At 43.2% G+C, this 72,089-nt stretch overlaps 1 protein-coding gene across 5 annotated transcripts; it reads left to right on the top strand.

Annotated features, from left to right (window-relative positions):
- Positions 1-28,402: 28,402 nt before the first annotated feature.
- LOC118382038 (NLR family CARD domain-containing protein 3-like) lies at positions 28,403-69,280 on the top strand. 5 transcript variants are annotated; one of them, XM_052512903.1, is made up of 11 exons: positions 28,403-28,499; positions 33,762-33,860; positions 56,619-56,735; positions 59,254-59,338; positions 59,480-59,708; positions 60,086-61,877; positions 62,161-62,334; positions 64,833-65,006; positions 65,351-65,524; positions 66,863-66,909; positions 67,227-69,280. In XM_052512903.1, the coding sequence occupies exons 2-11, from the start codon at positions 33,778-33,780 to the stop codon at positions 67,757-67,759; spliced, it is 3,408 nt and encodes a 1,135-aa protein (XP_052368863.1). In that variant the 5' UTR covers positions 28,403-28,499; positions 33,762-33,777; the 3' UTR covers positions 67,760-69,280. The 5 variants fall into 5 exon arrangements, with proteins under 5 accessions (XP_052368863.1, XP_052368862.1, XP_052368857.1 ...); XM_052512902.1 differs by lacking the exons at positions 28,403-28,499; positions 64,833-65,006 and having other exon boundaries at positions 33,635-33,860; positions 62,161-62,217; positions 65,408-65,524; XM_052512897.1 differs by lacking the exons at positions 28,403-28,499; positions 64,833-65,006 and having other exon boundaries at positions 33,635-33,860.
- Positions 69,281-72,089: the final 2,809 nt, after the last annotated feature.

Here is a 72,089-nt window from a genome sequence, read left to right as displayed (position 1 = left end):
TACTACCATTCCATCACCATTCCACTACCATTCTGTTCAAAACCTAGCATTCTACTGATTCACTGATGAGGCAGATTATATTATTACCATGTACTACCATTCCAGTCTACCATTCCACTACCATTCCAGATCACCATTCCATTACTGTGTAAAACCATTCAGTACTACCATTCCATCACCATTCCATATATTTGTATCATTCTGGATAAGATTCCACTACCATTCCATAAATATATTATTACTGTTAAAACCATTCCATCACCATTCCACTACCATTCTGTGTAAAACCTACCATTCCACTACCATTCTCTGAGAGTGAGACAGATATATATTATTACTGTATAAAACCATTCCACTACCATTTCCTGAGAGTGAGGCAGATTCCATTACCATTCTGTGTAAAACCTAACAGTACTACTGATTTCACTGAGATTCCATCAGATTCCATACCATTACTGTGTAAAACCTACCATTCCACTACCATTTCACTGAGACTACCATTCCTACTGTGTAAAACCTATCTGACCATGAGAGTGGGGCAGATATATACCATTACTGTCCATAAAATTCCACTACTATTTCCATGAGAATTTACCATTCCTGTATAAAACCTAGCACCATTTCACTAGAATGAGGCAGATATTATTATTCCATCACCTTCAGTACTACTGTTTCACCATTCCATTACCATTCTGTTTAAAACCATTCTATTTCCATTCTGTTTACCATTCCACTAAAACCATTCTGTTTACCATTCCATCATTATTCCACCACCATTCCATCACCATTCCATCACCATTCCATCACCATTCCACTAAAACCATTCCAGTACTACCTTTCAGGCAGATATATATTTGTTACATTTGACTGTGTAAAACCTAGCAGTACTACTGATTTCACTGAGAGTGAGGCAGATATATAGTATTACTGTGTAAAACCTAGCAGTTCTACTGATTTCACTGAGACTGAGGCTGATATATATTATTACTGTGTAAAACTATTACTGTAATTTAATGATGCCAATGTGTTTTCATTAATTGAAAACCCTTCATCTATTTTATGAGAATTTGTAAGATTCTTGTTTACATAAAATAGACGGAGACCAGTCTTTTCAATAATAGGTAACAGAATTTATTCCCGGAGCGCGCTGCCACGTTACCACGAGCAACAGTTTATATACAAAACATGACGTAATTTCATTGTTTTAACAGAATCCCCTCCTCTTGACAGGGACAAAGTGAGGTGAAAAGTTCCTTCTAACTTACTAACACATCCCAGGTAACTTTTGACCCCTCAACATTATCGATCACCACTGAGCTGGCAGTTCTAATTAACAGAAAACCTAGGAATGCACTCACTGTCATATCTAAAAACCCCAGAGATCAGTTCCGTAGGTTCAACCACAGGTTAACTACCTTATGTGTTTACACAGTCCACAACCCATTAGTTTCTTCCTAGTTGGAATGGTGTTCATTAACTTTAATTACTCCTTGTCAGTGTCTCACAATCCCTCCTTATGAACTCATATTGTTAATCAGATATAATAAAACAGAGTATAAGTTTACTTAGTTACAATTCTATTTGAAATGGGGATATTGTTTATTCATTTATTTATAATAATTCTAACAATCCACCCTAAAAATGACAAAACAATTCATACCATCATTAAACACTAAAAGGAAATGTCAATGATATCCTAGGAATAAGACAAACCAATACACGTATGTACACACGATCAACGCACGTGACTGTTTTAACCTACATCAGAATCAGAACACTTCTTATCAGGATTTTCATTACAATCGTCATTTCAAAACAGTCCATACATTGAAATAAATGAACCTAAATCTCAAAACATCAAATATCGTCTCGTCAACATAATTAAAAGATCCGGATTCCTCCACTGGACCTGGGGTCCAGGAATTCATCATTCCACTGGTCAGAGCTTAGATCCATAGGGTCCATACTTCACCATCTGAAGTGTCATTGATTCCTCCACTGGACCTGGGGTCCTGTATTCATCATTCCACTGGTCAGAGCTTAGATCCATAGGGTCCATATTTCACATCTGAAGTGTCATTGATTTCTCCACTGGACCTCCTGTATTCATCATTCCACTGGTCAAGCTTAGATCCATAGGGTCCATACTTCACCATCTGAAGTGTCATTGATTTCTCCACTGGACCTGGGGTCCTGTATTCATCATTCCACTGGTCAGAAGATCCATAGGGTCCATAAACTGAAGTGTCATTGATTTCTCCACTGGACCTGGGGTCCTGTATTCATCATTCCACTTGTCAAGCTTAGATCCATAGGGTCCATAAATCTGAAGTGTCATTGATTCCTCCACTGGACCTGGGGTCCTCATCATTCCACTGGAGAGCTTAGATCCATAGGGTCCATACTTCACCATCTGAAGTGTCATTGATTTCTCCACTGGACCTGGGGTCCTGTATTCATCATTCCACTGGTCAGAGCTTAGATCCATAGGGTCCATATTTCACATCTGAAGTGTCATTGATTTCTCCAGAGTCCTAGAAATGAGAACTTTCCCGCACGGAATCAAAACACATTCGCACAAAACTAACACAGTCACACAGGTGAAGGTAGCCCATAACACAATAATTATAACATTTTTCCATCTTCCAAACACACTGTCAACCCAATTAGTCAGAGAAGTATCGACCCCCTGAGTTCACTGCCAACTCTTGAACTAGGGTGTTTAAACCAACCAAGGCCTTGGTCACCGATCCATCCGGAGCTGTATTATTTGGGATGAATGTACAGCACATCGACCCGAGTAGCACGCAAACCACACCCTTTTCTGCTAATAATACATCTAGCACGATTCTATTCTGCCAAGCCATTAGGCTGGTCGCTTCGATCTGTTCTGCTAATCCTTTTATTGCATCTCTAGTATAATTGATGAAGCGCTGTTGATTATAATAGATATAATTGATCCAATCCACATTCTTATTGAGAGTGGATGTTACGAATCCCTTTTGGCCCGACAGTCTAGGGGGGATGGTAATGAGACCCGTAACATAACTCATGCAAATTATTATTGTGACAAAGTAAAATTGTGCACGAAATAACCACGACAACAGAAATCTACCGTCTTAACTCTAGGTTTATTTATAAACACACGGTAATGGGGGAGCAGGAAAAGGGGCTGAGCTGGACCCAAGAAAAGAAACAATAAATATACAAAAACACACCCCATAGCTAGCCTACTAGACTAGCCTACTTTAACAACAGCTAACTAACTAACCAAAAATACAGTGGGTGGTCTGCCCAGTTCTAACTAGTGTATTTAACAAAGTTCACCTACGGATAGTGTATGCCCATGGGCAACTTGTCTTGGTTTCCCCCTTTTCCCACCAGCAACAAACAAACACCATAACCAAAAACAATACTCACAGGTTAAGAGAGGTTAAGACACAAAGCGAGAGTGAAACACAGAGACCTACAGACATGGCATTTACAGAGAGATTGAGCTAGAGATTGAGCTCTAGAACAAACAAATGATGGGGTTTTTAAACCATGGGGAAGGAACTGTGATAGGATAGGAAGTAGGAGGAGGTGTGTCTTCTGATTGATGATTGATTGTTGACTGATTGGGGAGTGATGGTTTTCACCTGTGAGGGGAGAAGGAGAGAAAAGAAACACACACAGGATACACACACACAGGATAACTGTATCCGTAACAGTGGACCACCAAAAAAATACTTGACTCTAATCCTGCCCAGATCTGATTTCTAGCCTTGAACTCGTCTGGCACCCCTCGTGGAACCCCAATGTTGTCAATATAAATTCTATCATCAAAAGACCCAGACGGAATACTTTGTTTCTCCCGTTTAGCCAACTTCATGTCATGGTGTCGAATGAGTGTGAAAGGTATTCCCAAATGTACCAGTGCACATACCCCTGTCCAATTAGCAGGTAAAATCAGCCATAACGTCATTCCCCCACACAACCACCAGATATCAGCCCTGGGCCTCCTTATCTTACTGAAATCCCCAGAACTCAACCAGTCTGCCAGATTACTCATCACCCCATCAGTAGTAATATTCTCTGTCACATTGCAGGTACTGACTTACCCCACATATTTCCCATAAGCACTATACCGGGCCAGACAGTAATAATCTCCTCTTGCCACTGTGAAAGGAGGAAGCCTAGATTTCAGAGGAACATGTGGATATAAATAGTGTAAATCCATACAACTGTTATTATCTGGCTTTCCTGCTTCCGTGAATAGCTTTACCATACAGGCCATTCCCTTAGGTAACCAGTTTCCCTTTCCTTTACCAGTTATGCATTAGGGGGCGCTATTAACATTTTTGGATGAAAAACGTTCCCGTTTTAAACAAGATATTTTGATGCTTGAATATGCATATCAATTATATGCATAGTCGAGCATCTTGTCGTGACAAAATATCCCGTTTAAAACGAGAACATTTTTTATCCAAAAATGAAAATACTGCCCCCTAGTTACAAAAGGTTAAGATCTTTCATCTGAACTATCCACACCAGCTCTTGGCTCCGGACAACTCCACAGTCAGTATCTGCTTTGTCAGGGAGACTCTGCTTGTATTCTGCTGACTATAGAGCAATCAGCTGCTCTAACTTTTCTACCTGGAATGCACTAGGTTATCAACTGAAACCCTTACTTTCACTACACTCCATCTTCTTCCATGCTGGGTATGTAGAATTATGTAGCCCTCTCACATGATGTGAGCTATAACCTGTTTCCATGAACTACACAGGGACTTGCATAGATGTCTTCCATTATAGCTGCTCTTAGTCCTGAACTGCCAAGGAGTCAGAGGCCCCATTTGGTCTATCTAGAACTCCACTGAGACATCCTTCCCAATCCCACTCTCATTTCCTTACTGTTTTGTTTCAGTGATCTTTTGAGATGCTTTGGTAATGTCAAAGTTCCGTCGTCTAGCACATGAGTCAAGTTACCCCCTTTGGCCTTCTACGGGGGATCATGGTGGATCAGGACTATGGCCCCTACAATTAAACAGCTCAGGACAGTCAGCACTCATGTGAAGCCCCACCCTCTTCCAGAGAACACATCATTAACAAGAGCCAGACACACTTTCACTTTGATGAACAAAAACAGGGATGAAAGGAGATCTTCATTCGAGAGATGGCCCCCGGAATTCTGTTAATTCCAGTTCTCCTCTCGAACACTGTGATTGTTCGACAGTGCCACCATGTCTTACCCTCCCGCCGTGTGACATGAATCCAGGTAGTTCTTTCAGCTAGCTGTCACCAGGAGTCCTTGGTATGGTCCCCCCAACAAGCCTCGGGGACTGGATTGAGTGACTTCACCTGTAGTTCACCTGTAGTGCATAACATCTTGGACATACAGGCTTGGTTAACAAACAGTTTCTCATATGTTTTATCTGATTATATCTCTAACTTCTATGCCTATTTGCTATTTGTTATTTTTATATTCTATTTGTGCATTTTTATGTAGCGCCGACTATGCTAATTATTTTGTTTACGTCCCTCTGCGGGTCTTTTGGGGTGTTACATGCTATCAGATAATAGCTTCTCATGCTTTTATCCTGCCAAAAGTATTTTAAAATCGTGACTTGTTGCCTGGATTCACAACGAGTGTAGCTTTAATTCAGTACCCTGCATGTGTATTTTAATGAACGTTTGAGTTTTAACGAGTGCTATTAGCATTTAGCGTAGCGCATTTGCATTTCCAGATGTCTAGATGGGACGCCTGCGTGTCGGGTAGGAGCAAGAGGGTAAATAAAGTAAGAGGTTAAAAATCAGTCACATCAATAATTGAATATATGTTTCATAGTTTGAGATACCTTATCTACCGTAATTAATCACCCCTAAGAACTGAAATGTATTTTTCTATGTAATTTCCTGCCCTATTGGCTTAATATATATCCTATCCAAACCTCAATGTATCTTATCTCCCCCTATTTATTCTCAATGATAACTATGATTTTTTTTCTGTTGTAATAACAAATCAATAATAGCCAATTCAAAAACTTCACAGCTAATGTTGTAAAATATCCTGAAACACTTTCTCATCTGCAGTTCAAACTAAAATTCTAACCCTAAACTATAACTCCGTTATAATTAATTTACCTTATAACTAGTAACCCAAATGACCACAAATTCATTATACAGATTGCTCTCCCCTGAGGCTGATCAGATCCCAAGAGAGAGCCACGATAAGGTCAAAGGTCACACCACCCCTTTACATTCGTGTTCATCACCATATTAGACATATTAAAGAACCCTTTATCTTTAACCATTTTTATTCACTTGTCTAATTAAATCTCAGAAAATAAAACTCCTAATATTCCATATGTGAGTGTACCCCTTTAAGATATCTTATCTCTGGGAACAGGGAAATCCCCTTAACCCAAACGTTTACTACAACAACAAAACCTAATAATTATGATAATGCCTTCAAACCATTCGTCTTAAATTTCCTCGATGTTTCATGTAACTCATTCAGTCTATCTCCAAATTTTTATACCCAAAATATTTTATACCCTGCCATACACTCAAACCAATGTGATAAACGTGCACTGTCCCTTTAAAATAAGACATTCCTAGCCAGCCATACCTTATTGTAGACATTTCATTGTTCCCCGTAATGAAAACAGATAATGTTTAGAATACTGTCGCGATACGAAAACCTTTTAGCCCCGCCTTGGCCGGCAGCGGGCTGCTAGAGGTGGTTAGCGTCCCGTTCCCTGGATTGGACAGGGCACTATAGATACTTTAGGTTATCTCGGTATAACCAGGACCGCTCGCGTAGCCCTGCCTCTCTTTCTATATCGAAGGGTTGTCCGCGTAGAGAGTTCTTTTGCCTTGTCACTCTCAACGGTCTCTAGCTGGGATGTGTGAACCCCACCTTTATCCTCTAGACTCTTTGTTTCACCACTAATTGATCCCTGAGTTGTTATGAAGCACTAGTCCTACCAGTCTCTATATGATTTCCCTGTGGTTGAGTGTTTCCCCTCTGTGATGTATCTAGTTTAAAGTGTGAAGACATTTAGTCAACTTAGTCTCACTACTCTGCCCGTCGGCTATGTATCGCTTGGAAAATAAAACTTAGATAGATCGATAAGACAATTAAATGAATCACTACTGGACACACCTTCCTCTTTGTCTTTTAACAGTAACTCATTCTGTCATAGAGCATTGATCCCCGTTTCCAGTGTCCCGGTAGCGGGGAGTGTCAGAGTTGTTGAGAGAACCTTTACTCGAGACAAAATAAGACTACCGTTTATTTTTGAAAACACTCTGTTTTTTGTCTTTTACAATCGAACACACTTCAAAATACACAATTGTTACTCGGTCACACACAGCGTTAATCAAAAACATGCAAATGCCTTAATGCTCTATAAAATGCCTGGTACAATGATAACACTTATCTCTAATAAAATATAATACTTCAACTTAATTACCTTTAAAAGATGACAGGGAGATCAGGAGCGGTGTTTCAATCGGTCAGAGTTCTGAGAATTTAGTTTATGTATCGATCTTCTCCTATGAGGAATCGTTGGTTCAACTAAATTTCGAAATTCAAGTTAGACTGGGTTCTCTAACCTGCCCTCGGGTTGGATAGTATTGTCAAATAACCCGCAACCGCGATTCCAGGGCAAGGCACTGTGTTACAACAGTACACGTGTCACTGGGTCAGTCGGAGACAGAGTCGATTCGAACAATTTTCCAACCGTTCTCAGCAGGTGGTAATTCTGCCGTTGATCTACCGCAGTGTCTGGGGCAAGCAACCGGCCGGTGCTACAGTGTTCTCGGTCAATTAAGACTTTGTCACAACGGTACACTCGGTCCAAACGTATGCTGCACACAGGGTCAACTGGTCGATAGGTAAACGGACTCTTACCCTGGTATCCAGCAAGTTAGAATCTTTAAGTAATTTGAGTCGGGTGGCAATTACCCGAAGTCAAATGGTTGTCTAAATGAATTCAGAATTCAAGAAGTCAGCGCCAAAGTAATGGCAAATGTCTCTTTATATACCTTTTGATTCTCTGCACCCGATCTGCTGCTCCTCCCATTCCCTCAGAGCAGAGAGGGTGATGACATATCTTACAACAGGAAATACTTTTCCTACAGTGCATATATGGGCCTCTGTTTGTGACAGAGCCCATTACTCTAGCAACAATGAGGAAACACTTTTCTTACAGTGCATATATGGGCCTCTGGTTGTGACAGAGCCTGTTACTCTAGCAACAATGAGGAAACACTTTTCTTACAGTGCATATATGGGCCTCTGTTTGTGACAGAGCCTATTACTCTAGCAACAATTAGGAAACACTTTTCTTACAGTGCGCATATGGGCCTCTGTTCATGACAGTGCCCTCACTCTATCAGCAATGAGTCTATCAGCTGTTCCCATTCAGAGGTGTCACTTGAGGCAGAGGGTGATTCTTCCTGACACCAGTCAGGTTCAGTAGTTGGTTGGCTTGAGTCGTCTTCTGGTGGCTTTGCCCAATCCGGTATTTCAGTAGGCGAGGTCATCTCTGTCTCTACCCTTGGTTGGTAAGACAGGGAAGAGGACCAGGAGGTAGATCCATTTGGCGTTTTACTACAGTTCCCCTGGCTATTGATGAGAGAACTGTTGTTCTCCTGGCTATTGATGAGAGAACTGTTGTTCTCCTGGCTATTGATGAGAGAACTGTTGTTCTCCTGGCTATTGATGAGAGAACTGTTGTTCTCCTGGCTATTGATGAGAGAACTGTTGTTCTCCTGGCTATTGATGAGAGAACTGTTGTTCTCCTGGCTATTGATGAGAGAACTGTTGTTCTCCTGGCTATTGATGAGAGAACTGTTGTTCTCCTGGCTATTGATGAGAGAACTGTTGTTACATACATTAAAAGAATCCCACGTTACAAACTAAAATGTAGCTGTGATTCCAACGAAAGAACGATGGAGCAACAAGAATGGATTAATCAGAACATTCAGAAAGAATCCCAGCTGAGACACATAGAAATGTAAAGGTCATTTCAGACTAAGCCGACATCTGCAGTGTTTACTGTGAGTCTCCACGAAGGGGGAACATCTCCTTTAAATGTCAACAACTTGTAGGCCTGTCTGCTGTATATTAATATGTGTAGCCTGGCCTATATGATGAGTAACGTTATATTCAACCAGCCCATGTTTACAGTGAGTCTCCATGAAGGGGGAACATCTCCTTTAAATGTCAACAACTTGTAGGCCTGTCTGCTGTATATGAATATGTGTAGCCTGGCCTATATGATGAGTAATGTTATATTCAACCAGCCCATGTAGTGTTTCAGGCGTTCAGACAGTGAAAACTGATGCGTTTTAAGCTCTCACCTAAAGCCTGTTGTCTTGGCATGTGGACATAAACTTTCTGATCAATCAAATATGTTCTTATTCTTCTCATGACAAGTCTCTAGTAGCACAATCAAGTTGTTTCCCCAGTTTACTGAGGAGTATATTCAACCCCAAAAGCCCAGCTAAAAGCCTACAGACTTATTTATTAAATAAAGTCCACCACAGTAAGAGTCCTCAACTGTAGTGAGAACATTGTGTCATATGTTTAATCTATTCCTCAATCAATATCACCATCGTTGTAGTAGTCATCACCCTCAGCCTCATTCATCTATTCCTCCATTAATATCACCATCGTTGTTGTAGTCATCACCCTCAGCCTCATTCATCTATTCCTCCATCATTATGACCATCAATATGTTGTTGTTGTAGTCATCACCCTCAGCCTCATTCATCTATTCCTCCATCATTCATCTATTCCTCCATCAATATGACCATCGTTGTTATAGTAGCCTCATCACCCTCAGCCTCATTCATCTATTCCTCCATTAACATCACCATCGTTTCATCTATTCCTCCATCAATATGTCGTTGTTGTAGTCATCACCCTCAGCCTCATTCATCTATTCCTCCATCATCACCATATTCATCTATTCCTCCACCATCGTTGTTGTAGTCATCACCCTCAGCCTCATTCATCTATTCCTCCATTAACATCACCATCGTTGTTGTAGTCATCACCCTCAGCCTCATTCATCTATTCCTCCATTAACATCACCATCGTTGTTGTAGTCATCACCCTCAGCCTCATTCATCTATTCCTCCATTAACATCACCATCGTTGTTGTAGTCATCACCCTCAGCCTCATTCATCTATTCCTCCATTAACATCACCCCTCATCATTCATCTATTCCTCCATCAATATGACCATCGTTGTTGTAGTCATCACCCTCAGCCTCATTCATCTATTCCTCCATCAATATGACCATCGTTGTTGTAGTCATCACCCTCAGCCTCATTCATCTATTCCTCCATCAATATCACCATCGTTGTTGTAGTCATCACCCTCAGCCTCATTCATCTATTCCTCCATTAACATCACCATCGTTGTTGTAGTCATCACCCTCAGCCTCATCATCTATTCCTCCATCAATTCCTCCACCATCGTTGTTATAGTCATCACCCTCAGCCTCATTCATCTATTCCTCCATTAACCATCATCACCCTCATCATTCATCTATTCCTCCATTAACATCACCATTTGTTGTAGTCATCACCCTCAGCCTCATTCATCTATTCCTCCATCAATATGACCATCGTTGTTGTAGTCATCACCCTCAGCCTCATTCATCTATTCCTCCATCAATATGACCATCGTTGTTGTAGTCATCACCCCTCAGCCTCATCCTATTCCTCCATCAATATGACCATCGTTGTTGTAGTCATCACCAGCCTCATTCATCTATTCCTCCATTCCTCCATCAATATCACAATTTTTTGTATTTTTTAACCTTTATTTAACCAGGCAAGTCAGTAAGAACATATTCTTATTTTCAATGACGGCCTTGTTTGGGTTAACTCGCCTTTCAGGGGCAGGATGACAGATTTGTACCTTGTCAGGTCGGGGTTTTGAACTACCAACCTTCCGGTTACTATTCCTGACCACTAGAAGCTACGCTGCCGCCCCATTGATCAAAACCTTGACCATCTATTGATAACAGATAATCACCCTTGACCATCTATTGATAACAGATTAAACATGTTCAAGGAAATGGCCAAGACCAGAAACATATATGTATTGTTGAATATCCCAAGGACATCGGGGGTAAAACCTTGTAGACCTGCGCAAGGCTGGGATGGGCTACAGGACAATAGGCAAGTAGCTTGGTGAGAAGCCAACAACTGTTGGCACAATTACTTAGAAAATGGAAGAAGTTCAAGATTTTCCTACTTACAAAGATGGAGGTCAATCATAGGTACACTTCAACTGTGAGAGACGGAATCTAAAACAAAAATCCAGAAAATCACATTGTATGGCTTAATTTGCATTTTATTGCATGACAAGATCTCACCTACGTAAGGGCATCAAGAAGCCCTCCTGTTCTCCATCATTACCTGGAAGGTTTGAACTCGTTACCTGTATAAAAGACACCTGTCCACACACTCAATCAAAAGACTCCAACTACCACAATGGCCAAGACCAGAGAGGGTGTAAGTCAAAATGACCTGAAGGCTGGGAGGGCTACAGGACTGGGACCACAGTCTCAAATTAGAAAACCAAGTTCAAGATAAATCACATGCAAGATCTCACCTCGCATCAATGTCATGAGGAAGGTTAAAACTCACGGCAGGACCTGGTCAATGACCCTGGGACCACAGTCTCAAAGAAAACCATTAGTAACCCCTCATGCTCATAACTATCTGGATGGTCCAGAGGAGGAATGGGAGAAGGTCATGTGGTCTGATGAGACAAAAATTTTGCTTTTTGGTCTAAACTTCACTCGCCATGTTTGGAGGAAGAATAAGGGATAAGTACAACCCCAAGAATACCATCCCAACTGTGAAGCATGGAGGTGGAAACATAATTATTTGGGGATGCTTTTCTGCAAAGGGGACAGGACGACTGCACCGTGTTGAGGATAGGATGGATGGGGCCATGTATCGCGAGATCTTGGCCAACAACCTCCTTCCCTCAGTAAGAGCATTGAAGATGGGTCGTGGCTGGGTCTTCCAACATGACAATGACCCCGAAACACACAGCCAGGGCAACTGGCTCCGTAAGAAGCATCTCAAGGTCCTGGAGTGGCCTAGCCAGTCTCCTGACCTGAACCCAATAGAAAATCTTTGGAGGGAGCTGAAAGTCTGTAATGCCCAGCGACAGCCCCGAAACCTGAAGGATCTGTAGAAGGTCTGTATGGAGGAGTGAGTCAAAATCCCTGCTGCAGTGTGTGCAAACCTGGTCAAGAACTACAGGAAACATATGATCTCTGTAATTGCAAACAAAGGTGTCTGTACCAAATATTAAGTTCTGCTTTTCTGATGGATCAAATACTTATGTCATGCAATAAAATGCAATTGAATTACTTAAAAATCATACAATGTGATTTTCTGGATTTTTGTTTTAGATCTCTCACAGTTGAAGTGTACCTATGATAAAAAATTACAGACCTCTTCATGCTTTGTAAGTAGGCAAACTTGCAAAATCGGCAGTGTATCAAATACTTTTTCTCCCCACTGTATATAACCTGCATATTTTGTCATCAGGCCTCAGAGGTTCCTATGGTCTAGCAGCAAGGTTCCCTCCAGATTGGTCCTCAATCTGTTCCTCTGTAGTCTGTGGAGTACAGTCTGGAAGAGACTGCTGGTGGGGGACTATCAATCTGTTACTCTCCAGTCTGTGGAGTACAGTCTGGAAGAGACTGCTGGTGGGGGACTATCTATCTGTTACTCTGCAGTCTGTAGAGTGCAGTCTGGAAGAGACTGCTGGTGGGGGACTATCTATCTGTTACTCTGCAGTCTGTAGAGTGCAGTCTGGAAGAGACTGCTGGTGGGGGACTATCAATCTGTTACTTTGCAGTCTGTGGAGTCCAGTCTGGAAGAGACTGCTGGTGGGGGACCAACAATCTGTTCCACTGCAGTCTGTGGAGTCCAGTCTGGAAGAGACTGCTGGTGGGGGACTATCTATCTGTTCCTCTGCAGTCTGTGGAGTACAGTCTGGAAGAGACTGCTGGTGGGGACCATCAATCTGTTACTCTCCAGTCTGTGGAGTGCAGTCTGGAAGAGACCGCTGGTGGGGGACCATCAATCTGAAAAAACAACAACACTCCTGTCTCCTCCAATTTCCTTGTTTTGGGTTTGGACCTGATGGCGTTGCCTGCTTGAAATCCAGGGCAACCCCCAAAAAAATCACTAACTATCACCCTACAGAACTGTCCGGGTCCCCGTTCGGTGTGGCATCAAGCATATTGTCCGGTTACGCGCAGAGTGGGCTGAGGTGATCTTGGAGAATAACGATGGAGTTCTACGGTGTTGAGACACCGAAGTTTATTGTTCAGACTTTTTTGCTTTATGGTCAGGGACAGTATGATTGTAGCCAGGTCCTTGTTTACGGTCAGGGACAGTATGAGTGTAGCCAGGTCCTTGTTTACGGTCAGGGACAGTATGAGTGTAGCCAGGTCCTTGTTTACGGTCAGGGACAGTATGAGTGTAGCCAGGTCCTTGTTTACGGTCTGGGACAGTATGAGTGTAGCCAGGTCCTTGTTTACGGTCTGGGACAGTATGATTGTAGCCAGGTCCTTTTCTCTCTCTATCCTTGTTTACGGTCAGGGACAGTATGAGTGTAGCCAGGTCCTTTTCTCTCTCTATCCTTGTTTACGGTCTGGGACAGTATGAGTGTAGCCTGGTCCTTGTTTACGGTCTGGGACAGTATGAGTGTAGCCGGGTCCTTTTCTCTCTCTATCCTTGTTTACGGTCTGGGACAGTATGAGTGTAGCCAGGTCCTTGTTGGCACACTCTGCCAACCCTGATGTCCTTTCCGTGTCTGAATCCTGGCTCAGGAAGGCCACCAAAAATTCTGAGATTTCCATACCCAACTATAGCATTTTCCATCAAGATAGAACTGCCAAAGGGGGAGAAGATACTTCCCAGATCTATACCCAAACAGTTCGAACTTCTAATTTTAAAAACAAATCTCTCCAGAAATAAGTCTCTCACTGAAATAAGTCCCCCCCCCCTCTGCTCCCAGCTGTGCCCTGGACACCATTTGTGAATTGATCGCCCTCCATGTATCTTCAGAGTTAGTAATGTTCGGTGACCTAAACTGGGATATGCTTAAAACCCCGGCAGTCCTACAATCTATGCTAGATGCCCTCAATCTCAAACAAATCATCAAGGAGCCCACCAGGTACACCCCTAAACATGGACACCCTCATAGACATTATTCTGACCAACTTGCCCTCCAAATACACCTCTGTTGTTTTCAATCAGGATCTCAGCATTCACTGCCTCATTGCCTGTATCCGCTATGGGTCCGCAGTCAAACGACCACCCCTCATCACTGTCAAGCGGTCCGTAAAACACTTCTGCGAGCAGGCCTTTCTAATCGACCTGGCCTTCCGGGTATCCTGGAAGCATATTGACCTCATCCCGTCAGTCGAGGATGCCTGGTCATTCTTTAAATGTAATTTCCTCACCATCTTAGGTAACTATGACCGCTTCAAAAAGTGTAGAACTAAGAACAGATATAGCCCTTGGTTCACTCCAGACATGACTGCCCTTGACCAGCACAAAAACATCCTGTGGCGGACTGCAATAGCATCGAATAGTCCCCGCGATATGCAACTGTTCAGGGAAGTCAGGAACCAATACACGCAGTCAGTCAGGAAAGCAAAGGCTAGCTTTTTCAAGCAGAAATTTGGATCCTGTAGCTCTAACTCCCAAAATATTTGGGACAATGTAAAGTCCGTGGAGAACAAGAGCACCTCCTCCCAGCTGCCCACTGCACTGAGGCTAGGTAACACGGTCACCACTGATAAATCCATGATCGTCAAATTTCAATAAGCATTTCTCAACGGCTGGCCATGCCTTCCTCCTGGCTGCTCCAATCCTGGCCAACGGTTCTGACTTAGAATATGTGGACACCTATAAGTACCTACATGTCTGGTTAGACTGTAAACTCTCCTTCAAGGCTCACATTAAACATCTCCAATCCAAAATAAAATCTGGAATCGGCTTTCTTTTCCGCAACAAAGCCTCCTTCACTCTTGCCGCCAAACTTACACTAGTAAAACTGACTATCCTACCGATCCTTGACTTCGGCGATGTCATCTACAAAATAGCTTCCAATACTCTACTCAGCAAACTGGATACAGTTTATCACAGTGCCATTTGTTTTGTTACTAAAGCCCCTTATACCACCCACCACTGCGACCTATATGCTCTAGTCGGCTGGCCCTCGCTACATATTCGTCACCAGACCCACTGGCTCCAGGTCATGTATAAGTCTATGCTAGGTAAAGCCACGCCTTATCTTAACTTATAGCAACACCCACCCGTAGCACGCGTTCCAGCAGGTATATCTCACTGATCATCCCCAAAGCCAACACCTCATTTGGCCGCCTTTCCTTCCAGTTCTCTGCTGCTAATGACTGACTGGAACGAATTGCATGAATCGCTGAAGTTTTATTTCCCTCACCAACTTTAAACATCAACTACCTGAGCAGCTAACCGATCACTGCACATAATAGTATGCTCATTCATCACTCGTGTTAATCTGCTAAATTGTAATTATTCGCTCCTATGGCCTATTTATTGCCTACCTCATGCCTTTTGCACACACTGTATATAGACTTTTTTTTTACTGTGTTATTGACTTAGTGTGTTATTGGCTTGTTTATTGTTCACTCCATGTGTAACTCTGTGTTGTTGTCTGTGTCACACTACTATGCTTTATCTTGGCCAGGTCGCAGTTGTAAATGAGAACTTGTTCTGAACTAGCCTACCTGCTTAAATAAAGATGTTCTCAACTAGCCTACCTGGTTAAATAAAGGTGTTCTCAACTAGCCTACCTGGTTAAATAAAGGTGTTCTCAACTAGCCTACCTGGTTAAATAAAGGTGTTCTCAACTAGCCTACCTGGTTAAATAAAGGTGTTCTCAACTAGCCTACCTGGTTAAATAAAGGTGTTCTCAACTAGCCTACCTGGTTAAATAAAGGTGTTCTCAACTAGCCTACCTAAAGGTGTTCTCAAATAGCCTACCTGGTTAAATAAAGGTGAAATAAAAATAAAAAAAAACAATAGGCTACATAAAACAATCCATTAATGTATAATTATTATGCAAATGACATTTACAGGATATCCTGTCTAAAATCATTGCCCCCTAGTGGTCTGAATATTGACTTTGATCTCAGGCCCTGCTGAACAGTTCTCTTTTTAAATGAGTATATTCTTTCTGGTTATTAGTGTACACCCAGTATGTTCCCCCTGTTGACGATGCTTTTTATGCATTGAACCAAGACATTACATTTAACAAAAAAATGAACTTAAATAGGGAACAATTAAATATGTGAAATGTAATTAAACAATAATGTATGTTGATGCTAATATGATATTCAGTTATGTTTCCATATGATAACAATAAACTAATATGTTCAATATGTTATAAACTATTGTTTTGTTAACAGTTTCATTAATTAATTCTAATTAACTTAATCATGATGACCCCTCACTATTGACATTAGTTGCACTAATTGCACTGTTTGTCTACATAACCTGGTTCAAGTATTCATGACATCACCCTGAAGACACAGTGATGCTGAAACGTTGGTAAAAACCCAATAAATTACTGGGAGTTTAAAAACAGATTGTGGGACTCTTTATTGTGATAATTGAGGGTCACAATTTTTTTTAACCTTTATTTAACTAGGCAAGTCAGTTAAGAACAAATTCTTATTTTCAATGACGGCCTAGGAACAATGGGTTAACTGCCAGTTCAGGGGCAGAACGACTAGTCAAACGCTCTAACCACTAGGCTACTCTGCTGCAATAGAGTGTTGTAATGCAGGGTCACCATAGCAACAGAGTGTTGTGAAGATGCCACGGTGGAATCTCTCCAGACCGGAGGACTGTCTTCTAAGAGAGGAACCCTGTGACGACGTCATCATCAGAGAGGACGATTCTAGACACAATCTAGAAAATGTACAGAATTCAATGGATATCAATCATGTAATGGATGTCGCGTCTGGAGATAGAGAGGAGGACCAAGGTGCAGGGTGGTAAGTGTTCATGTTTTTTTAATAAACAAACTGAACACTGGAACAAAACAATAAACGCTGTGAACAAAACGAAACAGTATTGTGTGACCCAAACACTCACACGGAAACAAACACCCACAAGTGAAACCCAGGCTACCTAATTATGATTCTCAATCAGAGGCAACTAACGACACCTGCCTCTGATTGAGAACCATACTATTTTGCCCCCCCAACTCACGCCCAAACAAACAGACTGACCATACGTACTAAATAAAGACAAAACAAACAGACTGCCCACCCCAACTCACGCCCTGACCATACTAAATAAAGACAAAACAAACAGACTGCCCACCCCAACTCACGCCCTGACCATACTAAATAAAGACAAAACAAACAGACTGCCCACAAAGAGGTAAGAATATGTAGGCCCCAACTCACGCCTGACATACTAAATAAAGACAAAACAAACAGACTGCCCACCCCAACTCACGCCCTGAAAGACAAAACAAACAGACTGCCCACCCCATACTAAATAAAGACAAAACAAACAGACTTCAAAGACAAAACAAATGAATAAAGGTCAGAACGTGACAAATCAACAAAGAGGTAAGAATATGTAGGCTACTACTTTATGTAGTCTATTTTATATGTAGTCTACTAGATTATGTAGTCTATTAGAATATGTAGGCTATAAGAATATGTCTACAGGAATATGTAGTCTATAATAATTTAATTTTACCTTTATTTAACTAGGCAAGTCAGTTAATTATGAACAAATTCTTATTTTCAATGACGGCCTAGGAACAGTGGGTTAACTGCCTGTTCAGGGGCAGAACGACAGATTTGTACCTTGTCAGCTGTTTGAACTTGCAACCTTTTGGTTACTAGTTCTAACCACTAGGCTACCCTGCCTATTGGTTAGAGTCTATGATGTTAAAGGGTGCAGATGATACAACACTAGTGTGTATATAGACAAGGAGGCAAACAGAACAATGTCTATTGGTTATAATATCAGGTTATGAATATCCCACAGGGCTTTACATTATGGACTAAGTATGTTTATGTCTATTATGAATATCCCACAGGGCTTTACATTATGGACTAAGTATGTTTATGTCTAGGTTATGATATCCCACAGGGCTTTACATTATGGACTAAGTATGTTTATGTCTATTGGTTATGAATATCCCAACTAAGTATGTTTATGTCTATTGGTTATGAATATCCCACAGGGCTTTACATTATGGACTAAGTATGTTTATGTCTATTGGTTATGAATATCCCACAGGGCTTTACATTATGGACTAAGTATGTTTATGTCTATTGGTTATGAATATCCCACAGGGCTTTACATTATGGACTAAGTATGTTTATGTCTATTGGTTATATCCCACAGGGCTTTACATTATGGACTAAGTATGTTTATGTTTTGGTTATGAAATATCCCACAGGGCTTTACATTATGGACTAAGTATGTTTTATGTCTATTGGTTATGAATATCCCACAGGGCTTTACATTATGGACTAAGTATGTTTGTTTATGTCTATTGGTTATGAATATCCCACAGGGCTTTACATTATGGACTAAGTATGTTTATGTCTATTGGTTATGAATATCCCACAGGGCTTTACATTATGGACTAAGTATGTTTATGTCTATTGGTTATGAATATCCCACAGGGCTTTACATTATGGACTAAGTATGTTTATGTCTATTGGTTATGAATATCCCACAGGGCTTTACATTATGGACTAAGTATGTTTATGTCTATTGGTTATGGAGGGCTTTACATTATGGACTAAGTATGTTTATGTCTATTGGTTATGAATATCCCACAGGGCTTTACATTATGGACTAAGTATGTTTATGTCTATTGGTTATGAATATCCCACAGGGCTTTACATTATGGACTAAGTATGTTTATGTCTATTGGTTATGAATATATCCCACAGGGCTTTACATTATGGACTAAGTATGTTTATGTCTATTGGTTATGAATATCCCAGGGCTTTAGGGTATGTTTATGTCTTTTATGAATATCCCACAGGGCTTTACATTATGGACTAAGTATGTTTATGTCTATTGGTTATGAATATCCCACAGGGCTTTACATTATGGACTAAGTATGTTTATGTCTATTGGTTATGAATATCCCACAGGGCTTTACATTATGGACTAAGTATGTTTATGTCTATTGGTTATGAATATCCCACAGGGCTTTACATTATGGACTAAGTATGTTTATGTCTATTGGTTATGAATATCCCACAGGGCTTTACATTATGGACTAAGTATGTTTATGTCTATTGGTTATGAATATCCCACAGGGCTTTACATTATGGACTAAGTATGTTTATGTCTATTGGTTATGAATATCCCACAGGGCTTTACATTATGGACTAAGTATGTTTATGTCTATTGGTTATGAATATCCCACAGGGCTTTAATATCATTATGGACTAAGTATGTTTATGTCTATTGGTTATGAATATCCCACAGGGCTTTACATTATGGACTAAGTATGTTTATGTCTATTGGTTATGAATATCCCACAGGGCTTTACATTATGGACTAAGTATGTTTATGTCTATTGGTTATGAATATCCCACAGGGCTTTACATTATGGACTAAGTATGTTTATGTCTATTGGTTATGAATATCCCACAGGGCTTTACATTATGGACTAAGTATGTTTATGTCTATTGGTTATGAATATCCCACAGGGCTTTACATTATGGACTAAGTATGTTTATGTCTATTGGTTATGAATATCCCACAGGGCTTTACATTATGGACTAAGTATGTTTATGTCTATTGGTTATGAATATCCCACAGGGCTTTACATTATGGACTAAGTATGTTTATGTCTAATGAATATCCCACAGGGCTTTACATTATGGACTAAGTAGTTTTTTTTTTCATTCACATTCATCACAAAAACCAATGTATGAATTCTGTCCTGAGCACATTTTGTCAGTCATCTGTATAATTACTATTTTTGCGATTCACAGACTCCCTTACACCTCTGATGAATATAAAAGGAAACCTGATCACCATGCACTGCAAAATCATTCTGTCTATGGATATGGAGACATCAACACATTAACATCAACAGGCCAGAGGATATGGAGAACATCAACACATTAACATCAACAGGCCAGAGGATATGGAGACATCAACACATTAACATCAACAGGCCAGAGGATATGGAGACATCAACACATTAACATCAACAGGCCAGAGGATATGGAGAACATCAACACCTTCATGTAGCTCAGTTGGTAGAGCATGGCGCTTGTAACGCCAGGGTAGTGGGTTCGATCCCCAGGGACCACCCATCACGTAGAATGTATGCACACATGACTGTAAGTCGCTTTGGATAAAAGCGTCTGGGCATATATTATTATTATTATATTATAACATCAACAGGCCAGAGGATATGGAGAACATCAACACATTAACATCAACAGGCCAGAGAATATGGAGACATCAACACATTAACATCAACAGGCCAGAGGATATGGAGACATCAACACATTAACATCAACAGGCCAGAGGATATGGAGACATCAACACATTAACATCAACAGGCCAGAGGATATGGAGACATCAACACATTAACATCAACAGGCCAGAGGATATGGAGACATCAACACATTAACATCAACAGGCCAGAGGATATGGAGACATCAACACATTAACATCAACAGGCCAGAGGATATGGAGACATCAACACATTAACATCAACAGGCCAGAGGATATGGAGACATCAACACATTAACATCAACAGGCCAGAGGATATGGAGACATCAACACATTAACATCAACAGGCCAGAGGATCAACAGGCCAGAGGATATGGAGACATCAACACATTAACATCAACAGGCCAGAGGATATGGAGACATCAACACATTAACATCAACAGGCCAGAGGATATGGAGACATCAACACATTAACATCAACAGGCCAGAGGATATGGAGACATCAACACATTAACATCAACAGGCCAGAGGATATGGAGACATCAACATTAACATCAACAGGCCAGAGGATATGGAGACATCAACACATTAACATCAACAGGCCAGAGGATATGGAGACATCAACACATTAACATCAACAGGCCAGAGGATATGGAGACATCAACACATTAACATCAACAGGCCAGAGGATATGGAGACATCAACACATTAACATCAACAGGCCAGAGGATATGGAGACATCAACTCATTAACATCAACAGGCCAGAGGATATGGAGAACATCAACTCATTAACATCAACAGGCCAGAGGATATGGAGACATCAACACATTAACATCAACAGGCCAGAGGATATGGAGAAACATCAACAGGCATTAACATCAACAGGCCAGAGGATATGGAGACATCAACACATTAACATCAACAGGCCAGAGGATATGGAGAACATCAACACATTAACATCAACAGGCCAGAGGATATGGAGACATCAACACATTAACATCAACAGGCCAGAGGATATGGAGACATCAACACATTAACATCAACAGGCCAGAGGACATGGAGACATCAACTCATTAACATCAACACATTAACATCAACAGGCCAGAGGACATGGAGAACATCAACACATTAACATCAACAGGCCAGAGGACATGGAGACATCAACACATTAACATCAACACATTAACATCAACAGGCCAGAGGATATGGAGAACATCAACACATTAACATCAACAGGCCAGAGGATATGGAGACATCAACACATTAACATCAACAGGCCAGAGGATATGGAGACATCAACACATTAACATCAACAGGCCAGAGGATATGGAGACATCAACACATTAACATCAACAGGCCAGAGGATATGGAGAACATCAACACATTAACATCAACAGGCCAGAGGATATGGAGACATCAACACATTAACATCAACAGGCCAGAGGACATGGAGAACATCAACACATTAACATCAACAGGCCAGAGGACATGGAGAACATCAACACATTAACATCAACAGGCCAGAGGATATGGAGAACATCCACACATTAACATCAACAGGCCAGAGGACATGGAGACATCAACACATTAACATCAACAGGCCAGAGGATATGGAGAACATCAACACATTAACATCAACAGGCCAGAGGATATGGAGACATCAACACATTAACATCAACAGGCCAGAGGATATGGAGACATCAACACATTAACATCAACAGGCCAGAGGATATGGAGACATCAACACATTAACATCAACAGGCCAGAGGATATGGAGACATCAACACATTAACATCAACAGGCCAGAGGATATGGAGACATCAACACATTAACATCAACAGGCCAGAGGATATGGAGAACATCAACACATTAACATCAACAGGCCAGAGGATATGGAGACATCAACACATTAACATCAACAGGCCAGAGGATATGGAGACATCAACACATTAACATCAACAGGCCAGAGGATATGGAGAACATCAACACATTAACATCAACAGGCCAGAGGATATGGAGACATCAACACATTAACATCAACAGGCCAGAGGATATGGAGACATCAACACATTAACATCAACAGGCCAGAGGATATGGAGACATCAACACATTAACATCAACAGGCCAGAGGATATGGAGACATCAACACATTATCAACACATCCATTAACATCAACAGGCCAGAGGATATGGAGACATCAACACATTAACATCAACAGGCCAGAGGATATGGAGACATCAACACATTAACATCAACAGGCCAGAGGATATGGAGACATCAACACATTAACATCAACAGGCCAGAGGATATGGAGACATCAACACATTAACATCAACAGGCCAGAGGATATGGAGACATCAACTCATTAACATCAACAGGCCAGAGGACATGGAGAACATCAACACATTAACATCAACAGGCCAGAGGACATGGAGACATCAACACATTAACATCAACAGGCCAGAGGACATGGAGAACATCAACACATTAACATCAACAGGCCAGAGGATATGGAGACATCAACACATTAACATCAACAGGCCAGAGGATATGGAGACATCAACTCATTAACATCAACAGGCCAGAGGATATGGAGACATCAACACATTAACATCAACAGGCCAGAGGATATGGAGACATCAACACATTAACATCAACAGGCCAGAGGATATGGAGACATCAACACATTAACATCAACAGGCCAGAGGATATGGAGACATCAACTCATTAACATCAACAGGCCAGAGGATATGGAGACATCAACACATTAACATCAACAGGCCAGAGGATATGGAGACATCAACACATTAACATCAACAGGCCAGAGGATATGGAGACATCAACACATTAACATCAACAGGCCAGAGGATATGGAGACATCAACACATTAACATCAACAGGCCAGAGGATATGGAGACATCAACTCATTAACATCAACAGGCCAGAGGATATGGAGACATCAACACATTAACATCAACAGGCCAGAGGATATGGAGACATCAACACATTAACATCAACAGGCCAGAGGATATGGAGACATCAACTCATTAACATCAACAGGCCAGAGGATATGGAGACATCAACACATTAACATCAACTCATTAACATTACATTTACATTTAAGTCATTTAGCAGACGCTCTTATCCAGAGCGACTTAAATTGGTGCATTCACCTTATGACATCCAGTGGAACAGTCATTTTACAATAGTGCATCTAAATCTTAAGGGGGGTGAGAGGGATTACTTATCCTATCCTAGGTATTCCTTAAAGAGGTGGGGTTTCAGGTGTCTCCGGAAGGTGGTGATTGACTCCGCTGTCCTGGCGTCGTGAGGGAGTTTGTTCCACCATTGGGGGGCCAGAGCAGCGAACAGTTTTGACTGGGCTGAGCGGGAGCTGTACTTCCTCAGTGGTAGGGAGGCGAGCAGGCCAGAGGTGGATGAACGCAGTGCCCTTGTTTGGGTGTAGGGCCTGATCAGAGCCTGGAGGTACTGAGGTGCCGTTCCCCTCACAGCTCCGTAGGCAAGCACCATGGTCTTGTAGCGGATGCGAGCTTCAACTGGAAGCCAGTGGAGAGAACATCAACAGGACAGAGGATAAACCCATCTGATTTAGGGCTCTGCTGTGAGTTTACCTCATATTAAAATCATAATAAACACTGACAACTAAAATATTGTGCTATTGTTGTTATTGTTATGCATGTTATTAATATTATCATTAATAGAGGGGAGGGTAGTTCAAAAATGTAAGCCAAAAGGTTCTTCAAGAGGTGTTTAGAGGATCATTTTAAAGGTTCTTCAAGAGGTGTTTAGAGGATCATTTTAAAGGTTCTTCAAGAGGTGTTTAGAGGATAATTTTAAAGGTTCTTCAATCGGTGTTTAGAGGATCATTTTAAAGGTTCTTCAATAGGTGTTTAGAGGATCATTTTAAAGGTTCTTCAATAGGTGTTTAGAGGATCATTTTAAAGGGTTCTTTAAAGAACTTATAGGGGTTCCCCCATAGTTTCAATTTGAAGAACCCCTTAAGGATACTCCAGGAACCTTTTCTTTTTATAGTGTAGGACCTGATCCATCGGTCTTTCCTGGACTGGGTCACCTTCAGTGTTCTCCAGACAGTACTAGGTCCTGATCCATCGGTCTTTCCTGGACTGGGTCACCTTCAGTGTTCTCCAGACAGTACTAGGTCCTGATCCATCGGTCTTTCCTGGACTGGGTCACCTTCAGTGTTCTCCAGACAGTACTAGGTCCTGATCCATCGGCCTTTCCTGGACTGGGTCACCTTCAGTGTTCTCCAGACAGGACTAGGTCCTGATCCATCAGTCTCTCCTGGACTGGGTCAGGAACCCAGGACCCCTCCCAGGATGTCCCTCATAGCGCTTCGGAGATGATGAGCTGTTAGAAAGAGGAGAGTCAGGAACCACCACAGGTGCAGGAACCGTTGCTCCCGTCTATCCGGTCTGCAGAGTGAACACAACTCCTCCGTCTTCAGCCTCATGGCGACCAATCACTGTTCCATGGTGAGTGAGAGGTGGGGCTCGGAGTGTCCCTCGGACGACGGAGAGAACTCTGCTGGGTCCATTGTAGCTCAGGTCTACTGTGACAGTAATGTTCCTATGATGACAGAGAGATCTCTGCTGGGTCCATTGTAGCTCAGGTCTACTGTGACAGTAATGTTCCTATGATGACAGAGAGATCTCTGCTGGGTCCATTGTAGCTCAGGTCTACTGTGACAGTAATGCTCCTACGATGACAGAGAGATCTCTGCTGGGTCCATTGTAGCTCAGGTCTACTGTGACAGTAATGCTCCTATGATGACAGAGAGATCTCTGCTGGGTCCATTGTGGCTCAGGTCTACTGTGACAGTAAGGCTCGCACGTACTTGGACCCAGGAGCAGAGAAACACAGCAGGTAGAGGTGAGGGTGAATCCAGAACATTTACTAAAGTCTTCACAGCAAAATAACAAAGCAACAGGGGAACACTAAACAAAACAAGAGACCTGATCAACCGGCCCAGTCTAAAGGGGAACCTAAATAGACCTGATCACCCAGCCCAGTCTAAAGGGGAACCTAAATAGACCTGATCACCCGGCCCAGTCTAAAGGGGAACCTAAATAGACCTGATCACCCGGCCCAGTCTAAAGGGGAACCTAAATAGACCTGATCACCCGGCCCAGTCTAAAGGGGAACCTAAATAGACCTGATCACCCGGCCCAGTCTAAAGGGGAACCTAAATAGACCTGATCACCCGGCCCAGTCTAAAGGGGAACCTAAATAGACCTGATCACCCGGCCCAGTCTAAAGGGGAACCTAAATAGTCCTGATCACCCGGCCCAGTCTAAAGGGGAACCTAAATAGACCTGATCACCCGGCCCAGTCTAAAGGGGAACCTAAATAGACCTGATCACCCGGCCCAGTCTAAAGGGGAACCTAAATAGACCTGATCACCCGGCCCAGTCTAAAGGGGAACCTAAATAGACCTGATCACCCGGCCCAGTCTAAAGGGGAACCTAAATAGACCTGATCACCCGGCCCGGTCTAAAGGGGAACCTAAATAGTCCTGATCACCTGGCCCAGTCTAAAGGGGAACCTAAATAGTCGTACACCAGGTGAACCCAATAAGGCCAATCAGGAAAACTTGGACACTAGAAAACATAAGGGTGCCCTCCAGTGGCACCCTCAGGGAGTACACTCAACCGATGACCTCCACCCTGTGACAGTTTCTAGCCCCATGGAGGGTATTTTATTGCTCCCCACACCACTGATAATCTAACTGTGTTTGAAAATCACTGCTTTAAAAATTATTACACTTTTGATGTCACCGAGTAGAACTTTTTAACTTCATATTTTTCTACAAAACTTAGAAATGCACCATTTACACATTAGATTGTATTTTATTTATATGGCTCAATTGGACATTTAAAGGTAGTTTAAAAAATATTTAACTTGCCTCCACAGCAACATGAACACCTGCATACTTTGACATACAGACCAGAGGAGGCTGTTGGAGGAGCTATAGGAGGATGGGCTCATTGTAAAGACTGGAATGGATTTATGGAACGGTATCAAACACTTCATTTATTCATTCCAATTCAGCCAAAAATATTAACCCGTCTTCCTATAACTCTGCCCACCAGCCTCCTCTGAAATGTCTCTGTTCTGGTAAAACAGAAGTTGAGAATACCACATGTATCGACGTGGATCTACATTAAACCACAGGTTCTGTTATTGAGACTGATGGGAAGAGTGGAGTGTAAAGGCTTTTGCAACACTACTGTAGTTAGCACAACCATGTGACTGAGTTCACTTCCTGTTTTCAATTCTTGTGGGGAAATCACTGTTATCTTTCAGCCTTCCCCCATGTCTCATATTCACTGTTATCTTTCTACCTTCCCAATACCTTCCTCCATGTATCATATTCACTGTTATCTTTCTACCTTCCCAATACCTTCCTCCATGTATCATATTCACTGTTATCTGTCTACCTTCCCAATACCTTCCACCACTTAGAGATGGTTTGATGAGGTGTGTAGCGTAGAGTGCATAGTCCTTTAGTCTCTATGGGCCAGGTGGCCAGTTGGTGAGGGCCACAACATAGTCCTTTAGTCTCTATGGGCCAAGTGGCCAGTTGGTGAGGGCCACAGCATAGTCCTTTAGTCTCTATGGACCAGATGGCCAGTTGGTGAGGGCCACAACATAGTCCTTTAGTCTCTATGGGCCAGATGGCCAGTTGGTGAGGGCCACAGCATAGTCCTTTAGTCTCTATGGACCAGATGGCCAGTTGGTGAGGGCCACAGCATAGTCCTTTAGTCTCTATGGGCCAGATGGCCAGTTGGTGAGGGCCACAGCATAGTCCTTTAGTCTCTATGGACCAGATGGTGAGGATCACAGCATAGTCCTTTAGTCTCTATGGACCAGATGGTGAGGGCCACAGCATAGTCCTTTAGTCTCTATGGACCAGATGGTGAGGATCACAGCATAGTCCTTTAGTCTCTATGGACCAGATGGCCAGTTGGTGAGGGCCACAGCATAGTCCTTTAGTCTCTATGGGCCAGTTGGTGAGGGCCACAGCATAGTCCTTTAGACTATATGGACCAGGTGGCCAGTTGGTGAGGGCCACAGCATAGTCCTTTAGTCTCTATGGGCCAGTTGGTGAGGGCCACAGCATAGTCCTTTAGACTATATGGACCAGGTGGCCAGTTGGTGAGGGCCACAGCATAGTCCTTTAGACTATATGGACCAGGTGGCCAGTTGGTGAGGGCCACAGCATAGTCCTTTAGTCTCTGTGGACCAGATGGCCAGTTGGTGAGGGCCACAGCATAGTCCTTTAGTCTCTATGGACCAGATGGCCAGTTGGTGAGGAACACAGCATAGTCCTTTAGTCTCTGTGGACCAGATGGCCAGTTGGTGAGGGCCACAGCATAGTCCTTTAGTCTCTATGGACCAGATGGCCAGTTGGTGAGGAACACAGCATAGTCATTTAGTCTCTATGGGCCAGATGGCCAGTTGGTGAGGAACACAGCATAGTCATTTAGTCTCTATGGGCCAGATGGCCAGTTGGTGAGGGCAGCATGGGGAAAGAAACTGTTCAGATTGGGGTCTATAACATCACAGAGGTTTACAGCAGCTGATAGTTGCAATTTCATCGCTAATATCTCAAACTGCCTTGGTTTAAATAAAGACAATATCTGTACAGGATCTGAGTTGTATTTTCCATGTGAACCTTCATGGAATGTTAAAACTTGTATTGAGATTAAAATATAAATATGTCATATAAAAAGGGTTTTGAAATTTGTAATCGAGGCTACTTCCTCTGCAAGAGTGTCAGAATAAAACGTGATTTCCTCATAGGAAATTGTGCATGTAGCCCTCGCTGTTACAAGATGACTGTGGAAACATATTTCTCTGTACAATTAGAAGCTAAATGTGTTGATTTGAAGGAAAGACGGGCAGATTCTGGTAAGTCTTGGCTAATTATTATGAAGTTAGGCGTAGTCAGACATTCAATAGAAAGACTTGAGATATGATTCTTTATGTTGCACATTTGGGAACCCTTAACACACAGTGTCAAATACAACAAACAGTTATTAATCATAGTTATTAATGAAACAAAACATGGAGATAAATATCAGTCACAACTACATGTTCATGTGATGCATTAAATCACCTGACTGTTTCTATGTCTGTTAGTAAATGTTTTATTTCTAAGAGATAATGAATAAATGACAACAATTGACATTCAATAATTAGTTGTCACTGTGTTAACCACAACCAACATGCTGGATCTCTGTTTAGTTGTCACTGTGTTAACCACAACCAACATGTTGGATCTCTGTTTAGTTGTCACTGTGTTAACCACAACCAACATGTTGGATCTCTGTTTAGTTGTCACTGTGTTAACCACAACCAACATGTTGGATCTATGTTTAGTTGTTACTGTGTTAATAACCACAACCAACAGGTTGGATCTATGTTTAGTTGTTACTGTGTTAATAACCACAACCAACATGTTGGATCTCTGTTTAGTTGTCACTGTGTTAATAACCACAACCAACAGGTTGGATCTATGTTTAGTTGTTACTGTGTTAATAACCACAACCAACAGGTTGGATCTATGTTTAGTTGTTACTGTGTTAATAACCACAACCAACATGTTGGATCTCTGTTTAGTTGTCACTGTGTTAACCACAACCAACAGGTTGGATCTATGTTTAGTTGTTACTGTGTTAATAACCACAACCAACATGTTGGATCTCTGTTTAGTTGTCACTGTGTTAATAACCACAACCAACATGTTGGATCTCTGTTTAGTTGTCACTGTGTTAACCACAACCAACATGTTGGATCTCTGTTTAGTTGTCACTGTGTTAACCACAACCAACAGGTTGGATCTATGTTTAGTTGTTACTGTGTTAATAACCACAACCAACATGTTGGATCTCTGTTTAGTTGTCACTGTGTTAATAACCACAACCAACAGGTTGGATCTATGTTTAGTTGTCACTGTGTTAACCACAACCAACATGCTGGATCTCTGTTTAGTTGTCACTGTGTTAACCACAACCAACATGTTGGATCTCTGTTTAGTTGTCACTGTGTTAACCACAACCAACATGTTGGATCTATGTTTAGTTGTCACTGTGTTAACCACAACCAACATGTTGTATCTCTGTTTAGTTGTCACTGTGTTAACCACAACCAACATGTTGGATCTCTGTTTAGTTGTCACTGTGTTAACCACAACCAACATGTTGGATCTCTGTTTAGTTGTCACTGTGTTAACCACAACCAACATGTTGGATCTCTGTTTAGTTGTCACTGTGTTAACCACAACCAACATGTTGGATCTCTGTTTAGTTGTCACTGTGTTAACCACAACCAACATGTTGGATCTCTGTTTAGTTGTCACTGTGTTAACCACAACCAACATGTTGGATCTCTGTTTAGTTGTCACTGTGTTAACCACAACCAACAGGTTGGATCTATGTTTAGTTGTCACTGTGTTAACCACAACCAACAGGTTGGATCTATGTTTAGTTGTTACTGTGTTAATAACCACAACCAACAGGTTGGATCTATGTTTAGTTGTTACTGTGTTAATAACCACAACCAACATGTTGGATCTCTGTTTAGTTGTCACTGTGTTAATAACCACAACCAACAGGTTGGATCTATGTTTAGTTGTCACTGTGTTAACCACAACCAACATGCTGGATCTCTGTTTAGTTGTCACTGTGTTAACCACAACCAACATGTTGGATCTCTGTTTAGTTGTCACTGTGTTAACCACAACCAACAGGTTGGATCTATGTTTAGTTGTTACTGTGTTAATAACCACAACCAACATGTTGGATCTCTGTTTAGTTGTCACTGTGTTAATAACCACAACCAACATGTTGGATCTCTGTTTAGTTGTCACTGTGTTAATAACCACAACCAACATGTTGGATCTATGTTTAGTTGTCACTGTGTTAACCACAACCAACATGTTGGATCTATGTTTAGTTGTCACTGTGTTAACTGTGTTAACCACAACCAACATGTTGGATCTCTGTTTAGTTGTCACTGTGTTAACCACAACCAACATGTTGTATCTCTGTTTAGTTGTCACTGTGTTAACCACAACCAACATGTTGGATCTATGTTTAGTTGTCACTGTGTTAACCACAACCAACATGTTGGATCTCTGTTTAGTTGTCACTGTGTTAATAACCACAACCAACATGTTGGATCTCTGTTTAGTTGTCACTGTGTTAACCACAACCAACATGTTGGATCTATGTTTAGTTGTCACTGTGTTAACCACAACCAACATGTTGGATCTCTGTTTAGTTGTCACTGTGTTAACCACAACCAACATGTTGGATCTATGTTTAGTTGTCACTGTGTTAACCACAACCAACATGTTGGATCTCTGTTTAGTTGTCACTGTGTTAATAACCACAACCAACAGGTTGGATCTATGTTTAGTTGTCACTGTGTTAACCACAACCAACATGTTGGATCTATGTTTAGTTGTCACTGTGTTAACCACAACCAACATGTTGGATCTCTGTTTAGTTGTCACTGTGTTAACCACAACCAACATGTTGGATCTATGTTTAGTTGTCACTGTGTTAACCACAACCAACATGTTGGATCTATGTTTAGTTGTCACTGTGTGTTAACCACAACCAACATGTTGGATCTATGTTTAGTTGTCACTGTGTTAACCACAACCAACATGTTGGATCTATGTTTAGTTGTCACTGTGTTTAATAACCACAACCAACATGCTGGATCTATGTTTAGTTGTCACTGTGTTAACCACAACCAACATGTTGGATCTATGTTTAGTTGTCACTGTGTTAACCACAACCAACATGTTGGATCTATGTTTAGTTGTCACTGTGTTAACCACAACCAACATGTTGGATCTATGTTTAGTTGTCACTGTGTTAATAACCACAACCAACATGTTGGATCTATGTTTAGTTGTCACTGTGTTAACCACAACCAACATGTTGGATCTATGTTTAGTTGTCACTGTGTTAACCACAACCAACATGTTGGATCTATGTTTAGTTGTCACTGTGTTAACCACAACCAACATGTTGGATCTATGTTTAGTTGTCACTGTGTTAACCACAACCAACATGATGGATCTATGTTTAGTTGTCACTGTGTTAACCACAACCAACATGTTGGATCTATGTTTAGTTGTCACTGTGTTAACCACAACCAACATGTTGGATCTCACAACCAACATGTTTAGTTGTCTGTTTAGTTGTCACTGTGTTAACCACAACCAACATGTTGGATCTCTGTTTAGTTGTCACTGTGTTAACCACAACCAACATGTTGGATCTATGTTTAGTTGTCACTGTGTTAACCACAACCAACATGTTGGATCTATGTTTAGTTGTCACTGTGTTAACCACAACCAACATGTTGGATCTATGTTTAGTTGTCACTGTGTTAACCACAACCAACATGTTGGATCTATGTTTAGTTGTCACTGTGTTAACCACAACCAACATGTTGGATCTATGTTTAGTTGTCACTGTGTTAATAATGTTTAGTTGTCCACAACCAACATGTTGGATCTCTGTTTAGTTGTCACTGTGTTAACCACAACCAACATGTTGGATCTATGTTTAGTTGTCACTGTGTTAACCACAACCAACATGTTGGATCTCTGTTTAGTTGTCACTGTGTTAACCACAACCAACATGTTGGATCTCTGTTTAGTTGTCACTGTGTTAACCACAACCAACATGTTGGATCTATGTTTAGTTGTCACTGTGTTAACCACAACCAACATGTTGGATCTATGTTTAGTTGTCACTGTGTTAACCACAACCAACATGTTGGATCTATGTTTAGTTGTCACTGTGTTAACCACAACCAACATGTTGGATCTATGTTTAGTTGTCACTGTGTTAACCACAACCAACATGTTGGATCTATGTTTAGTTGTCACTGTGTTAACCACAACCAACATGTTGGATCTATGTTTAGTTGTCACTGTGTTAACCACAACCAACATGTTGGATCTATGTTTAGTTGTCACTGTGTTAACCACAACCAACATGTTGGATCTATGTTTAGTTGTCACTGTGTTAACCACAACCAACATGTTGGATCTATGTTTAGTTGTCACTGTGTTAACCACAACCAACATGTTGGATCTATGTTTAGTTGTCACTGTGTTAACCACAACCAACATGTTGGATCTATGTTTAGTTGTCACTGTGTTAACCACAACCAACATGTTGGATCTATGTTTAGTTGTCACTGTGTTAACCACAACCAACATGTTGGATCTATGTTTAGTTGTCACTGTGTTAACCACAACCAACATGTTGGATCTATGTTTAGTTGTCACTGTGTTAATAACCACAACCAACATGTTGGATCTCTGTTTAGTTGTCACTGTGTTAACCACAACCAACATGTTGGATCTATGTTTAGTTGTCACTGTGTTAACCACAACCAACATGTTGGATCTATGTTTAGTTGTCACTGTGTTAACCACAACCAACATGTTGGATCTATGTTTAGTTGTCACTGTGTTAACCACAACCAACATGTTGGATCTATGTTTAGTTGTCACTGTGTTAACCACAACCAACATGTTGGATCTATGTTTAGTTGTCACTGTGTTAACCACAACCAACATGTTGGATCTATGTTTAGTTGTCACTGTGTTAACCACAACCAACATGCTGGATCTATGTTTAGTTGTCACTGTGTTAACCACAACCAACATGTTGGATCTATGTTTAGTTGTCACTGTGTTAACCACAACCAACATGCTGGATCTCTGTTTAGTTGTCACTGTGTTAATAACCACAACCAACATGCTGGATCTCTGTTTAGTTGTCACTGTGTTAACCACAACCAACATGCTGGATCTCTGTTTAGTTGTCACTGTGTTAACCACAACCAACATGCTGGATCTCTGTTTAGTTGTCACTGTGTTAACCACAACCAACATGTTGGGTCTCTGTTTAGTTGTCACTGTGTTAACCACAACCAACATGCTGGATCTCTGTTTAGTTGTCACTGTGTTAACCACAACCAACATGTTGGATCTCTGTTTAGTTGTTACTGTGTTAACCACAACCAACATGTTGGATCTCTGTTTAGTTGTCACTGTGTTAATCACAACCAACATGCTAGATCTCTGTTTAGTTGTCACTGTGTTAACCACAACCAACATGTTGGATCTCTGTTTAGGGGTCAGTGCTCTAAAATGAGTCTCTCTGGGGAGAGAGAGGATGGGGGCCCTGCCTCTAAAAAGACTCTCTTTCGGGAACATGACACCAGAGCTAAGAGGTGAGATGACAATTCTGTTGAATAATTATTACGTTTATTTCCAAAATGCTATATCCCCCCCAAAAATCCCATTTGTTTTTTCATCAGATTGCTTATGGGTGTGAACCTTCAATATTAATGTCCTCTGATTTTTTATTCATAGATTTGAGATGTTTATAAAACTGTTGTTTAGCTGGAATGGAATGTTGGTGTCCTGTATATTAGACTGTGATATGTGGTTGTCTCTCCTAGATATCTATATATCCATTATTTAACAGGAATGTTGGTATCCTGTATATCTGACTGTGATATGTGGTTGTCTCACCTAGATATCTAAAGATGAATGCCCTTACAACAGGAAAATAATCTAGCAGCAACAGGAAATATGAATTATTATGTGGATTATAATTAATTAACAATTTTCATCAGGGCAAATCAAGTTGGACATTTTTAAAGTGGAAATTCCAAACTATAGAAGCCTTTTAAAAGCTAAAATACACTACAATACAGCAAATGTACTGTAAGTCCCTCTGGGCCCGGTTTCCCAATAGAGATATAATTTAGACCACTGAACCAGGGTCTGTAGTGATCCACTAGTACTGAGATGTCTTAGACCACTGAACCAGGGTCTGTAGTGACTCCTCTAGTACTGAGATGCCTTAGACCACTGAACCAGGGTCTGTAGTGATCCTCTAGTACTGAGATGTCTTAGACCACTGAACCAGGGTCTGTAGTGACTCCTCTAGTACTGAGATGTCTTAGACCACTGAACCAGGGTCTGTAGTGACTCCTCTAGTACTGAGATGTGTTAGACCGCTTAACCAGGGTCTGTAGTGACTCCTCTAGTACTTAGATGCCTTAGACCACTGAACCAGGGTCTGTAGTGATCCTCTAGTACTGAGATGTCTTAGACCACTGAACCAGGGTCTGTAGTGATCCACTAGTACTGAGATGTCTTAGACCACTGAACCAGGGTCTGTAGTGACTCCTCTAGTACTGAGATGCCTTAGACCACTGAACCAGGGTCTGTAGTGATCCTCTAGTACTGAGATGTCTTAGACCACTGAACCAGGGTCTGTAGTGACTCCTCTAGTACTGAGATGTCTTAGACCACTGAACCAGGGTCTGTAGTGATACTCTAGTACTGAGATGTCTTAGACCACTGAACCAGGGTCTGTAGTGACTCCTCTAGTACTTAGATGCCTTAGACCACTGAACCAGGGTCTGTAGTGATCCTCTAGTACTGAGATGTCTTAGACCACTGAACCAGGGTCTGTAGTGATCCTCTAGTACTGAGATGTCTTAGACCACTGAACCAGGGTCTGTAGTGACTCCTCTAGTACTGAGATGTCTTAGACCACTGACCCAGGGTCTGTAGTGACTCTTCTAGTACTGAGATGTCTTAGACCACTGAACCAGGGTCTGTAATGATACTCTAGTACTGAGATGTCGTAGACCACTGAACCAGGGTCTGTAGTGATCCTCTAGTAATGAGATGTCTTAGACCACTGAACCAGGGTCTGTAGTGATCCTCTAGTGCTGAGATGTCTTAGACCACTGAACCAGGGTCTGTAGTGACTCCTCTAGTAATGAGATTTCTTAGACCACTGAACCAGGGTCTGTAGTGATCCTCTAGTACTGAGATGCCTTAGACCACTGAACCAGGGTCTGTTGTGATCCTCTAGTACTGAGATGTCTTAGACCACTGAACCAGGGTCTGTAGTGACTCCTCTAGTAATGAGATGTCTTAGACCACTGAACCAGGGTCTGTAGTGATACTCTAGTACTGAGATGTCTTAGACCACTGAACCAGGGTCTGTAGTGATCCTCTAGTAATGAGATGTCTTAGACCACTGAACCAGGGTCTGTAGTGATACTCTAGTACTGAGATGCCTTAGACCACTGAACCAGGGTCTGTAGTGACTCCTCTAGTAATGAGATTTCTTAGACCACTGAACCAGGGTCTGTAGTGATACTCTAGTACTGAGATGTCTTAGACCACTGAACCAGGGTCTGTAGTGATCCTCTAGTACTGAGATGCCTTAGACCACTGAACCAGGGTCTGTAGTGATCCTCTAGTACTGAGATGTCTTAGACCACTGAACCAGGGTCTGTAGTGACTCCTCTAGTAATGAGATGTCTTAGACCACTGAATCAGGGTCTGTAGTGATACTCTAGTACTGAGATGCCTTAGACCACTGCACCAGGGTCTGTAGTGATCCTCTAGTACTGAGATGTCTTAGACCACTGAACCAGGGTCTGTAGTGACTCCTCTAGTAATGAGATGTCTTAGACCACTGAACCAGGGTCTGTAGTGATACTCTAGTACTGAGATGTCTTAGACCACTGAACCAGGGTCTGTAGTGATCCTCTAGTAATGAGATGTCTTAGACCACTGAACCAGGGTCTGTAGTGATCCTCTAGTACTGAGATGTCTTAGACCACTGAACCAGGGTCTGTAGTGACTCCTCTAGTAATGAGATTTCTTAGACCACTGAACCAGGGTCTGTAGTGATACTCTAGTACTGAGATGTCTTAGACCACTGAACCAGGGTCTGTAGTGATCCTCTAGTACTGAGATGTCTTAGACCACTGAACCAGGGTCTGTAGTGATCCTCTAGTACTGAGATGTCTTAGACCACTGAACCAGGGTCTGTAGTGACTCCTCTAGTACTGAGATGTCTTAGACCACTGAACCAGGGTCTGTAGTGATACTCTAGTACTGAGATGTCTTAGACCACTGAACCAGGGTCTGTAGTGATCCTCTAGTACTGAGATGTCTTAGACCACTGAACCAGGGTCTGTAGTGATCCTCTAGTACTGAGATGTCTTAGACCACTGAACCAGGGTCTGTAGTGACTCCTCTAGTAATGAGATGTCTTAGACCACTGAACCAGGGTCTGTAGTGATACTCTAGTACTGAGATGTCTTAGACCACTGAACCAGGGTCTGTAGTGATTCCTCTAGTACTGAGATGTCTTAGACCACTGAACCAGGGTCTGTAGTGATCCTCTAGTACTGAGATGTCTTAGACCACTGAACCAGGGTCTGTAGTGATCCTCTAGTACTGAGATGTCTTAGACCACTGAACCAGGGTCTGTAGTGACCCTCCAGTACTGAGATGTCTTAGACCACTGAACCATGGTCTGTAGTGATCCTCTAGTACTGAGATGCCTTAGACCACTGAACCAGGGTCTGTAGTGATACTCTAGTACTGAGATGTCTTAGACCACTGAACCAGGGTCTGTAGTGATCCTCTAGTAATGAGATGTCTCAGACCACTGAACCAGGGTCTGTAGTGATCCTCTAGTACTGAGATGTCTTAGACCACTGAATCAGGGTCTGTAGTGACTCCTCTAGTAATGAGATGTCTTAGACCACTGAACCAGGGTCTGTAGTGATCCTCTAGTACTGAGATGCCTTAGACCACTGAACCAGGGTCTGTAGTGACTCCTCTAGTACTGAGATGTCTTAGACCACTGAACCAGGGTCTGTAGTGATCCTCTAGTACTGAGATGTCTTAGACCACTGAACCAGGGTCTGTAGTGACTCCTCTAGTACTGAGATGCCTTAGACCACTGAACCAGGGTCTGTAGTGATCCTCTAGTACTGAGATGTCTTAGACCACTGAACCAGGGTCTGTAGTGATCCTCTAGTACTGAGATGTCTTAGACCACTGAACCAGTGTCTGTAGTGACTCCTCTAGTACTGAGATGTCTTAGACCACTGAACCAGGGTCTGTAGTGATCCTCTAGTACTGAGATGTCTTAGACCACTGAACCAGGGTCTGTAGTGATCCTCTAGTACTGAGATGCCTTAGACCACTGAACCAGGGTCTGTAGTGACTCCTCTAGTACTGAGATGTCTTAGACCACTGAACCAGGGTCTGTAGTGATCCTCTAGTACTGAGATGTCTTAGACCACTGAACCAGGGTCTGTAGTGATCCTCTAGTAATGAGATGTCTTAGACCACTGAACCATGGTCTTAGACCACTGAACCAGGGTCTGTAGTGATCCTCTAGTACTGAGATGTCTTAGACCACTGAACCACTGAACCAGGATGTCTGTAGTGATCCTCTAGTACTGAGATGTCTTAGACCACTGAACCAGGGTCTGTAGTGATCCTCTAGTACTGAGATGTCTTAGACCACTGAACCAGGGTCTGTAGTGATCCTCTAGTACTGAGATGTCTTAGACCACTGAACCAGGGTCTGTAGTGACTCCTCTAGTAATGAGATGTCTTAGACCACTGAACCAGGGTCTGTAGTGATCCTCTAGTACTGAGATGTCTTAGACCACTGAACCAGGGTCTGTAGTGACTCCTCTAGTAATGAGATGTCTTAGACCACTGAACCAGGGTCTGTAGTGATACTCTAGTACTGAGATGTCTTAGACCACTGAACCAGGGTCTGTAGTGATCCTCTAGTACTGAGATGTCTTAGACCACTGAACCAGGGTCTGTAGTTATCCTCTAGTACTGAGATGTCTTAGACCACTGAACCAGGGTCTGTAGTGACTCCTCTAGTACTGAGATGTCTTAGACCACTGAACCAGGGTCTGTAGTGACCCTCTAGTAATGAGATGTCTTAGACCACTGAACCATGGTCTGTAGTGATCCTCTAGTACTGAGATGCCTTAGACCACTGAACCAGGGTCTGTAGTGACTCCTCTAGTACTGAGATTGCCTTAGACCACTGAATCAGGGTCTGTAGTGATCCTCTAGTAATGAGATGTCTTAGACCACTGAACCAGGGTCTGTAGTGATCCTCTAGTACTGAGATGTCTTAGACCACTGAACCAGGGTCTGTAGTGATCCTCTAGTACTGAGATGTCTTAGACCACTGAACCAGGGTCTGTAGTGACTCCTCTAGTACTGAGATGTCTTAGACCACTGAACCAGGGTCTGTAGTGACTCCTCTAGTACTGAGATGTCTTAGACCACTGAACCAGGGTCTGTAGTGACCCTCTAGTAATGAGATGTCTTAGACCACTGAACCATGGTCTGTAGTGATCCTCTAGTACTGAGATGCCTTAGACCACTGAACCAGGGTCTGTAGTGATCCTCTAGTACTGAGATGCCTTAGACCACTGAACCAGGGTCTGTAGTGATCCTCTAGTACTGAGATGCCTTAGACCACTGAACCAGGGTCTGTAGTGATCCTCTAGTACTGAGATGCCTTAGACCACTGAACCAGGGTCTGTAGTGATCCTCTAGTACTGAGATGTCTTAGACCACTGAACCAGGGTCTGTAGTGATCCTCTAGTACTGAGATGTCTTAGACCACTGAACCAGGGTCTGTAATGATCCTCTAGTACTGAGATGTCTTAGACCACTGAACCAGGGTCTGTAGTGATCCTCTAGTACTGAGATGTCTTAGACCACTGAACCAGGGTCTGTAGTGACTCCTCTAGTACTGAGATGTCTTAGACCACTGAACCAGGGTCTGTAGTGACCCTCTAGTACTGAGATGTCTTAGACCACTGAACCAGGGTCTGTAGTGATCCTCTAGTACTGAGATGTCTTAGACCACTGAACCAGGGTCTGTAGTGATCCTCTAGTACTGAGATGTCTTAGACCACTGAACCAGTGTCTGTAGTGACTCCTCTAGTACTGAGATGTCTTAGACCACTGAACCATGGTCTGTAGTGACTCCTCTAGTACTGAGATGTCTTAGACCACTGAACCAGGGTCTGTAGTGATACTCTAGTACTGAGATGTCTTAGACCACTGAACCAGGGTCTGTAGTGATACTCTAGTACTGAGATGTCTTAGACCACTGAACCAGGGTCTGTAGTGATCCTCTAGTACTGAGATGTCTTAGACCACTGAACCAGGGTCTGTAGTGACTCCTCTAGTACTGAGATGTCTTAGACCACTGAACCAGGGTCTGTAGTGACCCTCCAGTAATGAGATGTCTTAGACCACTGAACCATGGTCTGTAGTGATCCTCTAGTACTGAGATGCCTTAGACCACTGAACCAGGGTCTGTAGTGACTCCTCTAGTACTGAGATGTCTTAGACCACTGAACCAGGGTCTGTAGTGACTCCTCTAGTACTGAGATGTCTTAGACCACTGAACCAGGGTCTGTAGTGACTCCTCTAGTACTGAGATGCCTTAGACCACTGAACCAGGGTCTGTAGTGATCCTCTAGTCCTGAGATGCCTTAGACCACTGAACCAGGGTCTGTAGTGATCCTCTAGTACTGAGATGCCTTAGACCACTGAACCAGGGTCTGTAGTGACTCCTTTAGTACTGAGATGTCTTAGACCACTGAACCAGGGTATGTAGTGATCCTCTAGTACTGAGATGTCTTAGACCACTGAACCAGGATCTGTAGTGATCCTCTAGTACTGAGATGCCTTAGACCACTGAACCAGGGTCTGTAGTGACTCCTCTAGTACTGAGATGTCTTAGACCACTGAACCAGGGTCTGTAGTGATCCTCTAGTACTGAGATGTCTTAGACCACTGAACCAGGGTCTGTAGTGACTCCTCTAGTAATGAGATGTCTTAGACCACTGAACCAGGGTCTGTAGTGATACTCTAGTACTGAGATGTCTTAGACCACTGAACCAGGGTCTGTAGTGATCCTCTAGTACTGAGATGTCTTAGACCACTGAACCAGGGTCTGTAGTGACTCCTCTAGTAATGAGATGTCTTAGACCACTGAACCAGGGTCTGTAGTGATCCTCTAGTACTGAGATGTCTTAGACCACTGAACCAGGGTCTGTAGTGATCCTCTAGTACTGAGATGTCTTAGACCACTGAACCAGGGTCTGTAGTGATCCTCTAGTACTGAGATGTCTTAGACCACTGAACCAGGGTCTGTAGTGACTCTCTAGTAATGAGATGCCTCTAGTACTGAACCAGAGTGATCTCTAGTACTGAGATGTCTTACCACTGAACCAGGGTCTGTAGTGATCCTCTAGTACTGAGATGTCTTAGACCACTGAACCAGGGTCTGTAGTTATCCTCTAGTACTGAGATGTCTTAGACCACTGAACCAGGGTCTGTAGTGACTCCTCCAGTACTGAGATGTCTTAGACCACTGAACCAGGGTCTGTAGTGACCCTCTAGTAATGAGATGTCTTAGACCACTGAACCATGGTCTGTAGTGATCCTCTAGTACTGAGATGCCTTAGACCACTGAACCAGGGTCTGTAGTGACTCCTCTAGTACTGAGATTGCCTTAGACCACTGAATCAGGGTCTGTAGTGATCCTCTAGTAATGAGATGTCTTAGACCACTGAACCAGGGTCTGTAGTGATCCTCTAGTACTGAGATGTCTTAGACCACTGAACCAGGGTCTGTAGTGATCCTCTAGTACTGAGATGTCTTAGACCACTGAACCAGGGTCTGTAGTGACTCCTCTAGTACTGAGATGTCTTAGACCACTGAACCAGGGTCTGTAGTGACTCCTCTAGTACTGAGATGTCTTAGACCACTGAACCAGGGTCTGTAGTGACTCCTCTAGTACTGAGATGTCTTAGACCACTGAACCAGGGTCTGTAGTGACCCTCTAGTAATGAGATGTCTTAGACCACTGAACCATGGTCTGTAGTGATCCTCTAGTACTGAGATGCCTTAGACCACTGAACCAGGGTCTGTAGTGATCCTCTAGTACTGAGATGCCTTAGACCACTGAACCAGGGTCTGTAGTGATCCTCTAGTACTGAGATGCCTTAGACCACTGAACCAGGGTCTGTAGTGATCCTCTAGTACTGAGATGCCTTAGACCACTGAACCAGGGTCTGTAGTGATCCTCTAGTACTGAGATGTCTTAGACCACTGAACCAGGGTCTGTAGTGATCCTCTAGTACTGAGATGTCTTAGACCACTGAACCAGGGTCTGTAATGATCCTCTAGTACTGAGATGTCTTAGACCACTGAACCAGGGTCTGTAGTGATCCTCTAGTACTGAGATGTCTTAGACCACTGAACCAGGGTCTGTAGTGACTCCTCTAGTACTGAGATGTCTTAGACCACTGAACCAGGGTCTGTAGTGACCCTCTAGTACTGAGATGTCTTAGACCACTGAACCAGGGTCTGTAGTGATCCTCTAGTACTGAGATGTCTTAGACCACTGAACCAGGGTCTGTAGTGACTCCTCTAGTACTGAGATGTCTTAGACCACTGAACCAGGGTCTGTAGTGACTCCTCTAGTACTGAGATGTCTTAGACCACTGAACCAGGGTCTGTAGTGATCCTCTAGTACTGAGATGTCTTAGACCACTGAACCAGGGTCTGTAGTGATCCTCTAGTACTGAGATGTCTTAGACCACTGAACCAGGGTCTGTAGTGATCCTCTAGTACTGAGATGTCTTAGACCACTGAACCAGGGTCTGTAGTGATCCTCTAGTACTGAGATGTCTTAGACCACTGAACCAGGGTCTGTAGTGATCCTCTAGTACTGAGATGTCTTAGACCACTGAACCAGGGTCTGTAGTGATCCTCTAGTACTGAGATGTCTTAGACCACTGAACCAGGGTCTGTAGTGATCCTCTAGTACTGAGATGTCTTAGACCACTGAACCAGGGTCTGTAGTGATCCTCTAGTACTGAGATGTCTTAGACCACTGAACCAGGGTCTGTAGTGACTCCTCTAGTACTGAGATGTCTTAGACCACTGAACCAGGGTCTGTAGTGATCCTCTAGTACTGAGATGCCTTAGACCACTGAACCAGGGTCTGTAGTGATCCTCTAGTACTGAGATGCCTTAGACCACTGAACCAGGGTCTGTAGTGATCCTCTAGTACTGAGATGTCTTAGACCACTGAACCAGGGTCTGTAGTGATCCTCTAGTACTGAGATGCCTTAGACCACTGAACCAGGGTCTGTAGTGATCCTCTAGTACTGAGATGCCTTAGACCACTGAACCAGGGTCTGTAGTGATCCTCTAGTACTGAGATGCCTTAGACCACTGAACCAGGGTCTGTAGTGATCCTCTAGTACTGAGATGTCTTAGACCACTGAACCAGGGTCTGTAGTGATCCTCTAGTACTGAGATGTCTTAGACCACTGAACCAGGGTCTGTAGTGATCCTCTAGTACTGAGATGTCTTAGACCACTGAACCAGGGTCTGTAGTGATCCTCTAGTACTGAGATGTCTTAGACCACTGAACCAGGGTCTGTAGTGATCCTCTAGTACTGAGATGTCTTAGACCACTGAACCAGGGTCTGTAGTGACTCCTCTAGTACTGAGATGTCTTAGACCACTGAACCAGGGTCTGTAGTGACCCTCTAGTACTGAGATGTCTTAGACCACTGAACCAGGGTCTGTAGTGATCCTCTAGTACTGAGATGTCTTAGACCACTGAACCAGGGTCTGTAGTGACTCCTCTAGTACTGAGATGTCTTAGACCACTGAACCAGGGTCTGTAGTGACTCCTCTAGTACTGAGATGTCTTAGACCACTGAACCAGGGTCTGTAGTGATCCTCTAGTACTGAGATGTCTTAGACCACTGAACCAGGGTCTGTAGTGATCCTCTAGTACTGAGATGTCTTAGACCACTGAACCAGGGTCTGTAGTGACTCCTCTAGTACTGAGATGCCTTAGACCACTGAACCAGGGTCTGTAGTGATCCTCTAGTACTGAGATGTCTTAGACCACTGAACCAGGGTCTGTAGTGATCCTCTAGTACTGAGATGCCTTAGACCACTGAACCAGGGTCTGTAGTGATCCTCTAGTACTGAGATGTCTTAGACCACTGAACCAGGGTCTGTAGTGATCCTCTAGTACTGAGATGTCTTAGACCACTGAACCAGGGTCTGTAGTGATCCTCTAGTACTGAGATGCCTTAGACCACTGAACCAGGGTCTGTAGTGATCCTCTAGTACTGAGATGTCTTAGACCACTGAACCAGGGTCTGTAGTGATCCTCTAGTACTGAGATGCCTTAGACCACTGAACCAGGGTCTGTAGTGACTCCTCTAGTACTGAGATGCCTTAGACCACTGAACCAGGGTCTGTAGTGATCCTCTAGTACTGAGATGTCTTAGACCACTGAACCAGGGTCTGTAGTGATCCTCTAGTACTGAGATGTCTTAGACCACTGAACCAGGGTCTGTAGTGACTCCTCTAGCACTGAGATGCCTTAGACCACTGAACCAGGGTCTGTAGTGATCCTCTAGTACTGAGATGCCTTAGACCACTGAACCAGGGTCTGTAGTGATCCTCTAGTACTGAGATGCCTTAGACCACTGAACCAGGGTCTGTAGTGATCCTCTAGTACTGAGATGTCTTAGACCACTGAACCAGGGTCTGTAGTGATCCTCTAGTACTGAGATGTCTTAGACCACTGAACCAGGGTCTGTAATGATCCTCTAGTACTGAGATGTCTTAGACCACTGAACCAGGGTCTGTAGTGATCCTCTAGTACTGAGATGTCTTAGACCACTGAACCAGGGTCTGTAGTGACTCCTCTAGTACTGAGATGTCTTAGACCACTGAACCAGGGTCTGTAGTGACCCTCTAGTACTGAGATGTCTTAGACCACTGAACCAGGGTCTGTAGTGATCCTCTAGTACTGAGATGTCTTAGACCACTGAACCAGGGTCTGTAGTGACTCCTCTAGTACTGAGATGCCTTAGACCACTGAACCAGGGTCTGTAGTGATCCTCTAGTACTGAGATGCCTTAGACCACTGAACCAGGGTCTGTAGTGATCCTCTAGTACTGAGATGCCTTAGACCACTGAACCAGGGTCTGTAGTGATCCTCTAGTACTGAGATGTCTTAGACCACTGAACCAGTGTCTGTAGTGATCCTCTAGTACTGAGATGTCTTAGACCACTGAACCAGGGTCTGTAGTGATCCTCTAGTACTGAGATGCCTTAGACCACTGAACCAGGGTCTGTAGTGACTCCTCTAGTACTGAGATGTCTTAGACCACTGAACCAGGGTCTGTAGTGATCCTCTAGTACTGAGATGCCTTAGACCACTGAACCAGGGTCTGTAGTGACTCCTCTAGTACTGAGATGTCTTAGACCACTGAACCAGGGTCTGTAGTGATCCTCTAGTACTGAGATGTCTTAGACCACTGAACCAGGGTCTGTAGTGATCCTCTAGTACTGAGATGTCTTAGACCACTGAACCAGGGTCTGTAGTGACTCCTCTAGCACTGAGATGCCTTAGAACACTGAACCAGGGTCTGTAGTGATCCTCTAGTACTGAGATGCCTTAGACCACTGAACCAGGGTCTGTAGTGATCCTCTAGTACTGAGATGCCTTAGACCACTGAACCAGGGTCTGTAGTGATCCTCTAGTACTGAGATGTCTTAGACCACTGAACCAGGGTCTGTAGTGATCCTCTAGTACTGAGATGTCTTAGACCACTGAACCAGGGTCTGTAATGATCCTCTAGTACTGAGATGTCTTAGACCACTGAACCAGGGTCTGTAGTGATCCTCTAGTACTGAGATGTCTTAGACCACTGAACCAGGGTCTGTAGTGACTCCTCTAGTACTGAGATGTCTTAGACCACTGAACCAGGGTCTGTAGTGACCCTCTAGTACTGAGATGTCTTAGACCACTGAACCAGGGTCTGTAGTGATCCTCTAGTACTGAGATGTCTTAGACCACTGAACCAGGGTCTGTAGTGACTCCTCTAGTACTGAGATGTCTTAGACCACTGAACCAGGGTCTGTAGTGATCCTCTAGTACTGAGATGCCTTAGACCACTGAACCAGGGTCTGTAGTGATCCTCTAGTACTGAGATGCCTTAGACCACTGAACCAGGGTCTGTAGTGATCCTCTAGTACTGAGATGTCTTAGACCACTGAACCAGGGTCTGTAGTGATCCTCTAGTACTGAGATGCCTTAGACCACTGAACCAGGGTCTGTAGTGACTCCTCTAGTACTGAGATGTCTTAGACCACTGAACCAGGGTCTGTAGTGATCCTCTAGTACTGAGATGCCTTAGACCACTGAACCAGGGTCTGTAGTGACTCCTCTAGTACTGAGATGTCTTAGACCACTGAACCAGGGTCTGTAGTGATCCTCTAGTACTGAGATGTCTTAGACCACTGAACCAGGGTCTGTAGTGATCCTCTAGTACTGAGATGTCTTAGACCACTGAACCAGGGTCTGTAGTGACTCCTCTAGCACTGAGATGCCTTAGACCACTGAACCAGGGTCTGTAGTGATCCTCTAGTACTGAGATGCCTTAGACCACTGAACCAGGGTCTGTAGTGATCCTCTAGTACTGAGATGCCTTAGACCACTGAACCAGGGTCTGTAGTGATCCTCTAGTACTGAGATGTCTTAGACCACTGAAACAGGGTCTGTAGTGATCCTCTAGTACTGAGATGTCTTAGACCACTGAACCAGGGTCTGTAATGATCCTCTAGTACTGAGATGTCTTAGACCACTGAACCAGGGTCTGTAGTGATCCTCTAGTACTGAGATGTCTTAGACCACTGAACCAGGGTCTGTAGTGACTCCTCTAGTACTGAGATGTCTTAGACCACTGAACCAGGGTCTGTAGTGACCCTCTAGTACTGAGATGTCTTAGACCACTGAACCAGGGTCTGTAGTGACTCCTCTAGTACTGAGATGTCTTAGACCACTGAACCAGGGTCTGTAGTGACTCCTCTAGTACTGAGATGTCTTAGACCACTGAACCAGGGTCTGTAGTGATCCTCTAGTACTGAGATGTCTTAGACCACTGAACCAGGGTCTGTAGTGATCCTCTAGTACTGAGATGCCTTAGACCACTGAACCAGGGTCTGTAGTGACTCCTCTAGTACTGAGATGCCTTAGACCACTGAACCAGGGTCTGTAGTGACTCCTCTAGTACTGAGATGTCTTAGACCACTGAACCAGGGTCTGTAGTGACTCCTCTAGTACTGAGATGTCTTAGACCACTGAACCAGGGTCTGTAGTGATCCTCTAGTACTGAGATGTCTTAGACCACTGAACCAGGGTCTGTAGTGATCCTCTAGTACTGGTATGTCTTAGACCACTGAACCAGGGTCTGTAGTGACTCCTCTAGTACTGAGATGCCTTAGACCACTGAACCAGGGTCTGTAGTGATCCTCTAGTACTGAGATGCCTTAGACCACTGAACCAGGGTCTGTAGTGATCCTCTAGTACTGAGATGCCTTAGACCACTGAACCAGGGTCTGTAGTGATCCTCTAGTACTGAGATGTCTTAGACCACTGAACCAGGGTCTGTAGTGATCCTCTAGTACTGAGATGTCTAAGACCACTGAACCAGGGTCTGTAATGATCCTCTAGTACTGAGATGTCTTAGACCACTGAACCAGGGTCTGTAGTGATCCTCTAGTACTGAGATGTCTTAGACCACTGAACCAGGGTCTGTAGTGACTCCTCTAGTACTGAGATGTCTTAGACCACTGAACCAGGGTCTGTAGTGACCCTCTAGTACTGAGATGTCTTAGACCACTGAACCAGGGTCTGTAGTGATCCTCTAGTACTGAGATGTCCTAGACCACTGAACCAGGGTCTGTAGTGATCCTCTAGTACTGAGATGTCTTAGACCACTGAACCAGGGTCTGTAGTGATCCTCTAGTACTGAGATGTCTTAGACCACTGAACCAGGGTCTGTAGTGACTCCTCTAGTACTGAGATGTCTTAGACCACTGAACCAGGGTCTGTAGTGATCCTCTAGTACTGAGATGTCTTAGACCACTGAACCAGGGTCTGTAGTGATCCTCTAGTACTGAGATGTCTTAGACCACTGAACCAGGGTCTGTAGTGACTCCTCTAGTACTGAGATGCCTTAGACCACTGAACCAGGGTCTGTAGTGATCCTCTAGTACTGAGATGCCTTAGACCACTGAACCAGGGTCTGTAGTGATCCTCTAGTACTGAGATGCCTTAGACCACTGAACCAGGGTCTGTAGTGATCCTCTAGTACTGAGATGTCTTAGACCACTGAACCAGGGTCTGTAGTGACTCCTCTAGTACTGAGATGTCTTAGACCACTGAACCAGGGTCTGTAGTGACTCCTCTAGTACTGAGATGTCTTAGACCACTGAACCAGGGTCTGTAGTGATCCTCTAGTACTGGGATGTCTTAGACCACTGAACCAGGGTCTGTAGTGATCCTCTAGTACTGAGATGTCTTAGACCACTGAACCACTTGGGAGCCCGTATTAGTTTCCAGTAAAAGGTGTCCAAACTTAAACAAAATGCATGTCCCTGACCTCTTTTTAAGATGTGGCCAATTTAAACAGCCAGAATATATTTTTTTAAGTAAAAAATGTGTTGTTTCTAAATGGCGGGGCAGGTTTGAGACTGATCTAAGGAATTAAGCACAAAAAAACACTCTATTCTCAGCCACACCAATGTCTATACGTCAATTAATTAATGAAATGAAATGAAATCAAATTGTTTTTGTCACATGCGCTGAATAACGTGAAATGCTTGCTTACAAGCCCTTAATTAACCAACAATGCATTTTTAAGAAAATACCTAAAAAGTAAGAGATAATAAAAAGTATAATAATGAATATTAATGAAGGGTTTTAGGGTATGTAAAGAGTTATTAAAGTGACTATGCATGGATAATAACAGAGAGTAGCAGCAGTGTAGAGGGGGGGGGGCAATGAAAATAGTCTGGGTAGCCAGTTGATTAGATGTTCAGGAGTCTTATGGCTTGGCGGTTATTAGCTGTTTAGAAGCCTCTTGGTCCTAGACTTGGCCCTCCAGTACCGCTTGACGTGTAGTAGCAGAGAGAACAGTCTATGACTAGGGTGGCTGGAGTCAATTTTTAGGGCCTTCCTCTGACACCGCCTGGTATAAAGGTCCTGGATGGCAGGAAGCTTGGTATGTACTAGGCTGTACGTACTAACCTCTGTTGTGCCTTGCGGTCGGAGGCCGATCAGTTGCCATACCAGGCAGTGATGAAACCGGTCAGGATGCTCTCGATGGTGCAGCTGTAAAACCTTTTGAGGATCTGAGGACCCATGCCAAATCTTTTCAGTCTCCTGAGGGGGAATAGGTTTTGTCGTGCCCTCTTCACGACTGTCTTGGTGTGCTTGGACCATGTTAGTTTGTTGGTGATGTGGACACCAAGGAACTTGAAGCTCTCAACCTGCATTTAATTGCTAAATATTTCCAATAGACGGCAGCATAAGACCACAAAGCATCCGTTGGTCATTGTATTTTGTGTTTTCGTTATATATTTGTTCAGGCCAGGGTGTGACATGGGTTTATTGTGTTGTGATATTGGGGTTTTTGTAGGCATTGGGATTGTGGTTGATTAGGGGTGTGTCTAGTTTAGGCTTGGCTGCCTGAGGCGGTTCTCAATCAGAGTCAGGTGATTCTTGTTGTCTCTGATAGGGAACCGTATTTAGGTAGCCTGGGTTTCACTGTGTATCTCGTGGGTGATTGTTCCTGTCTCTGTGTAGTGTTCACCAGATAGGCTGTAATTAGGTTTCACGTTCCGTTCGTTGTTTTTGTATTTATTAAGTTATTTCATGTATCGTCATTTGTTTTCATTAAAGACATGAGTAACCACCACGCTGCATTTCGGTCCGACTCTCTTTCGACGAACGAACGCCGTTACAGAATCACCCACCACACACGGACCGAGTGGCGTGGTTACAGGCAGCGACAGCAGGAGCAGCGAAGGGAGGACGTTATGGACAGCAGAAGTATGGAGTATACTACGTGGGAAGAAATAGACAGGTGGGCGGTCGACCCAGAGAGAGTGCCGGAACCCGCCTGGGATTCGCTGGAGCAGTGCGAAGAGGCTGCACTACTTGGAGAAATGGACTTGGGAGGAGATTCTGGACGGAAAAGGACCATGGGCACAGCCTGGAGAATATCGCCGCCCCAAGGAAGAACTGGAGACGGCTAAAGCGGAGAGGCGCTGGTATGAGGAGGCAGCACGGCGACGCTTATGGAAGCCTGAGAGTCAGCCCCAAAAATGTATTGGATTGGGGGCTTACAGGGAGTATGGCTATGCCAGGTAGGAGACCTGCGCAAATTCCCTGTGCTTACCGGGGGGCTAGAGAGACCGGGCAGGCACCGTGTTATGCTATGGAGCGCACGGTGTTTCCAGTGCGGGTGCAGAGCCAGCTGCGACTCATACCAGCCCTTCCTATTGGCCAGGCTAGAGTGGGCATCGAGCCAGGTAAGGTTGGGCAGGCTCGGTGCTCAAGAGCTCCAGTGTGCCTGCACGGTCCGGTCTATCCAGAGCCACCTCCACACACCAGTCCTCCGGTGGCAGCTCCCCGCACCAGGCTTCCTGTGCATGTCCTCGGCCCAGTACCACCAGTGCCAGCACCACGCATCAGGCCTACAGTGCGCCTCGCCTCTCCTGCGCTGCCGGACCCTCCCGCCTGTTCAGCGCTATCAGAGCCTTCCTCCTCTACAGCCCTGCTGGAGTCTCCTGTCTGTTCAGCGCTATCAGAGCCTTCCTCCTCTACAGCGCTGCTGGAGTCTCCTGTCTGTTCAGCGCTATCAGAGCCTTTCTCCTCTCCTGCGCTACCGGAGTCTCCCGCCTGTTCAGCGCTTCTAGAGCCTTCCTCCTCTACAGCGCTGCCGGAGCCTCCTGCCTGTTCGGAGCAGCCTGAGCTGCCAGTCTGCATGAAGCAGCCAGAGCTGTCAGTCTGCAAGGAGCTGCCAGTCTGCAAGGAGCTGCCAGTCTGCAAGGTGCTGCCAGCCTGCATGGAGCAGTCAGAGCTGTCAGCCTGCATGAAGCAGTCAGAGCTGTCAGTCTGTATGAAGCAGCCAGAACTGTCAGTCTGCATGAAGCAGCCAGAGCTGCCAGTCTGCAAAGACCTGTCAGTCTGCAAGGAGCTGCCAGTCTGCAAGGAGCTGCCAGTCTGCAAGGAGCTGTCAGTCTGCAAGGAGCTGTCAGCCTGCATGGAGCAGCCAGAGCTGTCAGTCTGCAAGGAGCTGCCAGTCTGCAAGGAGCTGCCAGTCCTCAAGGTGCTGTCAGCCTGCATGGAGCAGCCAGAGCTAGTCTGCATGGAGCAGCCAGAGCTGTCAGTCTGCATAGAGCAGGTAGATCCGCGAGTCAGCCATGATCTTCTAGATCTGCCAGTCAACCAGGATCTTCCAGATCCGCCAGCCAGCCAGGATCTACCGGAGCCTACTACCTGCCTGAGCTTCATCTCAGTACTGGGCTTCCTCTCAGTACTGGGCTTTCTCAGTCCCGGGCTTCCCCTCAGTCCCGGCTTCCCCTCAGTCCCGAGCTGCCCCTCAGTCCCGAGCTGCCCCTCAGTTCAGTGGGGTTCTGGGTGAGGACTATTAGGCCATGGTCGGCGGCGAGGGTGGATTATCCCAGGACACGAAGGGGAGGAACTATGACATTAATGTAGTCGGGTCCACGTCCCGAGCCGGAACCGCCACCATGGACAGACGCCCACCCGGACCCTCCCTATGGTTGTGAGGTGCGTCCGGGAGTCCGCACCTTAGGGGGGGGTTCTGTCACACCTTGGTCATTGTATTTTGTGTTTTCGTTATATATTTGTTCAGGCCAGGGTGTGACATGGGTTTATTGTGTTGTCATATTGTTTTTTTTGTAGGCATTGGGATTGTGGTTGATTAGGGGTGTGTCTAGTTAGGCTTGGCTGCCTGAGGCGGTTCTCAATCAGAGTCAGGTGATTCTTGTTGTCTCTGATAGGGAACCGTATTCACCAGATAGGCTGTAATTAGGTTTCACGTTCCGTTTGTTGTTTTTGTATTTATTAAGTTATTTCATGTATCATCATTTGTTTTCATTAAAGACATGAGTAACCACCACGCTGCATTTCGGTCCGACTCTTTCGATGAACGAACGCCGTTACACCGTTACAGTATACAGGCAGCAATTTGATCTGACATGAAATAGCATGCAACCACAGACTATATGTCCCATGATTTTCTAAAATGGTCACTCATTACTTTAGTTAGCTATACATCTCGTATTAGGCCTGTGTTGCTTTAGGGAGAGCAAATAAAATAGTGACTATAGCAGGTATTGAACCCTGGGTAAATTATCACTAGTCAGAACCTCAACCTGAGTATACATTCATTATCAACCTCTTAATACCTCATATTGGGAATAAACAGACTTGAAATAGAAAAGACAATATTGCGTCTTTCAATATATAAGTTACATCATGCAATCCTAGCGGTCAGCAAATTTAGGTCAACATGCCCTTCGTTTGTGCAAGAAGGCAGAGTGACGGCTTTTTGCCGGAGCTGAGTTGGCTACTTGTGTGAGAAGCCAGAGTGGGTCGATGCTGGTTGATGAATTTGACAAAGAATGTTCTGGGAAAATAAGTTTTTCTCTACTAAAGTAGGGGGAGTGTTGGTGTTTCCACGGAGAAAACTAAACTAATCTTCTGAAATTTCAATTGTGGTCTTATGCTGCCATCTATTGGAATTATGAAGCAACTGCAGGAGTACTGAATTTACATTACATTACATTTAAGTCATTTAGAAGACGCTCTTATCCAGAGCGACTTACAAATTGGTGCATTCACCTTATGACATCGAGTGGAACAGTCACTTTACAATAGTGCATCTAAATCTTAAAGGGGGGGGGTGAGAGGGATTACTTATCCTATCCTAGGTATTCCTTAAAGAGGTGGGGTTTCAGGTGTCTCCGGAAGGTGGTGATTGACTCCGCTGTCCTGGCGTCGAGAGGGAGTTTGTTCCACCATTGGGGGGCTAGAGCAGCGAACAGTTTTGACTGGGCTGAGCGGGAGCTGTACTTCCTCAGTGGTAGGGAGGCGAGCAGGCCAGAGGTGGATGAACGCAGTGCCCTTGTTTGGGTGTAGGGCCTGATCAGAGCCTGGAGGTACTGAGGTGCCGTTCCCCTCACAGCTCCGTAGGCAAGCACCATGGTCTTGTAGCGGATGCGAGCTTCAACTGGAAGCCAGTGGAGAGAACGGAGGAGCGGGGTGACGTGAGAGAACTTGGGAAGGTTGAACACCAGACGGGCTGCGGCGTTCTGGATGAGTTGAAGGGGTTTAATGGCACAGGCAGGGAGCCCAGCCAACAGCGAGTTGCAGTAATCCAGACGGGAGATGACAAGTGCCTGGATTAGGACCTGCGCCGCTTCCTGTGTGAGGCAGGGTCGTACTCTGCGGATGTTGTAGAGCATGAACCTACAGGAACGGGCCACTGCCTTGATGTTGGTTGAGAACGACAGGGTGTTGTCCAGGATCACGCCAAGGTTCTTAGCGCTCTGGGAGGAGGACACAATGGAGTTGTCAACCGTGATGGCGAGATCATGGAACGGGCAGTCCTTCCCCGGGAGGAAGAGCAGCTCCGTCTTGCCGAGGTTCAGCTTGAGGTGGTGATCCGTCATCCACACTGATATGTCTGCCAGACATGCAGAGATGCGATTCGCCACCTGGTCATCAGAAGGGGGAAAGGAGAAGATTAATTGTGTGTCGTCTGCATAGCAATGATAGGAGAGACCATGTGAGGTTATGACAGAGCCAAGTGACTTGGTGTATAGCGAGAATAGGAGAGGGCCTAGAACAGAGCCCTGGGGGACACCAGTGGTGAGAGCGCGTGGTGAGGAGACAGATTCTCGCCACGCCACCTGGTAGGAGCGACCTGTCAGGTAGGACGCAATCCAAGCGTGGGCCGCGCCGGAGATGCCCAACTCGGAGAGGGTGGAGAGGAGGATCTGATGGTTCACAGTATCGAAGGCAGCCGATAGATCTAGAAGGATGAGAGCAGAGGAGAGAGAGTTAGCTTTAGCAGTGCGGAGCGCCTCCGTGATACAGAGGAGAGCAGTCTCAGTTGAATGACTAGTCTTGAAACCTGACTGATTTGGATCAAGAAGGTCATTCAGAGAGAGATAGCGGGAGAGCTGGCCAAGGACGGCACGTTCAAGAGTTTTGGAGAGAAAAGAAAGAAGGGATACTGGTCTGTAATTGTTGACATTGGAGGGATCGAGTGTAGGTTTTTTCAGAAGGGGTGCAACTCTCGCTCTCTTGAAGACGGAAGGGACGTAGCCAGCGGTCAGGGATGAGTTGATGAGTGAGGTGAGGTAAGGGAGAAGGTCTCCGGAAATGGTCTGGAGAAGAGAGGAGGGGATAGGGTCAAGCAGGCAGGTTGTTGGGCGGCCGGCCGTCACAAGACGCGAGATTTCATCTGGAGAGAGAGGGGAGAAAGAGGTCAGAGCACAGGGTAGGGCAGTGTGAGCAGAACCAGCGGTGTCGTTTGACTTAGCAAACGAGGATCGGATGTCGTCGACCTTCTTTTCAAAATGGTTGACGAAGTCATCTGCAGAGAGGGAGGAGGAGGGGGAGGGGGAGGAGGATTCAGGAGGGAGGAGAAGGTGGCAAAGAGCTTCCTAGGGTTAGAGGCAGATGCTTGGAATTTAGAGTGGTAGAAAGTGGCTTTAGCAGCAGAGACAGAGGAGGAAAATGTAGAGAGGAGGGAGTGAAAGGATGCCAGGTCCGCAGGGAGGCGAGTTTTCCTCCATTTCCGCTCGGCTGCCCGGAGCCCTGTTCTGTGAGCTCGCAGTGAGTCATCGAGCCACGGAGCGGGAGCGGGAGGGGAGGACCGAGCCGGCCTGGAGGATAGGGGACATAGAGAGTCAAAGGATGCAGAGAGGGAGGAGAGGAGGGTTGAGGAGGCAGAATCAGGAGATAGGTTGGAGAAGGTTTGAGCAGAGGGAAGAGATGATAGGATGGAAGAGGAGAGAGTAGCGGGGGAGAGAGAGCGAAGGTTGGGACGGCGCGATACCATCCGAGTAGGGGCAGTGTGGGAGGTGTTGGATGAGAGCGAGAGGGAAAAGGATACAAGGTAGTGGTCGGAGACTTGGAGAGGAGTTGCAGTGAGGTTAGTGGAAGTACAGCATCTAGTAAAGATGAGGTCGAGCGTATTGCCTGCCTTGTGAGTAGGGGGGGAAGGTGAGAGGGTGAGGTCAAAAGAGGAGAGGAGTGGAAAGAAGGAGGCAGAGAGGAATGAGTCAAAGGTAGACGTGGGGAGGTTAAAGTCGCCAAGAACTGTGAGAGGTGAGCCGTCCTCAGGAAAGGAGCTTATCAAGGCATCAAGCTCATTGATGAACTCTCCGAGGGAACCTGGAGGGCGATAAATGATAAGGATGTTAAGCTTGAAAGGGCTGGTAACTGTGACAGCATGGAATTCAAAGGAGGCGATAGACAGATGGGTAAGGGGAGAAAGAGAGAATGACCACTTGGGAGAGATGAGGATCCCGGTGCCACCACCCCGCTGACCAGAAGCTCTCGGGTGTGCGAGAACACGTGGGCGGACGAAGAGAGAGCAGTAGGAGTAGCAGTGTTGTCTGTGGTGATCCATGTTTCCGTCAGTGCCAAGAAGTCGAGGGACTGGAGGGAGGCATAGGCTGAGATGAACTCTGCCTTGTTGGCCGCAGATCGGCAGTTCCAGAGGCTACCGGAGACCTGGAACTCCACGTGGGTCGTGCGCGCTGGGACCACCAGATTAGGGTGGCCGCGGCCACGCGGTGTGGGGCGTTTGTATGGTCTGTGCAGAGAGGAGAGAACAGGGATAGACAGACACATAGTTGACAGGCTACAGAAGAGGCTACGCTAATGCAAAGGAGATTGGAATGACAAGTGGACTACACGTCTCGAATGTTCAGAAAGTTAAGCTTACGTAGCAATAATCTTATTGACTAAAATGATTAAAATGATACAGTACTGCTGAAGTAGGCTAGCTGGCAGTGGGTGCGTTGTTGACACTACACTAATCAAGTCGTTCCGTTGAGTGTAATAGTTTTGACAGTGCTGCTATTCGGGGGCTAGCTGGCTAGCTAGTAGTGTTGTTTACAAAGACGGCTATGTAGCTAGCTACGATCAAACAAATCAAGCCGTTATACTGTAATGAAATAAAATGAAAATGTGATACTACCTGTGAATGCGACCGGGTTGTTGAGTCTATTCAGAAGACGTTGGCTAGCTGTTGGCTAGCTGTCGGCTAGCTGTTGGCTAGCTAGCAGAGTCTCCTACGTTAAGGACGACAAATAGCTGGCTAGCTAACCTCGGTAAATTAAGATAATCACTCTAAGACTACACACTCTAAACTACACAATTATCTTGGATACGAAGACAGCAAAGACAGCTATGTAGCTAGCTAACACTACACTACTCAAGTCGTTCAGTTGAGTGTAATAGTTTCTCCAGTGCAGCTAATCAGTGGACGTTAGCTAGCTGGCTAGTGAAGACTACGTTAGGACGGCGAAATACGAAATATCTTTGAAAATATCTTTGATACAAAGACGGCTATGTAGCTAGCTAAGAAGAAATTTCTAAGATTTAGACAAATCAAACCGTTGTGCTATAATGAAATGTAATGAAATGTAATGAAAAAGTTATACTACCTGTGGAGCGATGTGTCGATGCGACCGCTCGCTCCAACCCACACACATGAATAATGTATAATTCTTTACTAAAGCAGTAATTACTCAAATATAACATTTTCTAGTTGAATTTACCACTTACAACTATAAAATAACCATTTATAGCATAACACAATTAAACTGACATAAACCAAAACCTAAAAACATTTAGTTTTGCTACATATATATTTTTTGCTGACTGGATCGAGCCGGTTGGTCTCATTTGAGAGTGATCCAGAAATATAGCATTTTGCAAAAAATATTACTATTTGTCTCTCTGAAATTAAACCATCAAGTGATTTAGTAACATTGAACAACCCCATGCCATGACGAGATAGTGAAAAAACACACCAATCTCGTTCAGAATTTTACGAACAATTCTGATAATTGATATATATCGTTTTGGAATGAAACTCTTGTTTCCCCATCTAACATCAGAGTAGATGAGAGATGTAATGTTTGTCTCTGTTTTGTTGAAGCCCAATCAAGCAGGAGAGACCAGCCTCCCCTGTTCCCAGCTGTGTGTCCATGAAGAGTGACTGGTCTATGAGTCAACCTTTACAGTTTAGAGAGGGAGACTTTTCTACTGAACCAAGGTAAGAAGAACTAATGGGTCATGATAGGTGAGTTAAACAACACTGTCTCTCTTCCGGGGCTGACAGAGATGGCCGCCTCGCTTCGCTTCGCATTCCTAGGAAACTATGCAGTATTTAGTTTTTTTAATGTTATTTCTTACATTGGTACCCCAGGTAATCTTAGGTTTCATTACATACAGTCAGGATGAACTACTGACTATAAGAGCAACGTCAACTCACAATCATTATGACCAGGAATATGACTTTCCCGAAGCGGATCCTGTGTTCTGCCTTCCACCCAGGACAACGGATCAGATCCCAGCCGGCGACCCTAAACAACGTCGTCGTAAAAGGGGAAAACGAAGCGGTCTTCTGGTCAGACTCCGGAGACGGGCACATCGTGCACCACTCCCTAGCATACTTCTCACCAATGTCCAGTCTCTTGACAACAAGGTTGATGAAATCCGAGCAAGGGTAGCTTTCCAGAGGGACATCAGAGACTGTAACGTTCTTTGCTTCACGGAAACATGGCTCACTAGAGAGACACTATCAGAGTCGTGCAGCCAGCTGGTTTCTCCACACATCGCGCTGACAGAAACAAACATCTTTCTGGTAAGAAGAGGGGCGGGGGCGTATGCCTAATGGTTAACGAGACGTGGTGTGATCACAACAACATACAGGAACTCAAGTCCTTCTGTTCACCTGACTTAGAATTCCTCACAATCAAATGTCGACTGCATTATCTACCAAGAGAATTGTCTTCGATTATAATCACAGCCATATATATTCCCCCCAAGCAGACACATGGATGGCCCTGAACAAACTTTATTTGACTCTTTGCAAACTGGAAACCACATATCCTGAGGCTGCATTCATTGTAGCTGGGGATTTAACAAGGCTAATCTGAAAACAAGACTCCCTAAATTCTATCAGCATATCGATTGCGCAACCAGGGCTGATAAAACCCTGGATCATTGTTATTCTAACTTCCGAGACCGACGCATATATGGCCATCTCCCACCCTCCTTTCGGAAAAGCTGACCACGACTCCATTTTGTTGATCCCTGCCTACAGACAGAGAATAAAACAAGAAGTTCCCGGGCTGAGGTCTGTCCAACGCTGGTCCGACCAATCTGATTCCACACTCCAAGACTGCTTCCATCACGTGGACTGGGAAATGTTCCGCATTGCATCCAAAATTCACGAATACGTGGCCATGCACGCCTCCAACTCAATCATCAAGTGTGCAGACGACACTACAGTGGTAGGCTTGATTACTAACAACGACGAGACGGCCTACAGGGAGGAGGTGAGGGCCCTCTGAGTGTGGTGTCAGGAAAATAACCTCACACTCAACGTTAACAAAACAGAGGAGATGATTATGGACTTCAGGAATCAGCAGAGGGACAGTGGACAGTGGTAGAGAGGGAAGTAAGTTTTAAGGTCCTCGGCGTACACATCACAGACCAACTGAATTGGTCCACCCACACAGACAGCATTGTGAAGAAGGCGCAGCAGCTCCTCTTCAACCTCAGGAGGCTGAAGAAATTCGGCTTGTCACCAAAAGCACTCACAAACTTCTACAGATGCACAATCGAGAGCATCCTGTCGGGCTGTATCACCGCCTGATACGGCAACTGCTCCGCCCACAACCGTAAGGCTCTCCAAAGGGTAGTGAGGTCTGCACAACGCATCACCGGGGGCAATCTACCTGCCCTCCAGGACACCTACACCACCCGATGTTACAGGAAGGCCATGAAGATCATCAAGGACAACAACCACCCGAGCCACTGCCTGTTCACCCCGCTATCATCCAGAAGGCGAGGTCAGTACAGGTGCATCAATGCAGGGACTGAGAGAATGAAAAACAGCTTATATCTTAAGGCCATTAGACTGTTAAACAGCCACCACTAACATTGAGTGGCTGCTGCCAACATACTGACTCAACTCCAGCCACTTTAATAATGGGAATTGATGGAAATTGACGTAAAAAATGTATAACTAGCCACTTTAAACAATGCCACGACGCCAGGACAGCGGAGTCAATCACCACCTTCCGGAGACACCTGAAACCCCACCTCTTTAAGGAATACCTAGGATAGGATAAGTAATCCCTCTCACCCCCCCCCCCTTTAAGATTTAGATGCACTATTGTAAAGTGACTGTTCCACTGGATGTCATAAGGTGAATGCACCAATTTGTAAGTCGCTCTGGATAAGAGCGTCTGCTAAATGACTTAAATGTAAATGTAAATAATGTTTCCTCATCTCATATGTATATGTATATACTGTACTCAATATCATCTACTGCATCTTGCCATCTTTCTGTCATACATGTATCATTAGCCACTTTAAAATATGTCACTTATGTTTACAAATGTTTACGTGACAAATAAAATTTGATTTGATTTGATTTTCCCCATTTTTGTTGTTGTTTTCTTAATCCATAGGCTCCTTTTGTCCATTTTCATAGTCCTAAAACAGAATTAAACAAACACAACATTCCTTCCCTATGTGTGTGTCTCATGTTTTGTCCACAGAAATCAACAAAAGAGATCAGAGTCAGAGATTCTCAGTGTTCAGTCTTCCCAGAGTCATCAAACAGACCTGGACTCCATATTCAGTGTATGTGGTCCTGTTATGTACATTTGTTTTTGTTGACCTCAAGTAAAGTTGGTCTGTCAATCATTCATTAATGTATTAATGAGAAATAATATATTCTCTTTAACATATTTACTTAATACTTATTTACTTTATTTATTTCAGTTGCTTGAAGAGAATACTATGACATTCGTGACGAACGAGCTGAAGATGTTCAAGAGGATTCTTAGTCCAGAACTCACAGAAGGCTTTGAGAGTCAGAAGCAGGACAAGGAAGTGGTGGACGCTGAAGATGAGCAGCAGGAGAGCAGTGCCAGAGAGGGGGCTCTGAAGATCACACTGCACGTCCTGAGGAAAATGAACCAGAAGCAGCTTGCTGACACACTGGAGAAATGTAAGATCTGTCTGTCTCATGTTGAATGCTGTTTTATAACATTTAAAAAGCTGTAGCTAAAGTACAGCTAAAGTAGCTGTGTAACTCAATGATATTGTAGCAGCCTTAACACAACACCTAGTGACCTCATCAAGTAGCAGCAGGGATGTGTTGTGGTGATTCATTTAGAGAGAGAACATTAATAATACCATCAATAATACCAATAATAATATAATCAGTCACACCAGTCTGTAATGCATTATGAAAACATTTACACATTTATACAGTCAGTTAAGATAATAAATTATTATAATGTAAAACTTTATAACAGTCCTACAATACTGTAGACATTAAAACATACATAATATTAATATCCTCTGTGGTATTTCTTCATTCAGATGAGATTGCTGTGATTTGCCAACGTGAACTCAAATCTAATCTAAAGAAGAAGTGTCAATGTGTATTTGAGGGGATCGCTAAACAAGGAAACCCAACACTTCTCAATAAGATCTACACAGAGCTCTACATCACAGAGGGTGGAACAGGAGAGGTCAATAATGAACATGAGCTGAGACAGATTGAGACAACAACCAGGAAACAAGCAAGACCAGAGACTGCAATCAAATGTAACGACATCGTCAAACCCTTAACTGGACAAGACAAACCTATCAGAACTGTGCTGACAAAGGGAGTCGCTGGCATTGGAAAAACAGTCTCTGTGCAGAAGTTCATTCTGGACTGGGCTGAAGGAAAAGCAAATCAGGATGTCCAATTTATATTTTCATTCCCTTTTCGGGAGCTGAATTTGATGAAAGAGGACAAACACACTTTCATTGAACTTCTCAATCACTTCTCAATGGAAACCAAAGAATCAAGAATCTCCAACTACAACAAGTACAAAGTTCTGTTCATCTTTGATGGTCTGGATGAGTGCCGACTGCCCCTAGACTTCCAGAAGAACAAGATCTGTTGTGACGTCACAGAGTCAACCTCAGTGGATGTTCTGCTGACAAATCTCATCAGGGGAAATATGCTTCCCTCTGCTCTCCTCTGGATAACTACCCGACCTGCAGCAGCCAATAAGATCCCTTCAGGGTGTGTTGACCAGGTAACAGAGGTACGAGGGTTCAATGACCCACAGAAGGAGGAGTACTTCAGGAAGAGATTCAGTGATGAGGACCTGGCCAGCAGAATCATCTCAAACATAAAGACATCAAGGAGCCTCCACATCATGTGCCACATTCCAGTCTTCTGTTGGATTTCTGCAATAGTCCTTGAACACATGTTGAAACATAAGAGAGAAGAGATGCCCAAGACTCTGACTGAGATGTACACACACCTTGTGGTGTTTCATACCAAACAGAAGAATGAAAAGTATCTTGGGAAAGAAGAGACAGGTCCACACTGGAATAAACAGAGCATTCTGTCACTGGGAAAACTGGCTTTTCAGCAGCTTGTGAATGGCAATCTGATTTTCTATGAAGAAGACCTGAAGGAGGCTGGCATTGATGTCAATGAAGCCTCAGTGTACTCAGGATTGTGCACACAGCTCTTTAAAGAGGAACGTGGGCTGTACCAGGACAAGGTGTACTGCTTTGTTCATCTGAGCATTCAGGAGTTTCTGGCTGCTGTATATGTGTTCCTCTCATTCATCAACAACAATGAGAATCTAATGGCCGAACCGCAATCAATGTCCAGGAACCTTTCTGCTCTGTTCAGAGACAAGCGTAAAGTTACTGTCTACAAGAGTGCTGTGGATAAAGCCTTACAAAGTGAGACAGGAAACCTGGACCTTTTCCTCCGCTTCCTTCTGGGCCTCTCACTGGAGTCCAATCAGAAGCACTTACGAGGTCTACTGACAAAGACAAGAAGCAGCTCACAGAGCCATGAAAAAACAGTCAAGTACATCAAGGAGAAGATCAGGGAGAATCCCTCTCCAGAGAGGTGCATCAATCTGTTCCACTGTCTGAATGAACTGAAGGACCATTCTCTAGTGGAGGAGATCCAAAGATACCTGAGATCAGGAAGTCTCTCAAAACCCAACCTGTCACCTGCACAGTGGTCAGCTCTGGTCTTTGTGTTGCTGACTTCAGAAAAGGAGCTGGATGTGTTTGACCTGAAGAAATACTCCAGATCAGAGGAAGGTCTTCTGAGGCTGCTGCCAGTGGTCAAAGCCTCCAGAGCTGTTCTGTGAGTAAATAAAATGACATTTAAGAACTAATCATCAGGAAGAAATATTCAGTTTAGAGAAAAATATGTATCATAATATGTGTATACTATTATATTAAAAAACATATTGAATAAATGCATTGATGTTCACATTAGTAGAACAATATGACCATACAATTATAGGAGATGGAAAATGAATCTATATGTTGTTTTGGAGAATAAACCAAATGCATCTGCCATTGTCCTTCTACACTACTGGTGTTAAATTAGCAATGTGTTTGAAGTCATGATGATCTCTTTGCAGGCTGTCAGACTCTGAAGTCACAGAGGAAGGCTGTGCTTCTCTGGTCTCAGCTCTGGAGTCAAACCCCTCACATCTGAGAGAGCTGGATCTGAGTAACAATGACTTGAAGGATTCAGGAGTGAAGCTGCTCTCTGCTGGACTGGGGAATCACCACTGTAAACTGGAGACTCTGAGGTCAGTATTATCAGATATGAAAGCACTTTATGTATGTAGTTCTCCCATTTGAAAAAGTCGTAATTATTCAGACACATTCACTTATATTGTAAAGTAGTCATACGTTTAGTATTTGGTCCCATATTCCAAGCCTGCAGTGATTACATTAATCTTGTGATTCTACTAACTTGTTGAATGCATTTGCAGTTTGTCTTGGTTGTGTTTTGGATGTTTTTCCGATTAGAAACTGAATGGTGAATAATGTCCTGTCATTTTGGAGTCACTTCACATGTATTATCAGTAAGAATAGAATATGTTTCTGAACACTTCTACATTCATGTGGATGCTACTATGATGATGAATAATCATGAATGAATCGTGAATGATGATAAATGAGAAAGCAACAGAGGCACAAAGATCAGACCCCCTCTGTTATTGGTAATGGTGAGAGGTTAGCATGTTTTGTTGTAGCCTCTGTTATTGGTAATGGTGAGAGGTTAGCATGTTTTGTTGTAGCCTCTGTTATTGGTAATGGTGAGAGGTTAGCATGTTTTGTTGCAGCCTCTGTTATTGGTAATGGTGAGAGGTTAGCATGTTGTGTTGTAGCCTCTGTTATTGGTAATGGTGAGAGGTTAGCATGTTTTGTTGTAGCCTCTGTTATTGGTAATGGTGAGATGTTAGCATGTTTTGTTGTAGCCTCTGTTATTGGTAATGGTGAGAGGTTAGCATGTTTTGTTGTAGTCTCTGTTATTGGTAATGGTGAGAGGTTAGTATGTTTTGTTGTAGTCTCTGTTATTGGTAATGGTGAGAGGTTAGCATGTTTTGTTGTAATGGTGAGAGGTTAGCATGTTTTGGTAGCCTCTGTTATGGTAATGGTGAGAGGTTAGCATGTTTTGTTGTAGCCTCTGTTATTGGTAATGGTGAGAGGTTAGCATGTTTTGTTGTAGCCTCTGTTATTGGTAATGGTGAGAGGTTAGCATGTTTTGTTGTAGCCTAGCTGTTTTGTTGTAGTCTCTGGTATTGGTAATGGTGAGAGGTCATGTTTTGTTGTAGCAATGTTTTTTTGTTGTAGCCTCTGTTATTGGTAATGGTGAGAGGTTAGCATGTTTTGTTGTAGTCTCTGTTATTGGTAATGGTGAGAGGTTAGCATGTTTTGTTGATGTATCTGTTATTGGTAATGGTGAGAGGTTAGCATGTTTTGTTGATGTATCTGTTATTAGTTATGGTGAGAGGTTAGCATGTTTTGTTGTAGCCTCTGACTTTCTCACTCATTATTATTCATGATTCATTCATGATTTTTCTTAATCATCAGGATTCATATCGTTTGTTTAGAAACATGTTCTCTACTCACTTAGAATATTCATCAAGTCACCATCCACCATTTTACTGTTGGACAAAACACAACCAAAACACAACCAAAACACACTTCAAATGCAAACAATGACTTTACTAATAAAACCTTTGACTACTTTAATACACAATGAGTGAATTGGTCAGAATACTTATGTCTTCTTCTTATGGGGGACTAGATACATGAAGTGCGTTATTTCTAATTGTGAAACACATATGTATTAAAATACCATCAAATATAGGTGAAATACTTGATCTGAAATAAAACCTCACTGTCTAAATAGATATGGTGTGGACTGTATACTCAATACAATCTAAATCTGATACCTCACTGTCTAAATAGATATGGTGTGGACTGTATACTCAATACAATCTAAATCTGATTCCTGACTGTCTAAATAGATATGGTGTGGACTGTATACTGTATACTCAATACAATCTAAATCTGATTCCTCACTGTCTAAATAGATATGGTGTGGACTGTATACTCAATACAATCTAAATCTGATACCTCACTGTCTAAATAGATATGGTGTGGACTGTATACTCAATACAATCTAAATCTGATACCTCACTGTCTAAATAGATATGGTGTGGACTGTATACTCAATACAATATAAATCTGATACCTCACTGTCTAAATAGATATGGTGTGGACTGTATACTCAATACAATCTAAATCTGATACCCCACTGTCTAAATAGATATGGTGTGGACTGTATACTAAATACAATCTAAATCTGATACCTCACTGTCTAAATAGATATGGTGTGGACTGTATTCTCAATACAATCTAAATCTGATACCTCACTGTCTAAATAGATATGGTGTGGACTGTATACTCAATACAATCTAAATCTGATACCTCACTGTCTAAATAGATATGGTGTGGACTGTATACTCAATACAATCTAAATCTGATACTTCACTGTCTGTCTTCTGACTGCTTTTTAAACTGGTCTGGTCACTAGAATATTTGTACATGTTTCTATCTGGAGGCAATTCTTTGACGCATTTGTCATTTTTTATGATGATACACTATTTTACGAATAGATATGGAAGGTTTCAGGACACTGATATATCTGAATATGTTTAAAAAATATATACTGCCACTATTCTCACCACCAAAGAATATCAGTGTGATTTTAATATGATTTGACTCTTTACAGGCTGTCAGGCTGTCTAGTCACAGAGGAAGGTTGTGCTTCTCTGGTCTCAGTTCTCAGTTCAAACCCCTCACACCTGAGAGAGCTGGATCTGAGTAACAATGACCTGAAGGATTCAGGAGTGGAGCTGCTCTCTGCTGGACTGGGGAATCCCCAATGTAAACTGGAGACTCTGAGGTCAGTATTCCTGTAGTTGGTCAACAAGTGATAACTGTTCACCAGATCTACCTGTGTTTTCCAGGAACACATAGTCCACACCATATGTGTTTGGACAGTGAAGTTTACAGTTTTACATTTGGTGCTATGCTCCAGCATTTTGGATTTGAGATATAATATTTCATATTAGGCGACATTACAGTCACCTTTTATTTGAAAGGACACTGATGTATCTAAACATTTTGAAAAAATGTCCTGCGACTATTTTAATTTAACTATTTTATTTTATTCTAATATATATAATGGCACTATTTTCACCACCAAAGAATATCAGTGTGATTTTAATACGATTTGACTCTTTGCAGGCTGTCAGGCTGTCTAGTCACAGAGGAAGGCTGTGTTTCTCTGGTCTCAGCTCTGAGGTCAAACCCCTCACACCTGAGAGAGCTGGACCTGAGCTACAATCACCCAGGAGACTCAGGAGTCAGACTGCTCTCTGCTGGACTGGAGGATCCACACTGCAGACTGGAGAAACTCAAGTATGTAGAGGGTTTATGTCAATGTTCATAGCAGACATGTTTGACTTATCAGGATTGTTAAGACAAACATTCGTATCACCACTTGGACAAAGTTATGTCCTGACTCTGTGGCCAGTGTGTGTGTGTGTGTGTGTGTGTGTGTGTTTGTGTGTGCATGTGTGTGTGTCCAGTAAGTGTGTCCAGTGTGTGTCTCCCGTGTGTGTGTGTCTCCAGTGTGTGTGTGTGTGTGTCTCCAGTGTGTGTGTGTGTGTCTCCAGTGTCTGTGTCTCTCCAGTGACACTGTCATGGACATTTCCTGTATTACCAAATCATGGGAGAGCAAACCACACACAAGTGTTATCATAAAGTCCCATCTTTAATTATATGAGCTTCACCATAGCCCTGTGACTCTCAGATCAATTCAGTGTCCATTAATGAATTATCTGAGAGTGCTTACAAAACAGTGCTTAGTATCATTTATATCCAAATCACACCCATCAAAACTCACGACAAATAACAGATCTTTGGAACATTACACAAATAACCTTTTACTTGAAAAAAAGGAGTATCCTGTAGCCAGACAGCATTAGCTATAAATTATTCTTCAGTTTAGTCTCCTAAACCGAAGCTCCTATCTCATTCTTGGTACCACTTAGAACCAAAACATTACCTCATCCAATGGCATATATCAATAGTCAATTCCAGTCACTGCCATCCTCCTCTCCCCAATGGGAAAAGTAGGGAGTTACTGGCATACAGACATTGTGGAGCCAAGAGGTAATTGGTTCCCCCTCAATCATCCCTTCACATGGTTTAAAAGGAACCTTTACATATGAAGACGAGCCTCACCTCTCTGGGGCCCAAGTAACTTTATCCACATAAGCAAATTTATGAATATTGATAAAACATCTTATTTATCAATGTTACCTAAAGAATTCTGATTCTGCTACCACAACACACACACACACAGTACACACACACACACACACACACACACACACACACACACACACACACACACACACACACACACACACACACACACACACACACACACACACACACACACACACACACACACACACACACACACACACACACAGTACACACACACACACACACACACACAAAACACACAAGAGACACACACACACACTGGATACACACACATACAGGACACACGCTGGAGACACACAGACTCAGCGGAGACACACACACACACTGGACACACATACAAACATGCTGGACACACACATACACATACACACTGGACACTGTGTGTGTGTATGTGTGTGTGTGTGTGTGTTGTGGTCAGGTGTATCCCTCAATGACTGTCTGTTCTTCTGCTTACCGCTACAGTGTGGGACATGGTGGAGAGAACAGAATGAAACCTGGGCTTAGAAAATGTGAGTGTTAACTGCTGTGAAGAATATGAACTAAGAATAAGTCTTAATTCAAGTTAAGTCAAAGTCAAAGACCACCATTATTACTTACTAGGTCATATTAAATATCAGTTGTAGTGTGTGTGTGTAATTAATGTAAATAAGTGTGTTTTATATTACCATACAGTATAACATATGATCATTCAACAAGTCTCAAGTTACCTTAACTTCTCCTTTTGATAACTTGAAACATCTACATTAAATTAATTAGTGAAACGTGAGTTAACATTCTAATGTGAATGATGATAATTTCTAATATTGTGTCTGGTTTCATCCATCAGATGTCTGTGATCTCACACTGGACCCAAACACAGTGAACAAACTCCTCTCTCTGTCTGAGGAGAACAGAAAGGTGACATGGAGGAGAGAAAAGCTGCCGTATCCTGATCACCCAGAGAGATTTGAGGTCTGTAGACAGGTGCTGTGTAGAGAGGGTCTGACTGGCCGCTGTTACTGGGAGGTAGAGTGGAGTGGGGAAGAGGCTGGTATAGGAGTGACATATAAAGGAATAAACAGGAGAGGAGGGGCTAAAGACTGTGTGATTGGGCACAATGACAAGTCCTGGAGTCTGATCTGCTATGACAACAGTTACATTGCCAGTCACAATAATAATCTCACTCCCATAGACGTCCACCCCGCCAGCTCCCACAGAGTAGGAGTGTATCTGGACTGGCCAGCCGGCACACTGTCCTTCTATAGAGCCTCCTCTGACACACTGACCCACCTGATCACATTCACCTCCACATTCACTGAGCCCCTCTATCCAGGGTTTTGGGTGTGGTGGGATGGCGACTCAGTGTCTCTTTGTCAGTGATACACACATACACACACACACAGACTCAGACACACACACACACACACACACACACACACACACACACACACTGGATGCAGACACTGACACACACACTCGACGCATAGACATTGTCATGATGTTGGCCTCTTTGAGTATATACCCCTCTCTGCCTCCCCTTGCCTCCTTCAACTAGGCTGCTGTGGTCAGAGGTCATAAATTCCTGAGAAGACCTCATGTACACACAGTTATAGAGAGTGGTTTTTCATGGAGACAAAGTAAATCCTTCTACCTCACAGACCTTGAGGTACGAACAAATTTCATGTTCCGGAGAAAGTATAAAAGATCGGTGAAGAATCCAGCTACGAACTGGTCCGATTGTCACAACTTGGGGTATTCAAACGTGTGTAGATCAGTCAATTCTTAATTTAAAGACTTAAAACTCAGTATTCTGTAAGTGGCTATCTCAATCAAGACATGTGTTTACTTATAGCTTCCTGTGCCAAATGGAAGTGCCTTTAATTGGGTCACACTGTCTGTTAAAAAAGTCACATTTTTAAAACTTCATATGTGTAACCCTCCTGAACTGTAAATCAGTCATTTCTCCCAACAGATGTCAAAGAAAAGCTCTCACACACACACACAGCAAGGATGGAGTGAAAAAGTGCGGTGCTTAAAGACACAGAGAGCAGGCAATGGCATTACCATAATCTCTAGGCCGTGCAGAGTTCAACGAGATATCCCGCTTGACCGTAGCTCGCTCGGTCTAAGCGCAGCGACCATTAGAATAGTAGGCCCAAAATGAAACCTGCCCCATAACGTCATTTGATTTTTGGTGACAGTGAGAGAACCGTTAGGGTGAGAAGCACAATTCGACCTCAGGTACGTTCCTAAGGTCCTCCCGATCCGTGCAAGCCTAACCTTGACCGTGTGGCATTAACCCTTAACAGTTAAAATAAGGTGTTTACATCAAACAGTTTGCATTGACTTCTCTCCCCATAGGAATACATTGCCTGCACTCCTAAATTCAACCTGAAGCCTGTATGGGTTATGAATGCCGTATTAACCTGTTTTCGGTACCAGTCCATCAGGCCGCTATGAGGTCTACCTAAATCAGTCAGTTTTTATAGTAAAGACTTAAAACTCAGGATTCTGTAAAAGAATACCCCAATGAGGATATGTGTTGACTTATAGCTTCCTGTGCCAACCGGAAGTGCCATAATTGGTGTCTCAGGGGCTGTTTCGAAGGGTTAAGAACGTCAGATCTTTCCAAAACTTCATATGTGTGATTAGGCAACCCCCATGAACTGTAAATCCGTCATTTTTCCCATACAATTTCAAAGGAAAACTAAATCACACACACACAGCTTGGAAGGAGAGACACATTGGGGTGCGTAGAGACATACACTGCCTGCATTACATTTACATTACATTTAAGTCATTTAGCAGACGCTCTTATCCAGAGCGACTTACAAATTGGTGCATTCACCTTATGACATCAAGTGGAACAGTCACTTTACAATAGTGCATCTAAATCTTAAAGGGGGGTGAGAGGGATTACTTATCCTATCCTAGGTATTCCTTAAAGAGGTGGGGCATTAGTTAATCTTGTTGGAACTTTTAAAGAACCGTCAGACCTAGAGTTCCGAAACTTTAGAATCCTGTTCTAGACCTCGGCTCGATAGTGCGTGGTGAGTTACGTGGCTCTAGAAGGTTCTCGGACCGAGAAACAGCCTCGTACATTTGCAATGACTTCAATTCATTTTTGCATCACGAAAATGACGACATTTAGAAATGTCCCAGAGTCGCAAGCATATTCTCATTTCATGGAACCATATTTACTGTTTGTTTATGCATTTCTGTGAATTACTTAGTTATTAATAAACAAATGATTTAAGACAATTGATGATTCATAGTCAATTGATGTATGGATGACTCATAGTGAGTTTAAGACAACAATTTACGACGTTTGGAATGAGACTAACGTGAGGTAAAGTAAATAATTCATTAATTCGAAGACTATTGATCAGATATGAAAATATCTGAAAGTTTATATTGGGAATTATAACTTTGTAATCACAGGTTCTAGAACAGCTTCTATCCCAGTTCTATCTGCCTGTTAAATCATCAACCTAAACTGTTTTCATCAGACTATTAGAACATGACTGAACCTTTTGGTTCCTTTTCTGATCTTTTACCACTTTGCATTTTTTATGATATATTTTACTGTTTGTGTTTGTACCACAGGAGGTTGGTGGGACCTTAATTGGGGAGGACAGGCTTGTAATGGCTGGAGGGGAATAAGTAGAATGGTATCAAACACGTGGTTTCCATGTGTTCCATTTCATTCACTCTGTTCCAGACATTATTATGAGCCGTCCTCCCCTCACCAGCCTCCTCTGGTATGTACTGTCCTATATGTGAGAGAGATCCAACAAGGAATTACAATGTATGTATTACTTTTAATACCTGCAAATGGCAAATAAACTACTAGAAGTCCTTATGAATGTCTGCAGCCGACTAGACTGTTGGTGTCTGACAATATTACAGGAATATTCTGCAAATGTTGATGAAGACGTCACTCAATCCACCCAAAACAACATGCAGTCTTTCCACAAGACTCCCATGAAGTTATAGTGTGACGTTATGAGGTGACGTTAAAGTAACATTCTCAGAACATACTGCACTTGTTTTCTACTGTTTTAGATGGATCCTCTGTTTATCATCTTGTTTTATACTGTTTTAGATGGATCCTCTGTTTATCATCTTGTTTTATACTGTTTTAGATGTATCCTCTGTTTATCATCTTGTTTTATACTGTTTTAGATGGATTCTCTGTTTATCATCTTGTTTTATACTGTTTTAGATGGATCCTCTGTTTATCATCTTGTTTTATACTGTTTTAGATGTATCCTCTGTTTATCATCTTGTTTTATACTGTTTTAGATGGATCCTCTGTTTATCATCTTGTTTTATACTGTTTTAGATGGATCCTCTGTTTATCATCTTGTTTTATACTGTTTTAGATGGATTCTCTGTTTATCATCTTGTTTTATACTGTTTTAGATGGATCCTCTGTTTATCATCTTGTTTTATACTGTTTTAGATGGATCCTCTGTTTATCATCTTGTTTTATACTGCTTTAGATGGATCCTCTGTTTATCATCTTGTTTTATACTGTTTTAGATGGATCCTCTGTTTATCATCTTGTTTTATACTGTTTTAGATGGATCCTCTGTTTATCATCTTGTTTTATACTGTTTTAGATGGATCCTCTGTTTATCATCTTGTTTTATACTGTTTTAGATGGATCCTCTGTTTATCATCTTGTTTTATACTGTTTTAGATGGATCCTCTGTTTCTCATCTTGTTTTCTACTGTTTTAGATGGATCCTCTGTTTCTCATCTTGTTTTATACTGTTTTAGATGGATCCTCTGTTTATCATCTTGTTTTATACTGTTTTAGATGGATCCTCTGTTTATCATCTTGTTTTATACTGTTTTAGATGGATCCTCTGTTTCTCATCTTGTTTTCTACTGTTTTAGATGGATCCTCTGTTTATCATCTTGTTTTATACTGTTTTAGATGGATCCTCTGTTTATCATCTTGTTTTATACTGTTTTAGATGGATCCTCTGTTTATCATCTTGTTTTATACTGTTTTAGATGGATCCTCTGTTTATCATCTTGTTTTATACTGTTTTAGATGGATCCTCTGTTTATCATCTTGTTTTCTACTGTTTTAGATGGATCCTCTGTTTATCATCTTGTTTTATACTGTTTTAGATGGATCCTCTGTTTATCATCTTGTTTTATACTGTTTTAGATGGATCCTCTGTTTATCATCTTGACCCAAAATAAAATGTAACATTTGACATTGTATTTTCTGTATCTTACTATATTGAAACCCCAAAATAAAAACATTGTTATTGAACATCTCCCCTACAGCTGTTAACAGAGACTCTAGTATCTCAGAGAGGCTTTATCCTCTAAACACTCCATCAAACAGTGTTATTGAACATCTCCCCTACAGCTGTAAACAGAGACTCTAGTATCTCAGAGAGAGGCTTTATCCTCTAAACACTCCATCAAACAGTGTTATTGAACATCTCCCCTACAGCTGTAAACAAAGACTCTAGTATCTCAGAGAGAGGCTTTATCCTCTAAACACTCCATCAAACAGTGTTATTGAACATCTCCCCTACAGCTGTAAACAGAGACTCTAGTATCTCAGAGAGGCTTTATCCTCTCACACTCCATCAAACATTGTTATTGAACTTCTCCCCTACAGCTGTAAACAGAGACTCTAGTATCTCAGAGAGGCTTTATCCTCTCACACTCCATCAAACAT

The sequence above is a fragment of the Oncorhynchus keta genome, unplaced genomic scaffold, assembly GCF_023373465.1.
Source record: "Oncorhynchus keta strain PuntledgeMale-10-30-2019 unplaced genomic scaffold, Oket_V2 Un_contig_9417_pilon_pilon, whole genome shotgun sequence".
NCBI classification, from domain to species: Eukaryota; Metazoa; Chordata; class Actinopteri; order Salmoniformes; family Salmonidae; genus Oncorhynchus; species Oncorhynchus keta.
Note: the sequence above shows the minus strand (reverse complement) of the source record. Positions and strands in the feature narration are given on the sequence as shown.

Excerpts from the sequence above, each read along its gene's own strand:
- LOC118382038 (XM_052512903.1), top strand. The coding sequence starts at position 33,778 with ATGAGTCTCTCTGGGGAGAGAGAGGATGGGGGCCCTGCCTCTAAAAAG. Across the intron at positions 33,861-56,618 it reads CATGACACCAGAGCTAAGAG|CCCAATCAAGCAGGAGAGAC; the intron begins GTGAGATGACAA and ends GTTTTGTTGAAG. Across the intron at positions 65,007-65,350 it reads TGTAAACTGGAGACTCTGAG|GCTGTCAGGCTGTCTAGTCA; the intron begins GTCAGTATTCCT and ends GACTCTTTGCAG.